Source organism: Eschrichtius robustus, chromosome 1 (genome assembly GCF_028021215.1).
Source record: "Eschrichtius robustus isolate mEscRob2 chromosome 1, mEscRob2.pri, whole genome shotgun sequence".
Taxonomy (NCBI): domain Eukaryota; kingdom Metazoa; phylum Chordata; class Mammalia; order Artiodactyla; family Eschrichtiidae; genus Eschrichtius; species Eschrichtius robustus.
In genome coordinates this window covers 92,233,623-92,305,711 of record NC_090824.1, presented here as the reverse complement: position 1 = coordinate 92,305,711, position 72,089 = coordinate 92,233,623, and the positions used below count along the sequence as shown (strand labels likewise).

The 72,089-nt window shown below is 39.3% G+C and overlaps 1 protein-coding gene across 2 annotated transcripts; it reads left to right on the top strand.

The window, feature by feature from the left end:
• Positions 1-15,105: 15,105 nt before the first annotated feature.
• SLC30A4 (solute carrier family 30 member 4) lies at positions 15,106-45,346 on the top strand. 2 transcript variants are annotated; one of them, XM_068551009.1, is made up of 8 exons: positions 15,106-15,180; positions 15,670-16,174; positions 24,031-24,177; positions 36,791-36,944; positions 38,410-38,611; positions 39,324-39,429; positions 40,210-40,344; positions 40,966-45,346. In XM_068551009.1, the coding sequence occupies exons 2-8, from the start codon at positions 15,784-15,786 to the stop codon at positions 41,118-41,120; spliced, it is 1,290 nt and encodes a 429-aa protein (XP_068407110.1). In that variant the 5' UTR covers positions 15,106-15,180; positions 15,670-15,783; the 3' UTR covers positions 41,121-45,346. The 2 variants fall into 2 exon arrangements, with proteins under 2 accessions (XP_068407110.1, XP_068407100.1); XM_068550999.1 differs by lacking the exon at positions 15,106-15,180 and adding an exon at positions 15,368-15,559.
• The last annotated feature ends 26,743 nt before the right edge of the window (positions 45,347-72,089 follow it).

Genomic DNA, 72,089 nt, shown 5'->3' with positions numbered 1-72,089 from the left:
TGAAAAAAGAGAACAGATTTGTGGTTCCCAGAGGTGGGGGTGGGAGGAGGGGGAACTGGATGAAGGCAGTCAGAAGGTACAAACTTCCAGTTATAAGATAAATAAGTACTAGGGATGAAATGTACAACATGATAAATATAATTAACACTGCTATATGTTATATATGAAAGTTGTTAAGACAGTAAATCCTAAGAGTTCTCATCACAAGGAAAAACTTATTTTTCTATTTCTTTAAACTATATGAGATGATAAATATTCACTAAACTTATTGCGGTAATCATTTCATGATGTATGTGAGTCAAATCATTATGCCGTATACCTTAAATTTATACAATGTTTATGTCAATTTTATCTCAATAAAACTGGAAGGAAAAAATAAAATTTAAAAGATGAATAAGTTCTAGAGATAGGCTATACAACTATCGTACCTATATTCAACAATGATATACTGAATACTTAAAAATTTGTTAAGAGGGTAAATCTCATGTTAAGTGTTCTTTCCACATAAAATAAAATACAAAAATAACTGAATTGCCAAAGGATTCTAACAAGTATTGAGGTTACTCAAGACCCCCAAGTCCAGAACTCCAAAGTGTGAGACAGATACCTTGCCACGATCATCAGATACTAGACTTGGAGATTTAAATCCCACACACTCTTGGTGACATTTGCTCAAAACCGAGCAGAGGAAGGAAATAGAACTATATAAAAAGAAACACGAATCAGACTTTTGGTTACCTCTGTGGTGACGTTAAGGCATGACAGTGGAGTGATTCAATTCACAAACTTCCCTTTGGCAACAATACTAAGGAGCAGAGAACCAGTGAATTTCCTCCCTAAAGGTCAGTGTAATATCCTGACCCTCATACCTAACACAGTACCGTGATGCTTGGCTCTTCCATAGCAAAAAAGAAAAGGGACACACTCAGAATCACTTTAGCTTTGAACCTGCAGAACGTTCCATACATTCATATTCAATGCATGCTCCTTGAAAAAACAAACAGTATAACAACATTGTAAATCAACTATACTCCAATATAAAATAAAAATTTTTTAAAAACGGTATACAAAAGTGTAGAATATTTAAAAAGTCTTTTCTCTCCTCCCCACTTTGCCATGTATCCCCATACTTGGCTATCACTTTGATATACATCCTCCCAGCTTGGTGTGCAGGTACACTCACATGCATATGCACACACACAATATTCAAAATAAATGATATTATCCTAACCACACCATTCTGCAGTTTGTTTTTCTTACTTAAAATTTGTATAGATGGACCTCGGTTTTTCTACTGGCTGCCTAGTATTACGTATGACTAAACAATCCCTCACTGATGGGATACTTTTTATTTTATTTCATTTTTTTCCTATTTTTAAATTCTTTATTTAAAAGTAATACTCACCATTAAGTCTTTAATCCATTTGGAGTATTAAGTATTAATAAAGTCTTCATTATTTTAAAGTCTTTATACTTAATACTTAAAGTATTAAGTCTTTAATCTATTCGTGTATGGTGTTAGGGAGTGTTCTAATTTCATTCTTTTACATGTAGCTGTCCAGTTTTCCCAGCACCACTTATTGAAGAGGCTGTCTTTTCTCCATTGTATGTTCTTGCCTGCTTTGTCGTAAATTAGGTGCCCATATGTGCGTGGGTTTATCTCTGGGCATTCTATCCTGTACCATTGATCTATATTTCTGTTTTTGTGCCAGTACCATACTGTATTGATTACTGTAGCTTTGTGGTACAGTTTGAAGTCAGGGAGCCTGATTCCTCCAGCTCCATTTTTCTTTCTCAAGATTGCTTTGGCTATTCGGGGTCTTTTGTGTTTCCATACGAATCGTAAAATTTTTTGTTCTAATTCTGTGAAGAATGCCATTGGTAGTTTGATAGGGATTGCATTGAATCTGTAGATTGCTTTGGGTAGTATAGTCATTTTCACAATATTGATTCTTCCAATCCAACAGGGAGGGGATATGGGGACATATGTATGCATATGGCTGATTCACTTTGTTGTACAACAGAAACTACACACAGTATTGTGAAACACTTATACTCCAATAAAGATCTATTTAAAAAAAAAAGTAATACTCGCACATGTTCTAAAAACTCAGACTGCACAGAAGTTCCTAAAATGAGAAACAAAAATCTCCCACCACCCATCCCCACCAACCGCACCACTCCCACGCCCATTACTCAAAGGTTTTATTAGTAGTTTCTGACTTAAGTTCTACTGTTGATTACCACTGAAACTGTATGTAATATATTTATACCTCTTTTTCTTGATTTATCAACTATATATATTATCTATTGACTCCTCGTGATGAAAAATTAGGAAAAAATAGTACATTCACCACATGGATGAAAATGAAATATGGCATTTGGCTATTGGAACAATCTCAGCCTGCTACTGATAATGAGTCATTTTCTATGGTAATACAACTTGGTTGCTACAAATAATATTTTAATTATAGAAATATAGTGGTTTAGTAATAAATTGGATTTAGATACAGATAAGCTCCCCCAGGAGACAGAATACCTCACTTCACATCATGGTCTTGCTGCCAATTAACTCTGTAACTGTAAACACATTACTTAACCTCATGTTGCCCTAACTTCTTATCTCTTTAAATAGGAATAACTATCTCACAGATCTGAAAGAGGATCAAATTAAATCATGCCTTTGAAAATGCACTGTAAACCATGGGGGTAGCATTAGCGTCTCTTTAGCCACCTCTGTCATTCCTGGAGCTGGTGAAGGGCAAACAAGGCAGAGAGTTGGGCAGACAGGTCAGGCTGCAAGGCCAGAAATCCTCACCTTGCCCTTCGCTTCTCAGGTTTCAGCCCCTAAGACATCTGATGGAAGGGAGCTGCCAGCAGGAACAGGAGCTGAACCAGCAGTTGAGTTAGCGGGGTCTGTCACGTATCCCAAGAATATGAGGTCTTAGAGCAAAACCAGAAGCTGGAAGCAGGAGAAATAGATCCCTGCTGCCACTGGTGGCAGCAATAGAGGCACCCACCCCCTCAGCCTGGAACAGGATTTAAGTGCCTGACATGGGGATGGGGAGTGGGATGGATGTAGACATCAGATGTCTAAGTCTTGAGACAATCCCTGGAACTTACCTTGGGACAGAAGAACAGAAGGGGAGACAGGAGCTCCTGGCCACAGACGGGTCAATGTCATTGCCTGAGTGACCATCACAGTCCCAGGGTACAGGGGTCACACGGGAGAGCTCAGACCCAGAGGCCCCTGGAGCCCTCACTTTATGCTCTTGAAGCGAACTGTCACTCTGTAAAAATGATCTCTCTGGTGCTAATTCATCTGTAGACATGTGAGGAAAGTTCATTCTGTAATTAATCTAAACATCCCATAAGAATACAGCTGCTAACTCACAGATATAGAGAACAAACTAGTGGTTACCAACGGGGAGAGGGAAGGGGGGGAGGGACAACATAAGGGTAGGGGATAGGAAAAAGAGATTATTATGGGATTCTATGAAATCACGTGTGAAACTTTTGAAAATTGTAAAGCACTATAGAATTTAAAGAATCTTTCATTCAATTAAAAAAGAAAAGAAAAATAATGTTACAGTGAAAAAAAAACAGAATACAGCTGCTAGAGGTCCTTTGTGGAGGGCAGCACGTCACAGCTCTGTAGTGCACCCCCTTGCCGTGAGGCTGATTTTGTCAGACTACAGGCTTGTTCCTGCTGGTCTTGAGCTGATTAGGCTTTAACTGTGATGGATAATGGACAGCTCCATCGGAGACATGGCTGGGATGGGAGGGAACAACCATGAGGTGCCCCTCAAGACTTGAAATGAGAGACTAAGCCATCCTCTAAAAAGTTAAACACAAAGGAGAGGATCAGTTGTCTGTTGGAGTAAAGTAGGAAGCTGTGAATGAGTAAGCAGAGAGTTCGGGGGCACTCAAAGATGCTCTGGTTGTATTCTTAGGGAGATGGGACCATACTGGAGTTGTAATTTACTAAACAGAATTGTTTTTGGAGGAAGATGTGGAAAACAGAAAGGATGGTTCAGTCATCTTATATGGTTAACAGGACAATCGTCTTTTGTGGTACACATGGTCATGTTACAAAAATAACAGAAATTATAGCAATATAGTAGTGAGGTGATGTTCTGGATTTAGACACAGATAGAATCCTACAAGCCAGAAGACTGAGCTTCTATCTGGACTAGGGCAGCTCAGAGAAAGCCAATATCTTTTCAAGCAAGTCTGAGGGATGGGAGTCCTGCCAGGCCCCCCCAGTGGGTGACTCTCCTTGGTGGAAATGACCCCAGAGCATGGAACCATTAGCTTGGATCCTCCAGCTACCGCCCCTTGCTAGGACTGCAGGTGTACCCAGCAGTCTTAAATCAAATTAGCTTTCCATGTTGTATTCCTGGTGAAGGTAACTTGAACATCCAGGTAACTTATTTTACTTCCCTCTGTAAATTATTGTCATTTTCTTTATATTTTTAATTTTTATATTAAGAAAATTTCCAACACAAAGAAGCAGAAAAAGTTGTATAATGAATATGTATAACATTATATAATGTATAATGAATAATGTAGAATACTCATTAACCAAGTTAAATCATTATCGAATCCCATACTTGCTTCACTTTCCTGCACTTTTAAAAACTAAAATATTTTTTTTTTTAAAAGAGAAAAAAAAAAAAGGGACTTCCCTGGCGGTCCAGTGGTTAAGACTTCACCTTCCAATGCAGGGGGTGCGGGTTCGATCCCTTGTCAGGGAGCTAAGATCCCACATGACTTGCAGCCAAAATATCAAAACATAAAACAGAAGCAATATTGTAATAAATTCAATAAAGACTTTAAAAATGGTCCACATCAAAAAAAAATCTTAAAAAAAATAAGAAAATATTTTAAAGCAAATGCTAGACCAAAGTCATTTCATCCCCACTTACTTCAGTATGGATCTCATAAAGGATTAGTGTTCTTATAAAGGAGAGCCCACTGAGCTCCCTAGCCCCTTCTACTATGTGAGGACACAGCCAGGAAGGGCCAGCCATGAACCAGGAAGAGGGTCCTCACCAGAACACAACCCATGCTGGTACCTTGATCTTGGACTTCTAAGCCTCCAGAAATGTGAGAAATAAATTTCTGTTGTTTATATGCCATTTGATTTGTGGTATTTTGTTATAATAGTCCAAACAGACTAAGCTAAGCTGTTAAGAAATATAGGTTGGAGAGACGGATGATGAGTGGTTTAAATCCAAGGGTAGTACTTCAAGACCTACGTGAGTTTTGATGGAACTCTAATGTGACACTGAAGGACCATTCGCCAAAATGGGTAACCAGTCATAACAAGTGGCTGCTCCCCCCAAAGATTATATAAGTGAGAATGTTACATACACACCTTCCCACCACCATCACCAACCACCAAGCATAAGAAGGGAGGAAAATGTCAGATTGGAAAGATGATGGACACTTGGCTGGGACAAATCTTGACTCCACCACTTCCTAGTTGTGAGGCTAATAAATTTCATTTATTCCATTTTTTCATTTTTTACGTGGAATAAATTTCATTCATGGGGATAATAGTGTCTACTATGTACAGTTGGTATAAGGATTAAATTAAATGATGTATGTAAGGGCCCTAGCACAGTGGTGGACATGTAGTGGGCTCAAGATATTGTAATTTTTTTTTGAATTGTATTTTTTTTTATATTTTTATACAGCAGGTAAAATATTGTAATTTTTATTACATGATAATATTCATTATCATTGGGACTTCCCTGGTGGTCCAGTGGTTAAGACTCCATGATTCCAATGCAGGGGGAGTGAATTTGACCTCTGGTCGGGGCAACTAAGATCCCGCATGCCACGCGGCACGACCAAAAAAAAAAAATCATTATCATTAAGAAATCTTGGAGGGAACCTGGGAAGTTATGGTTTCCTTGTGAAATAGGCAGGCTAAACACTTAAAATTAACTTCAGAGAAGAATGGCAAGAAGGGTAAAACTTGACAAATTTAGTTAATTTTTGAGGAGTAAATAGCATGTGATAAAAGGGAATTGCATAATATCATCCACTTTGAGACCTTAAGAAAACCTTTGACAGGTTTCCAGAGAGGCTGAAATAAAAGTCGCATGAGATTGGAATGTTTTGTGAGGCAATAAGGAACTAGCTCAGCAGCAAAAACAATGGGGGGGTGCCTGTTGATTCCAGTAGGGGGAGGGAACTCGAGGGTCCAAGTGAAAGCTCCTGGAAAGGCAGCAGATGTGTGAAGGGTGTGGTAGCCACATTTCTAATTCTGGACTTCTCAGAGGAAATGCCTCTCAGGAAGGTGGAGTCCTGTGCGCTTGAGGAATCTGGGCAAGAGGTAGCTAGGCGTCAGGCAACCATGGAGTTGACATCCATGAGAGGAAGCGGGGAAGGGGACTAACATTAATCTCACCATGACTGGGGCAAGCCATGTGCCAGGCACATTATCTCTTTAAGTCACCACAACCCGATGATAATAGTTACTACCTCCATTTTACAGAGGAGGAAACAGGCTCAAAGAGATCTTGTAATTCATGCCAATTCGCTCTGCTGGTGAGGGGGGGGGGGCGGGGGCTGTCATAGACAACAATGCCCCAGCCAATAGGCTGAGGTCTACTGGGGTTCTGGCGCCTCTGTTCAACAAATGCTGGTTGAACACCTACTATGTGCCAGGCAGAGGGCCAGGTGCAGGAGATACAGTGGTGAGCAAAGACAGACAGCCCCCCTCTCATAGAGCAGAGTCTAACAAGGGAGTCAGAGGCAGCTCTTAGTCGAATAACACCACTAATGAAAATAAAAGTACAAAATGAGGCATTAGCTCATGTAACAGATGGACTCCTCTAGACCTGGGGTGCCACGTGTGCCATGGGGGAGAGTGGTCCCAGAGTTCACCTAGAATTGATTAGGAAAAGGAGTGGCGCAGCATTCCAAATTAGGCACCTGCACTTACAAGGGCTGTGGTCAAAGCTTCAAACAACGCAAGTTCAGTGCGGCTTCCATTTATAGAGTGACTCAGCTGGGGGTGAGACGACGGTGGAGACACAGTCAGATTTCCATTCTGAAAAGTTCAATGCATGTTCACAGGAGTCACTGGGAGGCTTGGGCAGCCACAAGCAGAGCACTCTGGTGGGTTCTGGGACCCCAGCTGCACCCCACCTATATGAGGACAGTTAGGCTGCCTTAATAGAATGTTGGGAAGCAGGGATTGATGGACACAAGTAAACAGCCTGAATCCGCCAGCACATGCGTTAGGAAGGGGCTCACTGATATGTGTATGTGATCAGGTGGAGGGAGTATGCAGTAAAACCCCTAACAACACTTCTAACTAGCGATGGGTCTAGATCAGGGTCAGCAAACTACAGTCCAAGAGCCAAATCCAGCCAGCATCTATTTCTGTGCAGCCCACAAGCTAAGAATGGTTTTTAAATGGTTGGGGAAAATCAAAAGAAGACTAATACTTTGTTACACATGAAAATTATATGAAATTCACATTTCGGTGTCCATAAATAAAGTTTTATGGGAACACAGCCCTGCTCATTCGTTTACTATCCTCCATGGCTGCTTTCACGACACAGCGGCAGAGCTGTGCCACCGACACTGGGGTATTGCTGCAAAGCTAAAATTATTTATTATCTGGCCCTTTACAGAATAAGTTTGCCAGTCCTTGGTCTAGTCAGAAAAGCCTATAAATCTGAGCATGTGTTCAGACAACTGACAAATGATCTTTAGCAGGAACAAGTGCAAAGTAATGTACTTTGGGATAAAAATACCCAAACTATTTATAAAATGAAGACAGGGCTCTGAGCTGTGAGGTCACAACTCAGAACTAAGCACAATGGCAAGGACTGAAGGCAGCTAGAGTAATATTGTGTGAATTTCCTGCCCCAGACTATAAGAATCAGTATACAGTGTATGGAGTTGGTTATCTGACGACTTCCCTGGATGGGGGCCCAGGGAGTGATTTCAGTAAAACTAAACTAAAATTCAACTGAGAAGAAAGGCTATATTATTTTGCACTTTCACTTAACTGTTATATATAGATATAGATATCAACAGTCTGCATGTAATCTCGGGAAAAATTAGTGATAAAGATTTAGAATGTGTGGTGTGTATACAGGACTATTGCGGGATGGGTTATCAGCTAGACTTTGTCTTGTTCAACTTTATAGTTTAATTACTGGCATATGATAAGCATTCAAATAGTATTTATTGAATAAGAGGAAAGAAGAAAAGGAAGAAGAGAAGGAGGGAGGGAGGGAGGGAGAGGAGGGAGAGAGAGGAGAAAGGAGGGAAAGAAGTAGGAAACTGGGCAGAACCTACAGGGTTTGAAGGCTGAACAGGAGTTAGCCAGCCGCCGAGGATGAGGAAGAACACCCCAGCGGGAAAACAGGAGCATTTAAGAGGCCAGGAGAGCCCAAGAGGCCTGGAAATAGTATCACATAAAACTCCCTGTCACCTTTGCTCTAGCTCTAAGGTAACTTGATTTCTCATATCACTGGTCCTGTGAAGGGGGCATCAGGAGAGGTGTATCCTTCAGGATAATTAAGTTATCAGCCACACAGGAATTTCCTCAGTCTCTCTGGGCAGTAGGGCGTACACCGATTTCTTCAGCCTAATCCTCAGGGGTAGTTTCCACAGCTGCAAAGCTTACCGAACTGACCTGGGACCTTGGAAGCCCTAACGGGGTCACTGGGGGCGCTACCTGGTGTGGCTGGCCTCCCTCTTGGACACCTCTGATCTCCTCCATTTCAGTGTAACAGGAGTCACATCCACAGAGTTCCCTGAGAACACCCAGCCCAGTGTGCTGCGGGCCCAAAAGGAATAAGGTGTCTTTCTCAAGTAAGATACTCTCCCGGCCCAGCAAAGACACAGCCAGCATTCAGGAATCTAAATATTCAGGGTTCCGGAATCTGTTCTCGCTGCGAGGTAAACTCATCCTGGTAAACTGAAAGTCCCATGCCCTGGGAATCCCCTCTGTCCCAAGCAAACCAGGACAGTTGGGCACCTGCCAGACGGGTTCCCCATTTACAATGGGTCTATTGGGGAGGGGGAAATTTCCCTCTCTATCCCTCTGGAATTCGTGTGGTTGGATTAATAATAAAATTAACGGAGAAAAAGAAACAAATTTTAATTCATGCCCATGGAGGACCCATAGAAATGAGACCTAAGAAGTAGCCAAAGCAGGCAGCTTTTATACTTTTTAGACAAACAAATTTGTAAGGAATTGACGGACAAAGAAACTTAGGTTCTGGGTGCCCAATTAGTGAAGAATCAAAACAGAGTTTGGGCTTAGGGTAGTAAGCTAAAGAAGTAGTAAGATTTGTTTATATAGTCTTCTCAGCCCAAATTCCCTATCTTTGGCCATCAAGGTGTCCTATCTCCAGACGCAGGGAGTGCACCTTTCACATGAGAGATTTATTTTCTGCTTTCAGGAAGACAGAAGATTCAGAGTGTCCCTTCTTCTGTTGGCCATAAATTTAATTCAAAATAAATAATATGCCATTGAGGCGCATTTTGGGGTGGTCTACCCAACAGGTCTTTTTTTTTTTTTTTTTTGGCCACGCCATGTGGCACGTGGGATCTTAGTTCCCCGACCAGGGATGGAACACATGCCCCCTGCATTGGGAGCTCGGAGTTTTAACCACTGGACCGCCAGGGAAGTCCCCCAACAGGCCTCTTGTCCTACTGTACCCCAGACCTCATGTGGGCCTGCTCCAGAGAGTCTGCTGCCTCAAGCCCGTCAACCAGAATGTGCAGAGTGGCTCCTTCTGGGTCAGGGGAAGGGACTGCATGGGCCGGCTGGGTCACTGGGGACAAAGGAGACCAAGAAACTGAGGAAAAGGGGTTCCCAAGGAACCTCAACTGTTGGAGAATTGGATCTAGGACTCCTGTCTTTTATCTGGTGTCTGTATGTGTGTCTGTGTAAATAATGAGGATCGAACAGTACCTGGTATCAGGGAAAATTTTCAACATTTGCAATGTTTGAAGATAGGGAGGAACTACTAAAGGGAAGGCTGCCTGAAACCCTATTTGTAAATGAGCAGAATGTGAGTTATTAAAATATAAATAACAAAGAGGAGAGTAAAACTTTGTTGCTCAGTATAAAACAGCTGTAATAATTGCAGTAACTTATATCTAATGACCATGTAGCATAGTGATTACAAGGCATTATTGTGTCATGTAAATCATACACCAAGGATCTTTGTGATTAGGGTACTAAATTCTGCTCAGTCATGTGTGCACTGGTAGCCCGCTTAAAACCATTAAAGGTAATTTAGGTTGGCTTAGTCTGGCTTTTTGCTTCAGAGAATACAGAGGGTTAAACAGTAGGTGAACTTGTTTCATTTGATTCTAGGAGGACCAATATAAAGATACTTTTAAAAAAATTAAAGCCATCTTTATTTATAAAAGAATTCTGGGAAAAAGTCAAAGCATTTTGTAGATTTTAATCTAATTAATCCTCACAATAACCCCGGGAGGGAGTTCTTATACAATGGCCTTCATTGTTTAAAGCCACCAGTTGTCAGAGGCCACAAAAGAGTCACTTTGTCTGCAGTTGCTTCTCTGTCCCAGCTTAATTCATAAACGTTATAATGTTCTTTGAAATAAGTCTAGTATAAACACAAACTGACTACTAGTGTATCAATAATCTCTAATCATTATGAGACACATTGACCTCACCAATAAGAATTTCTTACAAATGACTTTACACACCAGCTTAAAGAAACAGAAATGTTTGTTAGAGGGGAATTTAAAGTCATGCATGAGCTCTCTATAACCAGAATATTTTCATCTATTAATCCACGTGTATTTACAGGGTTCCTGCTCTGAGCACGACGTTAGGTGCTATGGACACAAACAGAGCCTAGGATAGAAATAAAGGAATTTTAACAGTGAAACGTATGTGGTGGTGACCTAGAGGTCTAAGTGAGTCAAAACATGTTATTAATAAACCAAGGATGGAGTGTAGCAGTCCTCAGAAGGGACAGGCACAAGTGGAAGATATTTGAGGACCAGCATTTGTCTGTACCCCTGCTTTGCAGTTTGGTTCAGATGGCATGGTCTTTAACAGTTCTCACTAGTGAAGTAGGTAAGGGGACGCTTTCACATACAAAATCTCATTGGATTCTTACAGTGTCCCTATGAAATAGGTAGGACAAATATTATTTTCCACTGTTAACACACAAGAAAATAAGCTCAGCAATAGTACACTGCTAGAGATCATAGTGAATGAATGACCAAATTATAAGCTGAACCAGGCTCTACAAGTTCCACCCTCACCTTCAAGCTCCCTCAGCCCAGCCACCACCTCCAGATTCCAAGACTGGTGTGCTTAGTTCTCAAATTACCGTCCCAGCTGGGACCTCATTATTCCCTCTCATTTCAGCCAGACGTGGTTAGAGAAATCCATGGGAATGTTTAATTTAAACACTAAGCAAAGACAAAAACAAAGATATGAAAACAATGAACTTGACTAAGTGTAGGTTTTGGCTCACAGGTTGGTGACAGGGTAGATGGTCTCCAGGGCCAGAGATCTTCTCCTTTATCTCCTCCCCGTCCAAGAAGGCAACTGCCTGTCCTCAGGCAATCTATTTCTGGTATTTCTTCTTCTTCCCTGGAGGAGGGGTTAAACTGAATCTCCAGCCTCTCTGTTACTAGAGTAACCCACAGAAAGAAGAAATGATTACGTTCACCGTTCACCGCAGTGGTGTATCACATCACTAACCCTCGTTCATGCCCACCCAACAGCTTTCATCCCCTCCTGAAAAAGATAAGGGAACACATTCCAAAATCATCCTATGGGAACCTCCTATCGCCACATATTCCAATGGAGAAAGGAGTTCTCATGATGCGGAATATACAGCATTTGAACCTGTCAACTAAGTAGATGAAGCACCTTTTCCACATTTCAGTTTTAAAAAAACTTTTCCACTTTTTTTCCCTCCATTCCCAAGAGGGATTTCACCGGACAATGCAGAGGTCTCCAGGTGCTGGCAAATCTTTCATATATGAAACAGGGATCTCTCCTGACATACCGCAAGAAGTCTAGATGCTTTTTTGCAGATCATTCCATTTTTATGCAGAAAGAAACCGAGAAGGACAGTGTAGAGTGATGGTTAAGAGCTTGAGCTCTGAAACCAAACTGATCGGGAACTGAGTTCCTGCTCTGTTTGCTAGCTTCACGACTGTGGCCAAGTTACTTAATCTCCCTGAGGTTCCATGTCTCCACCTACTTAAAAAAATAGTAATAGCTGACATTGATTGAGCACTTACTATGTGCTAGGAACTAGGTATGCTAAGTTTTACATGCTTTACATCCATTAACCCTCATCATGGCCCTGTGAAGCAGGTACCATTATCATCCCCACTTCATAGGTATGAAAATTGAAGCACGAAGAGGTTAAGTAGTTTGCCAGAAATTATACGACTCTCAGATGTAAAGCCAGGATTCTAACACAAGCAGTCTGACTCCAAGACCCATGCTTTGAATCAATACCTTCTTCATAGTGATGTTGTAAGGATTAAATGAGCTCAGATAAATCAGGTCCCCTGCATAGTGCCTGGCACATAAACAAGCCTTAAGTAAATGTTAGCTGTAGTATTATTTTTAGCACTGTCATTTGTTCTAAGAGATATCTGGGCCAGAAAACAGGTTTTGACATAGGGTATTTTGCATCTATTCCAGTTAACTGCCCCAAGATATGTGTCCTGAAGTTAAAATGACAGGCCTCTGTTATTACCTAAACAATCTGTGTATTATGGGTTACCTGGTTAAGAGATAGCCTAAATCGTTGACAACTTTTTCCATTTGCCCATGCAGAAAAGCTCTTCATACTAAAAAGAAGTATTAAGTCTCTTATAAAAGAATGGCATACTGAACAAGAGCTAGCAGAATTGCAGGCAGTACTCAGCTTATAAATCGGTTGTGTTTCAAAAGTTGGTTTGTCTACTGTTATAAACTCTGAATACATAGACATAAGGTTGAAAATGGTGGTTACATTCCAAGATTATTCACAGAAGTCTATTTATTTAGCCCATTTTAAAGTTCAATGATAGAAACCATGCCACTAGCCCAAGGCAGGCCTAGGAACAAGAGCCCATGTGATAAAAGACTAAGAAAGGTATCTTTCCTGGTACAGAGGAAAGTTGACATAGACTATATTAGCCATCTATTGTTGTGTAACGAAGTACTCCAAAACTTACCATATTAAAACAATAAACATTTATCATCTCAGAGTCTCTGTGGGTCATCTGAGAGTGGATTATCTGGGTGATTCTGCTCAGGATCTCTCATGAGGTTTCAGTCAGCATCACCCAAGCTAGAGTCACCTGAAGGCTTTACTGGGGCTGCAGGATTCACTTCCAATATGGCTCACTCATATGGCTGTTGGCAGGAGGCCTCAGTTCCTCATCATGTGAGCCTTTCCACAGGGCTGCTTGAGTTCCTCATGACATGATAGCTCTGGCTTCCCTAGGTACCAGTGATCCAAGAGTGAGAACAAGAAGGTAGCTGCAATGCCTTTTATAACCTAGTCTTGTAAGTCACACACTGTCACTTCACCCATATTCTGTTCATAATGAGCCACAAGTTATACATTAAGAGCAGCCCACACTCAATGGGAAGGGGAATTAAGCTCTACCTATTGATGGGAAGCATATCACAGAATTTGTGGACATACCTTAAAATACCCTATAGTTTTTGTTGTCCTCCCATTACTCTCTCTAGGTACTCAGTACACAAAATAGTAAAAATAAACCGGGGTGCAGAGCTGCAGAGTTTACTGTAAATACCCCCCAAAATCCATGCTCTTGCCTCATCTTGCTTTAAAAAATCTATCCCCATTCCTTAAATGGAATCTCATTTGCAAAATGTATACTAAAGAGTGATCACATTCCTGAAATACTTGCTCTATTCATTCGTATCTCTCATTAGTAGAATTTCAGGCAATATAACAAACTAAAAGTAAAAACAACAAATAAACTACTCCCAATCTGGGTGGATTAAGATATTTGGAATTAAGAAAGCAACATTCAGGAAACTTTCTCCCTTCTGTCGATAATGACCTGGGTCCCCTGGTTATTGATCTCTGACCCCCAGTTCCCTAGACCTGACCCCCATGGCTGCAGCTCTCCAGGAATATTGTGGGCATTCAAAAGTGATGGATTGCCCTGGATTCCAAAAACAGTTGCTGCTCTTGCACCAGAGACATGCAAGATTCTAAAGTATCATCCGGATCTTCAGAGGAAAATGATGTTTCATATGACTTTCTATTGTACTTTTTGTAACTTGAAATTTGGTAATTCATGTAGACTGTTGTCAAAATACATTTATAAACACTGGATAAATGGGAGTTTGCACCGTAATTCAACTCCAAGTAGAAGCTAGAGGCTTGATCTATGAGTTCTTCTAACAGTGTTGTTGTTGTTTTAAATCTTGAGTGCCCATTTGAGAATATGATGAAAGCTAAGGGACTTACTCAAGGAAATACATATACCCACAAAATTTTGCACATAATTTTAAGGTCTCCGAATCCCCTAAGACCCATCCAGGGACTCGCCGGAGAAGCGGGAGGGGGGGCTTACGGTCACTTCATTTTGTCCTTAAAATGTAGATCTAAATTAGAAGCTACTACTAAAAACTTAATTCTTTTTAAATCTTGTTGTTAAACAAAACCAACGGCCAGTACAGATACCTCTACTAGATTTTCTGTGCTGGGGTTTAGTCCATACTGTAAATACCTTGGAGGCAAAAGGAACCTGGCGGTGAGCACACAGAGGACAACACACATTTGCTGAAAAAAACAGTAATATAACGCAGGACACAGAACTGCTGACGACCACAAGCCTTGCCCTCTCCAAGCTGACCTGACTGTGCAGCAAATTCTGCCAATTTGCCAGAGAGGCAGCGATTCGAGGAGACAAAAGCGGCTCAGCAACCCACTTAAAAGAAAACGCTAAATTCGTTTTCTGCCGAGCATCCGAAACCCAAATCCCAGCCCAGGATTCTCTAGGCCCTCCTTCGGTGGAGCGAACTCCAGGCAGCAACGCCCAGCCCCGGGTGGGCGGGACCACTCGAATCTACCCACTTAGCCCGCGGACTCCAGCTCCATCCGCTCATGCCTCGCAGCCTCGGGAAGTGGAAGGGCCGCGCGGGAGACAGGGGCTTCGCCTGTGAGTGTCCCCCGGGCAGAGGCGCGCCCGCGGGATCCGCATCCAGGAGCGGGACGAGGGGCGCCCCTGTCCCGTCCCTCGCAGGCGCCCCAGCCCAGCGCGCAGGGCCTGCGTGTCCTCGTGCCCACCCCTCCCTCGCGCGCCTCGCCCGCGCCTGCTCCGGCGCACGCGCGCGGCCTCGCGCAGGGCGGGGAGGGGCGGCGGCCGCGGGCTCCCGACACCAAACCTGTCAGACCCGGGGAGCCGGCCTGGAGCTGTGGGCGCCGCAGGCGCGAGGACGGCCCCGCTGCCCCGCAGCCCCGGGCAGAGCTGTGCGTGCCTGCCCCCCGAGCCGGCCGGGGGCGGGGAGATGAGCGGCGGCACCGCGGCGGCGCCCCAGGTAGAGCGCTCCCCCCTTTCGGAGCCCCGGCTCCCCCGCTGCCCCGGGCTTCGGAACTTGTGGGCTTTGTTGGGGTGCCTTTAATTTATACTGAGTTTCGTTTTCTACAGGATGGGGAGGGACGCGCGGCAGTGCCATCGGGAACTGGCACTCGGGTGAAGTAGGAGCCGCCGGCTGTCCGCCTGCACCGAGCCGTTCGGCGCCGCGGCCGCTCAGCCTCTGCCATGGCCGGATCCGGCGTGTGGAAGCGCCTCAAATCTCTGCTGAGGAAGGATGATGCGCCGCTGTTTTTAAATGACACCAGCGCCTTTGACTTCTCGGACGAGGTAGGGGATGAGGGGCTTTCTCGGTTTAACAAACTTCGAGTTGTGGTGGCCGACGATGGTTCTGAAACCCCGGAAAGGCCTGTTAACGGGGCGCACCCGGCCCTCCAGGCCGACGATGATTCCTTGCTGGACCAGGACTTACCTTTGACCAACAGTCAGCTGAGTTTGAAGGTGGACCCCTGTGACAGCTGCAGCAAACAGAGAGAGTTGCTGAAGCAGAGAAAGGTGAAAACCAGATTGACCATTGCTGCCGTTCTTTACTTGCTTTTCATGATTGGAGAACTTGTAGGTGAGTTGTGTTGCCAACTCACTTTCCATTTACCTTGCCTGGAGAGTCTTTGTCAAGCTGTAGTTACACATAACTTGGCGTTTAAACTTTCTTTTTAGGAAGCTTGTTATTTATCAATATACTGATCTGGTGATGTGAAAAGGTCCTCACGGTTCCAAAGTGCAGCTCAACCTAGGTACAACAAACTTCCAAAGATAACTCTGACCTTTTCTTCTAATTCTCCAAACACTGTGTCATCTACTGTAAAGTTAAGGACATTATCTTCATTATATATCATGTAACTTCCTCTTTAAAAAAAAAAATCTGATAAAACACCAGGTTAATTTTTGCAATGTTTAAAATAGTAAATGATTCTAAAATTATTTAGAATCATAAAATTTTACAGTATGAAGGGACCTTACTGAACCACCTTTTTCTTTTTTAAGAGATCGGAGGGCCCAGAGGTTAAATATTAATAAATTATGAGGACACTTAAGTGGGTAATTGAAGAGCTACATGTACAGTCCCATAGTCTTGATTTTTTTCCCTCTACATTTGAATTAAGTGGTCTCTTACTATTTCCTTTTGTATTTATATTCAAGAAATTTGCAAAGCTAAATAATGCTAACTAACCTCACCATTTTTCATTATAAGGAGGCTCTGAAGGCCAGAAGGCTCCCCTGGGTTTTATAGAACTTGGTTTTATTTTTCATTTTTTAATTATTCAAGTAATGCAATCTTATTATAAAATACATGCTCAGTTTAGATATTAATTTCAGAGTCACATTAGTGTAACTGCTAACTTCTTTTAGTGACAGTTGATAAAGTGACATTAAAGCAGGGAGATTATTCTCCTGTGTTCTCTTTTTTTTTTTTTTGGCCACACCACGTGGCTTCTGGGATCCTAGTTCCCCAATCAGTGACTGAACCCGGCCCCTCGGCAGTGAAAATGCAGAGTCCTAACCACTGGACCACCAGGGAATTCCCTCCTGTGTTCTCTTAATGATGAACCATGACAAGAACAAAGGTGGCAGTCCAGATTTAAGATGCTGGCTGGAGGTTATGTGCAGGAAAATTATATACATTTCCTACCTCTTTTCATACCACTTCTCGCCAGTGCTCACTTCAGCCATGCTGGCCTTCTTTCTCCCTATGACTCACAAAGCTCTTTTCCTGCCCATAAGACCTTCAGACTGAGTGGTTTCTCTGCCTCTGGCTTTCAAACTTTTTTGACTTTGCTATAGTAAGAAATACACTTAACATTGTGACCCGTGTAGGCATGCATGCATATGTATGTAGGTATGTACACATACATATACATTTGTATAAATATATGAATAACTAAAACAAAACTTTTACTTCATGTGATGTGTTCTACTGTTTCTTCAATTATGGTCCCAGCCCACTTAATTGATTTCATGGTCTACAAATGGGTCACGGCCTGCAATTTTAAAAGCACTGCTTTGTATGGACTGCCTTTTCCCAAATCTTCTCTTGGCTGCCTTCTTGTCATTCATGTTCATCTCAAAAGATACCTCTTAGAGACCTTTCCAACTGCCTAAAGTCAGCCTCTTTTCTCCCCTGTTCCTTCCCCAACTTTAAAAGCCCTCAGCACCTGAGATTATCTTGTTTGTATATTCACTTGTTTAATATCAGTGTCCACTGAAATATAAGCTGAATTACCAGCACCTAGCACAATGACTAGCACAGAGTAAACACTCAATAAAATTTTGTTTAATTAATTAATAATTGCTGTTAGAGAATTATAAATGTTTAAGCTATGAAGAAATTAAAGACAGAAGTGAAGCTGAGATCAGATAAGGCATGGTCAGCAGATTAAGAGTCAATGACTTGGGGCTTCCCTGGTGGCTCAGTGGTTGGGAATCCGCCTGCCCATGCAGGGAACATGGGTTCAAGCCCCAGTCCGGGAAGATCCCACATGCTGCAGAGCAGCTAAGCCCGTGCGCCACAACTACTGAGCCTGCGCTCTAGAGCCCGTGAACCACAACAACTGAAGCCCATGCGCCTAAAGGCCGTGCGCCTAGAGCCCGTGCTCGCAACGAGAGAAGCCACCGCAATGAGAAGCCCGCACACCACAACTAGAGAAAGCCCGCGTGCAGCAACGAAGACCCAATGCAGCCATAAATAAATAAATAAATAAATTTATTTAAAAAAAGAGTCAATGACTTGCCCAAATTCACAGTTAGAATATTGAGTCATTCAGACTTAGTGATTCTTGAAGTTAATATTTAATATTTGAAGTTAAAATCACATTAATCACAATTTCCCCCTTAAAATTAGAGTTTACACCTATAAAAATTACTAAGATATAATTGTCCTGACTTACCATTATTTAAATCTCTTACTTGGTAAATGATGTTTTGTGAAAGCTACAATAAGTATTTCCTTTCAAATACTAACTTTATTTTCAAATATGAAAATCTTTTGTTAAACACTGTAGAGATGCTAGTACTTAGAATAGACATTAACAATATTATTCAGAATGTTACATAGAATTAAATTGTATACAGTAGAGCATTTATTAAAGTGTGTCAAAAGCACTTAGAAATAAAGCATCTTATGTAGGAAGTATGGAGTAATTTTTAAAATGAAGTATTTTAAAGATCTGAAAGGGGAAACTTGATTTTGAATCTTGGATTTGCTCTGAGACCTTAGGCAAAGTCAATTCTTTCCATTCAGCAAGTACTTTTTGAGTACTTACTATATACAATGGAGAACAAAAGTTATGCTCCCTACTATCTAAAACAATCTAATGTTTGGAGGACATCATATCCTTCCTGTAGTGGAAGACACAGGTATTAAACACACAAGTAAATTTAAAATTCAAATGGTCTTAAGTACTATGAAGAAAAAGAACAAGATACTATAAGACATAGTAACCAGCAGGACATGGTTTATGTATGAGCCACATACAGTTAAACCAAAAAAAGAATATTAGGAGTTATTTGAGCAAAGGGAATGGAGGAAGATTTTTTCGACCAAAGAGAACAGCAAGTTCAAAACTCCTAAAGCCTTCAGTTCTTTACGAGGATCTAAAAAGACCAGATTGGCCAGAATGTAGTAAGAGGGAAAGAGACAGGGGGACCAGACCAGGGAGGTCATGATAGACCATATTAAATGAGTTTAGTCTTTAATTCTAAGTACAATGGGGAGCCAGTGACTGCTTTGGAGTAGAGATTGACATGATGGGATTTATCTTTTTAAAAGATTACTCTGACTCTTATATGGAGAGTGGATTGGAGGGTACAAGAGTGGAAGCAAGTATACTTTTGCAGAGGTCCAGACAAAAAATGATTATGGCTTGAACTAGAGTGGATGGAGAAAAATGTACTGATTGAGAAACATTCTAGAGGTAACAATGGCAAAATGGCTAATGGTTTGAATGTGAGAGTTGATGGGAGAGCAGTATCAGGAATGATTCTGAAATTTCTTACCTAAGCAGCTGAGCGTATGGAAATGTATGTCAGTTATGAACCAGGGAGAAAATACAAAGCAGGATTTAAGCATGGGCTCAAGGGTTGTTTTAGGCATGTTAAGTATCATATGTATGTGAAATAGACAAGTAAAGATGTCTAGTGAGCTGTTATATATAAGTCTGTCATTCAGAAGGGAGGTCAAGGCAGAGAGAGAAACAGTATGTAATGCCATAGCAATAGAAAAAATTATCTAGAGAGCCCCAGTTTTGAGGAACTACAACTTCATAAGTCAGGCAGAAGGCAAATGGGTATCCCAGAACTGAAGAAAAGAGTATTTCAAAATGGAAATAAGTAAGTTAAAGCTGCTGAGAGGCCTGATAAGATGAGAACTAAAATATCCTTTGGATTTAGTAACAGTTATTGATTGCTTTAACAGCTGCATTTTATTGGGAATGAAAAAGCTTAAAGAATGAATGCAAATAGACTTCCAGGTAAAGGTGGCAAATGAACTCATGCATCTAGTTGTACTCTCTTAAACTACAATAAAAGGATTTAAAAAATACACACACACACATATATATACACACACACACGTATATATACATATACATGTAAATATATATCCACATATATATATGGAATATATATATATATATATATATATATATATATATCCACACAGATGGGGAAAACTGGAGAGGAGACTCTAGCAACACAAACTAGAAAGGAATCAGGTAAAGGAGGTAACTGACTTGACCCAAGAAAGCCAACTCCTAAACAAGCAGTGGGGAAAGCCAAGAACCAATCTAGTTTACACTAATGCATCAGAAACACCTAGATAACTTATTAAAACACAAATTGCTGGAACAGAGTTTCTAATTAAGTAGGTCTGGGGTAGGGTAGGGCCTGAGAATTTTCTAACAAGTTCCCAGGAGATGCTGATACTTTTGACCCGAAGGACTACAATTGAGAAGTACACTAGAGAATCCTAAGCAGGCCCAGAATTGGTTGTACCAGGTACCCCTATAAGTGTGGGCAAAGAGGAAGGCTAAAATAAGGAAAGTTCATTAAAACCTATTTAAGAGCCAGTCAGATATAATAGTATAATAATACAATAAGTATCCACAGAGATAAAATAAGATCATGAATCCGTGAAACAAGAATAGGCTACTTTTTAAAAGAAATTCAGAGTAGAAAGAAGAGCTTTTGAATAATACAAACATTTTAAAAAATTTTTAACTCCAAACAAATTAGAAGGTGAATTAAGGTCATCTCTCACAGAATATAGCAAAAAGAGAAGATAATAGGAGAAAAAAAGGCAAGAAAATTAGTATATTAGTTCAAATTCCAAATAACAAGAGTCTGGGGAGTAGAGAAAGCAGAAGGAAAGAAGTTATCAACAACATAGTTTAAGAAATTTCCCGGGGCTTCCCTGGTGGTGCAGTGGTTGAGAATCTGCCTGCCAATGCAGGGGACACGGGTTCGAGCCATGGTCTGGGAAGATCCCACATGCCGCGGAGCAACTAAGCCCATGCGCCACAATTACTGAGCCTGCACGTCTGGAGCCTGTGCTCCGCAACAAGAGAGGCCACGATAGTGAGAGGCCTGCGCACCGCGAAAGAGTGGCCCCCACTCGCCGCAACTAGAGAAAGCCCTCGCACAGAAACGAAGACCCAACACAGCCAAAAATAGAAATAAATAAATAAATATATAAATAAAAGAAATTTCCCCAGGGACTTCCCTGGTGGCACAGTGGTTAAGACTCCACGCTCCCAATGCAGGGGCCCAGGTTTGATCCCTGGTCAGGGAAATAGATCCCACATGCATGCCGCAACTAAGAGTTCGCATGCCACAACTAAGAAGCCCACATGCCGCAACTAAGGAGCCCGCCTGCTGCAACTAAGACCTGGCGCAACCAAATAAATAAATTTTTTTTTTTAAAAAAAGAATCCTTTCTAAAAAAAAAAAAAGAAAAAAATTTCCCCAGAACTGAAGGGTATACAATTCCAGATAGAAAGAGTCAATAGGGCTTCCCTGGTGGTGCAGTGGTTAAGAATCTACCTGCCAATGCCAGGGACACAGGTTCGAGCCCTAGCCTGGGAAGATCCCACATGCCGCAGAGCAACTAAGCCCGGGCGACACAACTGTTGAGCCTGTGCTCTAGAGCCCACAAGCCACAACTACTGAGCCCGTGCGCCACAACAACTGAAGCCCGCACACCTAGAGCCTGTGCTCTGCATCAAGAGAAGCCACCGCAATGAAAAGCCTGTGCACTGCAACGAAGCGTAGCCCCCACTCTCTGCAACTAGAGAAAGCCCGTGCACAGCAACGAAGACCCAACGCAGCCAAAAAATAAATAAAATAAATTTTTTAAAAAAAGAGTCAGTAAAAGCCCAAATTGGATGAAAATAATCCCACACCAGGTACATCATTGTAAAATTTCAGAACACAGGATACACACTTATTATTGCTTCAGGCAGCTGCTGTGTTATTAAACAATTGCCTCTGATTGTTTTTGACAAACACTGACCAGGGTTTGCACCAAGGCCAAGCTCCAAGTCAAGTCAAATAAAAAGAGCCTTGCAAGTATAGTCTCCCAGGGAACCACCAGACAGGTCAAATAATGACAATTTCCTGGCAATGGAGTTTTTAAGGAGCTCTAACGCCATCCTATTCCTTGCAGTGGCTGCCAGACTGAGGTTTTCACTGTGGTTGCTGCTTGTTAGTTTTCAAGGCTACCATAGAACTGAAGAGGGGGAGATTGGGTATAAGGCAAGTTAAAATGCCACAGAGCTAGTGAGCTTCTTACCAAGATTCAGCCTTTTTCCTTGAATAAATGCTACCTGTATCAGTCTTTGTTTAATTTCCATAGTTTTCAGAATGCTGATTTGGACAATTTTTGCCCATGTTCTTACGACTTTTATGGAGGAGATGATTTTCATAGGTCCTTACTCTGCTGTTTTTGCTGGTGATCATCACATGTGGCTCTTTAGGTTAACAAAAATTAAGTAAATTCAATTCCTTAGTTGCACTAGCCGTATTTCAAATTCTCAAAAGCCACCTGTGACTAGTGGCTGCTCCATTGGCCAGCGCAGATAGAACATTTCCATCATCTCAGTTTTATTGCACAGTGTGGCTTTAGGGTATTATCCTTATTTTATAGATGAGTAAACTGAAGCTCAAAAATGGTAAGTAACTTGCTCAGTCTCTGAGATTTCAAAGCCCCATGTTATTAACCGCCAAGCTGAATTTTCTGTCAGTGATTCCAGCTTTTTCACGTAAGGGAATATATAAAAAATGATATTTCTATAGAGCACACTGGAGTAAATGGATGTGACTACAAGATCACCAGCCCCAGCTCTCCTGCTGCTCTTGGCTCTGCATACCCATCCCAGGAATAGGGGAATCAACAGCTCAGCACACTTATGTGTCACAACATCCTGATCATGAAGTTCTGCTATACATTATAACAGTAATTCTCAGTGTGGTTCCAAGACCAGAAGCGTCAACATCACCTGGGAACATGTTAGAAATGTAAACTGTCAGGCCCCATCTAGACCTACTGAATTAGAAGTTCTGGGAGTGGGGTCAAGAAGTCTATAGTTTAACAAAACTTCCAGGTGATTCTGATATACATAAAAGTTTGATTACCCTGTATTATATTATAAAAACTTATTCTATGGTGCTAGGAAAATTGGTTGACCATAATGGTCATAAATACATATATATGTATATATGTACACGTATTATATATATATTATGTATATATATACACACATATATAAAATACATAAATATAAATATACATATACACACATACCCACATATATGAAATATACACATTATTATTATGTATAATAATACATAATACTGGAAAACTAATACAAAAAATTGAATTCTAAATACCATCTTTTATCCCTCTATTAGGAGACATTGCTGTTTATATCTAAGAGAATCAGTTAATTCTTATCTTTTGTTTTGAACTAATGAACATTTTGTGAATTTCTTCAGTTTATGTTCAAACCCGCCCAAATAAGTGAATACCTACCTTTTATTCAGCTTTATTGTAATATTTAGATATGGCAGTTATTAATTTCACTAATTGTAGAATTAGTAGGTTGAGTAAAAGCTGCATTGCTAAAACACAAAACTTCTCTTTGTGTCAGCCCCCATTTAATGGCTCTTAACTTTTTTAAGGTCATTTACTCCTCAGAGAATCTGTTCCTGGAAATGGACATCTTCACCAGAAAAAAATATATGCATAGTTAATGTTTTGCATAAAATTTCAGGATACCTTGACTTAATTGCAATAGGATAAGTATTTAATTAACTTTAGTTAGAAGTTCATGTTTTGTAGGATGCTGCATATTTTTGGTTTGATTGCTTATGTGTATTATTTTAATTAACTTATTCCTTCTTTCCTGTCACCCTTACTCTAAGGCGGATACATTGCAAATAGCCTAGCAATCATGACAGATGCACTTCATATGTTAACTGACCTAAGTGCCATCATACTGACCCTGCTTGCTTTGTGGCTATCTTCAAAATCACCAACCAAAAGATTCACCTTTGGATTTCATCGCTTAGGTAGGTAATCGGGCGTTTCTTTGGTTTATAAAATTTTATAGTAAAACCACAATGAACTATAACCTTTGATTAACTGAAATCTTTCTGGTGATAGTCTGTTTGAACAAAGCAAATGAAAATAGACAAATAAGATTCATTCAGATATATATCTTCCAGGGTACATTCAGTTCAGTCAGCTAAATAGTTTATACATATAAAATTATATGGTAATCAGGGACTTCCCTGGCGATCCAGCAGTTAAGACTCCACACTTCCATTGCAGGAGTCATGGGTTTGATCCCTGGTCAGGGAACTAAGATCTCACATCCCACATGCCGCATAGCGTGGCCAAAAAAAAAAATTACATGGTAATCATTAATCTTCAAATGTTGTTCCCTGTGTCCTGAAGGTGTTAACAGAAAAAAAGTTTACCTTCAGTTTATCGAACCAAGCAAAACTACATGGATTTAATTCATCAATGAGCATTAGCTTTTCTTTCACTTAAGGTATTCCAACCAAAGCGACTTATAGCCCAGGTTTTAGGCACTACTATAATATATATAACATACTGTATGGCTGACCTTCATTGTGGCCATTAACTGTAAATGCTAACAAAGATTCTTTGCTTGACCAAACCTTTGTCAGTCTCCTGAGCTGTCTCCCAAGCCCATCTCTGTACTTCCTGGTAAAATCTAGTTTTAGGAAGAACCTTGCCAAACCAATTTAACAGAACCTCCATTCTCAATATTTGATGGGTTATTCCCAGGTGATGTCTCATCACCCTGGCCTGTTTTCAACAAGGCTTCCCTATACCAATCTTGACAGCTTCCCCCACCTTTATTAAAGTCTTCTTGACCATGTTTTAATAAGTGTCATTGAATTTTTTTTCTTTAACAGTGCACACATATTTATATTTTCCTATTTTGAACAAATATTAATATTTAATTAAGAGAGGTTAAAATCATACATTGTTAGCCACACAACTCTTCTTGCCATGTTAGTGGGTTTTTTAATTTTTACCTATTGTTAAAATACATATAAAACAATTACCTGAATTAGTATATGAAGTGCCATATGACCAATTTTGGGGTTTGCTTAGAACCCAAAACTTGATTTAGGCAGCTTCAGCAAAACCTGTCTTAAAGAACCAGAATTAACATCTTGTAGTTTTATTTTGTGGAGACACTGACACTCTTGGCTAATATTTCAATCAGTTCCTCCCCTTCTTTGTTACTTTTTAGCCCAATCTTAACTCAACATCTAGGTCTCCTATAATTTAGTAGCTGGGTCTTATAGTGTAAAACTTGACATTTTACCTGAATGGCTGTATTCCAAGTAGCTATCCAGGTCATAAGTTTGGGAAATTATCTGGCATCCCCATTTCTTAGCACCCTCAGCTGCTGTACAAGAGCAGTAAAGCCCTGAGTGAGGTCTTTCTGTTATTTGTTAAGCAACTGAATAACACATAATGCATTTGGATGTGTTCCTAAAAAAACTCCCACTTCTAGCTGACACATTATACATCCATTTTGTTTACTGATTGCCTTGGGGTTTTTAAAAAACTTCAAAGTTATTCTTAAACTTTAATTTTTTTGTGTGATTTAAACACCTGCAATTTAAGATCAAAACTCAAACATAGCATCGTGGAATGGGGATTTTTACCCTCTAACACTGTTTGAGAGAGTGCATTCATTTTAGGTTATAGACCCCTTGGAATTCTAATGAAAACAGTGGAATTCTCCCCCAGAAACATGCAATACCAGAACATAGAAAGTTCTACAAATGATAAGTTAAGAACCCATAATCATGAAAATTCTATTAAATATCAGAGAAGTACTTAGTGTTTATCTAGATAGTCATAGATAACGAGCACTATGAAAAGATGAAAGAAAATAGAACTGACTGGTCCTATTGTATTTCTGTACATTTCTATAGAAAGTCAAATTTTTCCCTTTCCTTAAAAGTACTACTTCAAGATGGTGGACTAGAGGTCAGCATTTGAGAGTCCATTGAAATAAAAAGTACCAAATCAACACAGAGAAGCAAATGGTTGAGTCACCAATAAACAAGACATTTCCAGAAATTTCTGGAAGTTGGAAAGTAGATGGGAGTGGGTTGAAGAAAGAAACAAGCCAAGAAGCGGCAGCCTGGAGAACACTAGGGTAGAAACTGGACCAGCCCAACAGAACTCCAAAGAAGACTCAGGGACAGAGATGGCAGAAGTGAGAAGTGCTGAAAACAAGACTAATTGAATGACTGCAAATGAGAGACTGCTCCCACTGGTCCACTGTGTCCCTACCTTCCTCCCACTGCCACCTCCACTCAGGCAGTCCGCATTTTCCCCCATGTAAACACCACAGAGTTCTTCCAGACGGAAATTGAACCAAATGTTTGGAGAAAGCTGAGGCGTTTAGTGTGAATGTTGATGCTCCAAAATAATTCTTTTTCATACTAGAATTCAGGGTTCTGCAGCCTTATAGTTTGGTTCCCCACATACTCACACTAAAGTAATACACTTGTCTTAGTCTTCCCTGCTCTACACCCCTTATTAGTAACCATTTTAAATAGTTATGAATTATCCTTCTAGCATTTCCCTTTTGCAAAGGACAGTTTCCCTATCCTACTACCCTAAATGAATGGACAACCAAGGATCTTTCAGAAAATGGGGAAAACCAGCAGCATGAAAGAAATTAAAAAAAAAAAAAAACTAACAAAAATTTGTCCTACAGGAAAGAGAGGTGACTTAAGAAACAGAAGAAAATGTTTTCAATTATCTTATTAATATACCCAGAATAATAAAACAGTAAAATGTTTTGAAAAAGAAAGATACAGAAAAAGCTCTTTGAAATTGAAACATTACTAAAATTTTTTTAAAGTTGTTTTCAATAAAAGGACTAGAAAATATAATCAAGAAAGTCTCGGACTTCCCTGATGGCACAGTGGTTAAGAATTCACCTGCCAATGCAGGGGACCCGGGTTCGAGACCTGGTCCAGGAAGATCCCACAGTCTGCGGAGCAACTAAGCCCTTGCGCCACAACTACTGAGCCTGCGCTCTAGAGCCCGCAAGCCACAACTACTGAGCCCATGAGCCACAACTACTGAAGCCCGTGCACCTAGAGCCCATGCTCCACAACAAGAGAAGCCACCACAATAAGAAGCCCGCACACCGCAATGAAGAGTAGCCCCTGCTCAATGCAATTAGAGAAAGCCCGCCTGCAGCAACAAAGACCCAACGCAGCCATAAATAAATAAATTTATTTTAAAAAAAAGAAAGTCTCCCAGAAAGACAAATACCATATGATATCACTTATATGTGGAATCTAAAATACGATACAAATCAACATATCTATGAAACAAAAACACACCTACAGATATAGAGAACAGAGTTGTGGTTGCCAAGGGGGAGGAGGGGTAGGGGAGGGACGGAATGGGAGTTTGGGATTAGCAGAGGCAAACTATTATATATAGGATGGATAAACAAGGTCCTACTCTATAGCACAGGGAACTATGTTCAATATCCTGACAAACCATAATGGAAAAGAATATGAAAAAGAACATATATATATATGTATAACTGAGTCACTTTGCTCTACAGAAGAAATTAACACAACATCGTAAATCAACTATACTTCAATAAAGTTTTTTTTAAATAGTTAAAAAAAAAGGTCTCCCAGAATACAGAGCAAAAAAATAAAAACAGGAAGAAAAAGTTTAAAACTATAAAAGAATAATCGGAGGTCCAAAGTTGTATTATTAAGAACCTCAGGAAAAGAGACTTACAAAATAAAAGGGAGTGACTGCTTAAGGGGTACAGGGCTTCTTTTTGGGGGTGATGAACGTGTTCTGGAATTAGATAGTGGTAATTGTTGCACAGCCTGTGCGTATACTAAAAACCACTGAATGTGTCCACTTCAAAATTGTTAAAGTGGTGAATTTTGTTATTTGAATTTTATCTAAAATTTTTTAGGTCATCTAAAAAAATAAAAGGGAGAGAATTGTTAAGATATAGACAGGTATTTTCCAGAGCTAGGGAGGGAATCACATCCTCACATTAGCAGGGCCTTTTGGGATCTTCTTTTTCTTCTTTGTATTACAAACGCTTATAAGGATATATCTAGATAAGACTTATTTCACTTATCCTGCTCTTTGAAGTAATGGAAGAAAAACTTATGATTTGGGGAGGATTAAAAAGACAACAAAGATATGTAGAATTGAATAAAGCTATAAACCAAAGCAGTGGCTGTCCTTGTGTGCTGTAAAATTCCACCACTTCACGAGTAATCTCTCTTAAGTTCTGTAGGGAAAGGTTTGTTTACACTGGACACATTTAGATAGTGTGCCTCTTATGACCTCTACTACCAAGACTTGGGAATTCAGGTCTTAAAGAACACTGCAGAAGGAATCCCCCCTAAGAAACTTCTGGTTTGTTACTGTGTTGTTGAATTTGGTTTGTTTTAATGGCATGGGTGGAAGGACAGGAGTTGGTTTTTTCTTTGTTGATTTATTTTGTAAATATGTAAAACATGTCAACAAAAGTCAAAAATTATTTTTTAAAAGAAAAGATTTACTCAGAGAAGCCTCGCTTTCATTCTGTCCCCTCCAACCCATCCTCCCGCCCCACTCCTAATTAGCAATCATTTTAATTAGTTTCTGGCCTGTCCTTCCAGCATTTCCTTTTGAAAGTATAAGAAAATACATATTTATGTTCATATCCCACTCCCTGCTACCCCTTCTTATGCAAAGCCAGCATACTGGAGGTGTGTGTCTGTGAATGAGAGTCAGATATTAGTAGTACCATACCCTAAATTTTCTTTTTGTTTTCTCATAACACTTTATACATGCCTAATAGCATTTATCACATTTTTATAGATATTTTTATGAAACAATGTCTCCTTCTAGACTGTGAATTAAGTAGGGACAGGAACAGAAAATATTAAACTCCATGGGTCTGGCACTAATAAGTGCTGTATAAGATATCATTAATCAAATAGTTGCATATTCAAGCTGAGTAAATATGGTTATGAAAACTGAAACAGATAATCTGGTATAGCTCATGATCCACAAATCATTTGTGTTTGGGTTAAATTAAACCAATTTCTAAACTGAGAGTAGGAGTATTTTTGAAATTTTGGGACAAAAATATTTGGGACTTGAAAACATTTATCTGTAATTCTGAATCTGTTTATGCTCACAAACTATAAAAATTCATTTGATCTGTAACATAGCTGGGATATATAGTCTGGCTTATAGGTCCTTTGGACCAATTAAGAAACTAGTCAGAAGGGAATTTTTTCTTCCTTATCTCAGTCAGGGGCTGGTCCTATTTGTTTTGGTACTTAACCTCTTTTAGAGTTTTGTGGTTAAACTGTCTTTGGTTCACATCTGAGATCTGCACTTTTACTAGCTGTATGACCTTTGGAAGAATGATTTAATCTAAGTATGGGTTTCTACTGTAAAATACGGATGATAATGCATAAGTTCCTAACATGGTACCTAGCACAGAGTAAATTCTCAGTAAAAGTTAGTACCAGTCTTCTTTTCCTTCCCTCTTCTACCTGCCAGTTTATCATCTTACCCAGACTTTTTATATCTCTCAAAATGCTCCATGCTCCAAAACTACCTGCCTTCCCCCCTCCCCCTAATCAGAATTCTTATTCTCTTAGCAAAACTGTCTCAGCTAGGTAGTAGGAGAAAAGTAAGATGATTCACCCTGATGATTAAATAACAATTTTTAAATATGTGCTTTTTAACTCAGGTCTTTGGTAACATTTGGGACAATATAACAAAATTTATTTTAGCAAAAATCATTCAGTCAAGGTGAGAGAAAGGTAGTTTTAGATTTAAGGGGTAAGCCAAACTCGCTGTCTCAGGAGTCAGGTCCATTCTTCTGGTACTTTCTTTCCTTCATGTGAACTCAGAGATTGTGTAAAATCATTCAAGGTTTTTCTTTTTCTTTTTCTTCTTTCTTTATTATATTACACTGAGCTACAATGGCAGCTCTTTTGTGGGAAGAGAGAGAGCAGGGTAGGAACTATATGTGAGTTATTTTTAAACGCCTAGATTTATTTGACTTTGGGTATGTCTTCTTATTCTGGAAGTTACTAAAACTTAGAACTTCATGAAGCCACACTGTAGGAGAAATCCCACAAATCCTTAGGAAGAATAGCCTATGTCTCAGGGGACATGCTATTCTAAAGAGAACAGCCCAATCCCTTGCTTGCTTTCTACTTTTATCTTTCTCTGTGGATTATGAGTGTAATTGACTTTATTTATATGACTATTCCAGTTCTTGGGCTGAAGAGTCTGCATGGATTAGATAAAAGATAGTGACCATGTGAAAGGACCGTAGTAAGCAGAGTTGTCTGTATTTGAAATAAAAAGCAAGATTTACTTTGGTAATAAAATCATCAGCCTAGGTTAATGATGAAGTGACAGTGCAGGAATCTTTTGTAGCAGCGTGTCATTCTACTGAACAAAGACCTTGGCAGATCTGACTAGATGATGGTTGTCCTGAGGTAGGTATATGGTTATAATGCTAGTTCTACGTAGTTTGTTATTTTTCTCCTGATACTTACTAAAGGAACAGAAAGTATTCAGCTAAAAAATCTCTTCCCCCATACGTGCAGCAAAAAAAACCCCACAACTCTTCTCCCTAGTGATTCATTTTAACAACTTCCTCCCACCCCTGACAAGAGTTATGCCTATTAGTTATATTCACGTCTTAGAGTTATTTCATATCACATGAACATCTATAGGAAAAGAATAGGTACATGCTAGAAATGGGAATTTTTACTGAGGCAGGAGTAAGACATGAGTGAGGTGGTCAACACTGGATAGCCAAAAGTCAACTTGAGCACACTGGGCACCTTGGGTGTGGGCTATAGGGGATGGTATGAAGGCAGGAAACAGGAGGTGATTTAGAGTGGGAGGTGAGAGGATCCAAAGACAAACTTTGCAGTTTAGCTTGGCATTCTGGTGGCAACAGTGGGCCCCTGAAATCCTATATGATGTCTTTATCCTGAATGCATCCTCATCTGTGGATGAGGTGAAATTAAAATACAGTAGTTTGGAGGTCCTAGGCAAATCCAGTACAGCCCACTGATTTCCTTCTTTTCTCCTTCCTATCTGCTTTTAGAAGAATGTAGAAAAGAGAAATAGCAAAAAGGAAGTAGAAGAGAGAATATATCTCCACTTTCCTTCCCTATTCATTTTTATAGACCTCTGAAACCTGAACTTTAGATGTTTACTATGAGGCAATAGAAAGACAAGTGTTATATAATTTAAGGGAAATATACATTATTGGCATCATAGCATTAGCAAAGATAACAGTTATGATAGGCCAGTACATCTAGGCAGCACTCATAAAAAAGCAAATATGCTTGAGTTGAGTGTGGTTTACATAGTTGAAGCAGATTGTTACTCATTCACTGAGTAGGTGCTCAGAAGTTACCTGTTGAATGAATGAGTAATGTTATAGGGTGGGGAAACAGGCAGTAAATATGTACATAAGCACAACATAATCATAAATTGTATTAAATGCTATGAAGAGAAAGAATAAGGTACTATGATGGAGAATAACAGGATGTCAGAGAAGGACTCAATATTCTTCATATGAACCTTGAAAACCTCTAGTTTTGGCCATTTATAGATGTGTTAAAATGTGCAATAAACATTTTTCATATTTTATCCTATCAAAACTTGATAATCATCTGTGTTTTCTCCCATTTAATTTTTGCTCTTACTATTTATTAGCCATTCAAATCAAAACTGTTTATTCTCTGTATGCGAAATTCACGGTATATTTTGGTCTTTATTAGATCATTGACTATAAACATTTGTTTATATTTCAGCTGAATAAAAAGACCCAAGTGATGTTATAACAAAAAACACATATTCATTCATCTTACTCCATCCTCCAATGCTACAGTTCAGCCAGGTGGAGTGATATAATTATTTGTGTGTAGAATAAAATAGCAAAATATGTTAGAACTACTATAATAATAGGTTTCTAGAATTTCCATAAAAATCTATTTCAAGAGTTTTTCATTTATGCTAAATTTCCATTTAGTCAAGTTTGTCTAAAATGAATAGGGTAGTAACTTTCACAGAAATCCAGCGTTTTATTTATGAAAGTTCCTGGGTCTCCTTTAGAAAATGAAAAATCCACCTGTCGTGCACTCCTTTCATCTTGAAAAATTTTACTGTATGTTATGTGACCAGATACCAACCCAGGGCAACAGGGCAAGAATGAGAAGATTGGAGCAAGTCATAATTTGGTTGTTGATTGAAAGCTTCCTTCTCTCTTAAACGTTGTGGGAGAAAAAAAATCCTGCCTATATTTATCTGCATTCCATCATATTTAAAATACTACGAAAAAAAATCAAACACTAATTAGTTCTACTCATGATATTTCACCAAAGTTTAATTTATTCACAGTGAAAGAGCTTTTTGTTCGTTTTATCAGAATGATCATACAACTACTATTAGGAATTTTAGCTATATGGTATTACTGTGCCTTATACTTCTCAATTATAAATCTCAGCCCTAAAAATCTACTTAAAATTTTGGGGTTTTTTTTGCTTTTGCATTTATCAGTATTCTGTTTAGAAGACATTTTGACAGGTCATTAGAATAAAAAAATAACATGAATGTCTTTGCTTTTTACCAGGGAAACTAGATATGAGGCATATTCCTATTAATTGCTGAATAAGGCATATCTTTGATAACAATATCCTAATATGTCATTTTGGGAATTTCTAGGAATCAGTTGAATTCCATTACTCTTAACTATGGGCAGGCATTAGGATCCTTTGTGCTACTCACATGGGTGAAAACTGTGTGGTGGAAAACTGAGTTTTCAGCTGCAGGGGCCTAGGGCCTTCTAAGGGTGGGAATCCTCCTTGTCAAGAACTTTGTTTATGCTTTAGTTTGACTTTCATTTTACTTTGTTTTGAATGTGGTTTTGCCTTATCTGAGAGTTCACAAAAAGATCATTTTCAGTGTTTAGGAAAACTATCACTGGGATGTGGGTGTTGCCAGATTTAGCTTGCTCGCTCCCTCTCTCTCTCTCTCTCTCTCTCTCTCTCAGGATGACAGTATGTCTGAAATATTGCATGGGACATACTTATATGGAAAAAATTAGTTGTTTATCTGTAATGAAGATTGGGCATCCGCTATTTTATCTGGCAGACCTACTAGGGTAACAATATATCTTATCATCCAAACTAGGACAATTTTGAGAGTTAAATGGGACACTTGTAACAATTATGCCAAGATAACAGGCATAAATTGGAACTATCTGGGAAAACTGGAAAGTATGGCCAACCTAATTACAAGGGGTTTTCAAATTTTTAATTATTGATTTTAGATTTTCATAAGCAATCACATCTCTCTGTCATTAACTTGTATAGCTGTCAATCTTTATAAAGTATATTGCTTTATAATTTCATATTAAAAATTTGATTAAGTCACCTTTAAAACTATGGTGTCCTAATTGCTAGCTAGCTTCAAGCTTGACACAGGGTTAGAGTTCTTTTTTTTTTTCAGAAGAGTTTGAGAAGGATTGATATTTTTTACATACCAATATTAAAGAGAATTAAAGTTCTCTTTCTTCACGAGTAAAATGAGGAGCCTACCATTAGTACATGAGATTTCACAGTTCAAAATTTTTTAATTATTTCTTCTTTCTTTATATTATTTATATATGTATATGTTGCCATCAGCAGTTATAACTTAAGACAAGAAATTCCGTGTGTTTTCAGTCTTATATTTGGCTGCTTTTTTTTTTAAATAAATTTATTTATTTATTTATTTATTTTTTTGGCTGCGTTGTGTCTTCGTTGCTGCACACGGGCTTTCTCTATTTGCCGCGAGCAGGGGCTACTCTTTGTTGCGGTGCGCAGGCTTCTCATTGCTGTGGTTTCTCTTTGTTGCGGAGCACAGGCTCTAGGCGCGTGGGCTCAGTAGTTGTGGCACGTGGGATCAGTAGTTGTGGCACGTGGGATCAGTAGTTGTGGTTCACGGGCTCAAGAGCACAGGCTCAATAGTTGTGGAGCATGGACTTAGTTGCTCCGCGGCATGTGGGATCTTCCCCGACCAGGGCTCGAACCCGTGTCTCCTGCATTGGCAGGCAGATTCTTAACCACTGCGCCACCAGGGAAGTCCCTAGTTGGCTTAATTCTTTTCTTTTAACCTATTCTTGTTTTGGGGGATTTAGTAAATAATTATTGTTCATATTTAGCTTAACCTTCTTAATTGTATATATACCCTTTTCTCTTCCCTTGCTCAGCCTAACTTCAGTCTACAGATCCATCCATAAATATATGAGTGCATGCTACATGCCAGCCTTTCTGCTGAGTGCTACCGTAAATGTGATGTGGAATGTAACTTGGTCATATCCTTAGGGGCTTAGAGTCTAGACTTGATATGGTAGTCTCTCCACAGCTTTGTATATTTCAGTTGGGTTTTTTTCTCTATCTTCTTCAAGCCTGTGTCTCCTATGAAGTATGATAATTAGTATGTCAGGAATACATGAATCATGGTTTTGAATAGGAGTTGTATGTTTTTTTTCTTATTCCAGTATCTGTTGATGCACAGAATTTTATTAGGGTTTTGGCTACATTAATGAAATGTCTTTGGGAAAAAACTTTTTACTGCTAGATAGTTTTTCTGTGTTGTAATTTATGAGGTGGAATAAAAATGTATCATAGTCCAATATACTTGAACTGCCTTTAACCTTTGAGCAATGAGTTGACCTAGATAACAATTTTCCAGATTGTTTTAACTTTTAACACTTAAAAGTTTAATATCTGGTTTCTTTAAAGAAAAAAAAATTGTGTATTTTCTTGCTATTATTGTTTTGAGTGTCAACACTAGTTTTATATAATATTTTAAAATGTACATTGCCCTATTTTTATTATTTTGAAAAGATATAAAATTATTTCTACTTCATACTCACATGGTAGAAAACTCACATGGTAGAAAAGCATATATAGTGCAAAGTCATCCCTGTCTCCTAGCCACCCATTTTCCTCATAATCAGTTTTTATTAGTATTTTGTATATTCTTCCAGTTTGCATGTACAGATCATTATTTATATATTCTCTTTCTTCTTTTTGCACAAATGCTAACATACCATATATACTGTTGTATACTTTTCTTTTTTCACATGACACTGTATTTTGAAGATGACTCCTTATCAGAACATAAAGAGCCTAATGTGTTTTTTCCAAGCTGCATAGTATTCCATGTTACAAGGCCCCTACTAATCACTTTTTTTTAACTGTGAAAACAATTAAACATTGCTATTATATACAATGTTTGATAAATAGCTTCATAACAAACCTCATTTTGCACATGTGCAGCTCAATTGGCAAGAGTGTGTATATCATTCCTGGAAAAGGAATTCCTGAGTCAAAGTGCATACATGAATACTTACATGCCTTAAAAAATGGATTTGTTTTTCTTTAGTCTAAAGGTAAATGTGTTTATAGTAAAAACTTAAAACTTCAAGCGTTACCAAAAAGAATAAAGTGAAAAATAAATTCCCCAAGCTCTTAGTCTCACTTCCCAGGTATAACATTTTCTTGTCTATCTTTCTTGTGATTATCAATTTGCCTGATTTTTTTTTCTTTTTTTTAAATATAAATGAACCAACAAGGACCTACTGTATAGCACAGGGAACTATACTCAATATTTTGTAATAACCTGTAAGGGAAGAGAATCTGAAGAAGAATATATATATATATCACTGTACTGTATACCTGAAACTAATATGATATTGTAAATCAACTATACTTCAATTTTTAAAAAATACTTATTTATATATATGACTCTATGGTATCCCATTATATGTATATACCATAATTTATCCATTAAGTTCCTCATTGGTGGGCATTTAAGATGTCTCCAGATCTTTTTTTATACTACAGACAAAGCTACAGTAAAAAACCTTGTAGATATCTTTGCATACATACGGATGTGTTTCTACTGGATAGATTTTTAGAATATAAGGAATATATGCGTTTTAAAATTTTATTAGTTTTACTAACTGCTCTCTAAAAAGATAGTTCTATTTTAGACTTCCACCAGTATATCCTTGCTAACTATGGCTGTTATCAAACTTTTTAATCTTTGCCAATTTAGTAAGGGGCAAAAAGGAATTCTTATTTGAATTTCTTGTATTATGATTGATTTTGATAAATTGGCCATTTCTGTTTATTTTCTGTGTATTACTATTTGTGTCCTTTACCCATTTTTCTTATGGGTTGTTCACTTTTTTATTGATTTGTAAGTATACTCGTCTATGGGGAAATTAGCCTGTGGTCAAGTATGTTACAAATTTTTTTCTCAGTTTTTTCATTTTTTTATCATGTGTATAGTCTGTAAATATACATAATTTGACCCTAAAGAGATGAGGAGAAGGCAGGGAGTTGTGGGAGTGAATTAGTGGAGGATCCAAAGCAAACTACTAATCACTTTTTAAGTAGGAAGAATAATATGACAAAAATAATGTAGTGCTTTTATCTCCTTAGAGGAAAGAAGATATAAATAAGAGACTGTACAGTATTTAGTATATATGAAGTATAATAACCATTCTGCAAATATATTTATTTTTTATATTTTTCCCTCCAGAGGTATTGTCAGCTATGATTAGTGTGCTGTTGGTGTATATACTTATGGGATTCCTCCTATATGAAGCTGTCCAAAGAACTATCCATATGAAATATGAAATAAATGGAGATATAATGCTCATTACCGCAGCTGTTGGAGTTGCAGTTAATATGATGTAAGCTCTATTTTTTAAAAAATTTTAATAGGCTTTATTTTTTAAAGCAGTTTTAGATTCACAGCAAACTTGTGTGGAAAGCACAGAGCTTTCCCATATATACCCTGCCTCCCCACATGCATAGCCTCCCCGGTTATCATATCCCCCACCAGAGTGGTACAGTTGTTACAAACCATGAGCCTACACTGACACATCATTATAGCACAGAGTCCATAGTTCACTTGAAGGTTCTCTCTTGGTGTTAAACTCATTCTATGAGTTTGGACAAATTTATAATGACATGTATCCACCATTATAGTATTATGTACTCTATATTGTTTTCACATTAATATTTGCAAGTACTGTGAACTTAGAGACTATTATGTATGCATTCAGTAGCGTGCAGTGATATTTTAATGTATTTTAAAGTTATGTAGTACATTAATTTTTCTTCTAAATGTTAATAAAACAGTATTGGAATTATAAATTTCTCATGGGTTTGCTCAGGTATACTGAAGTTTGCCTAACAATCAGGAATTTAAGTAGGACAAAGTTTTTTTTACCTTTTATAATATTTTTATTTTAATAAGATTTTTTGTAACTGCCAACTTTTTTCCTAAAAACTACAAAATCTTTAAGTTACATACCTAATCATTTGGACCAGGGGTCAGTAAACATTTTCTGTAAAGGGTCAGATAATAAATATTTTAGGCTTTGAGAGCCATACAGCCTCTTTGGCAGCTACTTAACTTTGCAGCTACAGAACAAAAGCACCCACATTCAGTATGTAAACAAATGAGCATGGCTGTGTTCCAATAATACTTTATTTACAAAAAAAACACCTTTACTTATAAAAACAGGCAGTGAGCCAACTATGGTCTACAGACCATGGTTTGCCAATCCCTGCGCTAGGGGCCTCCATTCATACTTAGAATAAAATCAAAAGTTTTTACCATAGCCACCCCTCCAACTCATCTCCCAACACTCTTGCTCACTTTATTCTAGCCACCATGGCTGTCTTGCTTTTTTAAGCACATACACATACAGCACATTTTCATCTTAGGGCCTTCACCCTGGTGTTCCTTCTGCCTAGAACACTCTTCCACCACCATTTGCTTCCTGACTTCATTCAAGTCTCTACTCAGAATCTTAGTGAGGCCTTTTCTGATCACTCCCCATCACTCTCCACCTCCTTGCAATGCTTTACTTTTCTTCAAAGCATTCACATTGCCCACCAGTACATTATGTATTTATTTGTTAATTCTCTGCCCTCTCTACTAAAACATAAGTTCCATAGGGATAGGGATATGTCTGTCTTATCACTGTTTTGACCCCGACACCTAGAACAGTACCTGATACATAATAGGTGCTCAAATATTTATTAAATGAACGAGTTCCATGTTGCCTCATTAGTGTCTGATTAGTAACAAATATTTCTGTCAATAATATTAGGAAGAATAATAATCTTTTCTTTTCTTTTTAACAGAATGGGGTTGCTGTTGAACCAATCTGGTCACCATCATGCCCATTCCCACTCCCTGCCTTCAAATTCTCCTACCACAGGTTCTAGATGTGGACACAACCATGGGCAGGATAGCTTGGCAGTGAGAGCTGCATTTATACATGCCTTGGGGGATCTGGTACAGAGTGTTGGTGTGCTAATAGCTGCATACATCATACGATTCAAGGTAACATGATTGCTAGTTTTTTTATTTTAAAATATATATTTAATTTCAACATTAAAACTAAAGGTGACTGTCTTTTATCAGTATACTAGACACCAGTGCCAGTCCTATTCATTTTGCATTATGCAAGCATACTTGAACTATCAGTATATCTCTTTTATTAGCACCAAACACAATAGTATCAACCTCATGGGGTAACTTATCTGTTGGCTTTGGTGGTGCCTTCACTGAAGAACTCAATTCTAAGCCTTGTCACTCAACTGCTAGGTACTGGAATGTGCACTGGAGTGGAAATCCAGAGATCTGAGTTCTAGTCTTGGCTGTGCCTTTAATGCTTTGACCTTGAGCAGGTCCCTCAACTCTAAACTTGAGTTCCCTCCTATTTAATATGAGGGGCTTAGACCAGATGGATGGCTGCTAAAACTCCGTCCAGCTCTGATAGTCTGTGGTTCTGGGTGGAAGATTTAGAGAGAGCACAGAGGAAAACAGTGGAACAAATGACTGAACTTCTGGAAATACGATAGGTTTCACAAAGAAAGGCATTTAAATAGTCTAGGAAAGAGTGAAGACGTTTCTTAATTGGCAATATCCAAGTTTTAAAGATGTGCTCCAGTCCTGCTAAAGAACAGGGGACAGAGTATGCCTTGCTTTGCTTTATAGACTGTTTTATGACTGTCTGTATTTAATCACACAATTTTGATCTGTCATCTTTCAGCCGGAATACAAGATTGCTGATCCCATCTGTACATATGTGTTTTCATTACTTGTGGCTTTTACAACCTTTCGAATCATATGGGACACAGTAGTTATAATACTAGAAGGTAAGATCTCTAGTATCCCCACTGTGGGTTTATTATTTCCCTAAATCAGATTGGGGCTGTTGGTGGGGGGCAGGAATACTCCAGGGTAGGAGCCATGTCTTTCTTTTTACTGATACTTATTAGTCTATAATACCACCTCACATGTAAAAAACATGTGAGAGTCAATGCACTCTCCCATCTATTACCCATTTGATCCTTATAATAGCCAAGAAAAGTAGGCAAGGCAGACATTATTATTCCCATTTACCAACAAGAAAATTGAGGCTCAGCAGGGTAACATAACTTCATTAAGGTCATGCTGCTAATAAACTGTGGACCTAGGACAAGAATGCAGCTCATGATTCTTGATGCAGTTATGTTTAGTAATTTATTTATTAAGTCTATAATTCCCATTTAACTTGCTATTCTATTTCCAACATCCCTGCCTTACTGATCTTAAGTATAAGCATTTAACTATAAGTTCTCAGAAGTAGGTTTATCTTTATTATATGTTCCTTTTTCTTTTTTGTCTATCCTAGCTTGTTTATTAGATGAAGTCGTCTGGTTTGAGTGACATTTCTTTTTAGTGAGAATCAACCTTTTTTAAGTATTTATTAACCTCTTGTATATATCCTGCTATATGTGTGCATAGTTTATCTTAAAGTTTTAATATATTTTAAAGTGTTCATTTAAACTGAATTTGGTAAAGCCATTTGGTTTCTTTTTTTTAAAATGTCCTATTAGTAATATATAAAATTTTCTCAAAATAATCTTTACTTATAAATGATACATTCTGAATAGGTGTACCAAGCCATTTGAATGTAGACTATATCAAAGAAGCTTTGATGAAAATAGAAGATGTATATTCAGTGGAAGATTTAAATATCTGGTCTCTCACTTCAGGAAAACCTACTGCCATAGTACACATACAGCTAAGTATGTTGCTGACGGTGAATGCTGGGGTTGGTGGACTTCTATCTTTGGAATTAAACATCTGTGCTTATGATTAAATAGGAAGACTTTTCTGCTGAAAAGATATGTTTTAAGGGAAGGGTGAGGCTCTTCAAAATGTGAGTTGCAGGTCAATTTATTGTTGGCAGAGCAATAATTTTCGATCTCTTTGATGAGATATTACAAATTGATTTTTTGCCTTCAGATAAAAGGTACAAAGTATATTTACCATGTTTTTTCTATATAAGAAAAGCTAAACTATGTTTTTATGTCTTTAAATCATTTCACAGATTGATGCTTTTTATTTTTTTATCAAAATAATACATGCATATGGTTTATTTTAAAAACTACAAAAGATGAAAGACTTGTAATTGATGTCTAGTATTCTTTCTCTACCCAAGAGTGGAATGGAGAGATTGGAATAATGAGAAGTCATTCTGGCTTTGTAAACTGAAATACTTCTCTAACAAAATAGCTTCAAGAGGGTAGAAATCAAACTAATAAAAATCTGTTCACAGTATAGTAAGATTGTTTTTGCCCTTTGTCTTGTTCACTAATGTGTAACTGTATACAATGAATAGTAATGATATTTTCTTGACCTTGCAGTTCCTGGAAGTTCATCTAAATGGGAGGAAGTACAGTCCAAAGCAAAGCATTTATTATTGAACACGTTTGGCATGTATAAATGTACTATTCAGCTTCAGAGTTATAGGCAAGAAATGGACAGAACTTGTGCAAACTGTCAGAGTTCCAGTCCGTAATTGTATACATTTTGGGGACTACCGCCTTATTTATCCTGCAGTCACAGATGTAAGAGCAATAAATGCACACCTAAATGAGAAATGGAATCCCTGACAGCTGTGTCAGTATCAAGCACCGGTCTCTCAAAACAGTCACTCCAGCCTGACAGTGATAGTTTCTGTTTAATGGCAAAATGAGACCTCACCATGATTTTCAGATGAAGATGTTTCTAAAACACTGTTTACAGAATGAGACATGACTCTACAGATACCTCACAGAAGACAATCCAAGACTGTACTTCATTAATTATGACAGTACACGTCTTAAAGGAAGCATCAAGAATTCAGTATTTGCATTTAAAAATCCTTTTTAAAGACCATTTTATATCAAGCCAGTGCTGGAAAACTCAATTTTTTTATTATGTAATCTTGAACCCAGCTTCTGGAATTTGACTCCCAGCTCTCTTTTTACCAAAATTATTTCTCAGCAGATTTCAGAAAGTACTACTAATTATCCAGAGAGTGGAATAAGCATGTATTCCTAGAGTTTCAGAAATGTTTGATTTCACAAATAAGTCTTAATCTTACTGGTAACAATTTGTAATCAACTTTTTCCAGACGTTACAGGGTTTTGAATCTCAAAGTTAGCATTTTTGGTTATTTGTAACCTTATCAGAACCAAATCTTTACATATTGTGGTCACTGTCCTTAAATTGTTTAGGAAATATTTTCAATATTATTCTGAATAGCAGAAGTTAATCATAAACTCAAATTACTATATGATAATTTAAAACAAAATATAGGAGTGAGGATGGGGTGTGGAGTTTCAGATTTAAGTCTTCCCGAAATCACTTGTTGTTCATGGAATTATTTTAAGAACAACAAGAGACTGCAAAAGGTAAACAATGATCCTCTGTCCTTTTAAGAACTGCCTTACCTTTTGTACAGAAAGTTTGCTTGGTACCTTGCTTCCTTCCTGCTTCCATACCAGTTAACCTGTGTGAGCCCTTTCAGGGTAAAACTCTGGGAAGCTAAGGTTCAGTGTGCCCTTCACCTCTCATGTGTAGATTAACCACATTCCTCCAGAGAATTTTGGCTGGATGATATGGGTTAGGGATTCTCCTTGGACTCCAGAAACCCTAGGATGTAATTTTGAAGTTTTTCCAATAACAATACCATAACAGAAATTCCCAGAGGGACTGGGGCAAAATATTACTCTGAGAAAACAAAATTTTCAAGGGTTTTTGACCTTGTGTGTGTGTTTTTTAAAGCAGGGGAATGGGGATGGACATGACATCTGTGTTGTAGGGAAGCTAAGCATAAAAGTTTTCAGAGCGAATGCAACTAATTGGTAACAATTGTGTTAAAGAGGCAGCTGTGAATATTCATGTTTCATTTTGCAACTGTTGGTTTTGAGATTATCTTTATGCACATTAGAAATCCATTTTCAAGAGGAACAGTTTCTTATCCTGAGAATGGATACGGTTCTTTGACTCCTCAGAATCAGAGTAGAGTGTACCAGACAAGTTGTGAACTGAAATCCCAGGTGGGCATGCAGTTGACTTCTGATATAAATGAAGAATAGGAAACAGATTTCATCTTCCTACCAAGAAACTCACTATGTAATAAACCTAAGATAAAACCTAGATTTACCCAAAAATTCATTGAGTTGATGGTATCCAATAAAAAGGTTGATGAGGATTAATGGCTCCTAATAAAACCCAGTGTCTGTTGAATTGATTTGAAAATTCACTTTATGGGATTCTTATTGTGAATCTATTTAAAATAATACTTTGAATTTTTCAAAAATTTCAGTAGCATATAAACTGTTTAAATCAAAATAAATATAAAATTAAAATACAGAGGGCAAGTAAGAATAAATGAGAGGCATTTCAGTGGACATCTGGGTATTTATGGACTTTGAGTACCTAGCAAGAGAAACGAAAAGAATATGCGTTTTATATGCTAATTATGCTAATGGATTTTCCCATATTTGCAAATTGTTCCTCATATCTATGGAGCTTGTTTCTTGTAAACTTTCCTTTATCTTAAATAGCTATATATGACTTTTCATAATGACGCATTCCTTGGAAAGTTATTTGATGAAACCGTCTAAAATCCATTTGAGGATTGAAAGGATCCTCTTGTAAAATGCAGAAACACTGAAAACTTTTGTAAATCTTAATTAAAGTGTTCTCCTTAAAGTGAGGTACACATGAAGTTTCCTGTGCTTTGCTTTTTGTAGCAAAGACTATAGACTTTGTACTTGTACTCCACTGGGTCTGTAAGATTTGAGGATTGATAGATTTAACTTTTTGTAACTTCACAAGACCCACAGAGAGGGATGTGAACTTAGCAGATACGACCAGGAACTGCACAGCTGGTCTGTCCTTCACCCGCTTAGTTACAGCCCTAAGTTACACTCCTCAGCCAGCCCTCAGAAAGGGCTTTCCATTGTCCTGGGAAAGGCAGTGGCTGTTTGTATAAATACCTAGCATTGTTAATTTTGCACAAGGAAAACATCACAACATAAAAACTGGGCAGTTCTTCATTGCAATATGTTTCAGTTAACATTTGCAAATAATCAGTTACTTGTGTATAGAACCTGTGTTTCACAGCTCTGGCCAGATGCAGCATCTTGATTTATTTTAGGAAAAAGACCTATTGTTTCATTAATGACCATGCTGCTTTAGAAATATAATGCGGGGAATGCAGTTGAATAAGGCATATTTCAGAAGGCTTTGAAATGCAGAACCAGTAGTGCTTGTAATTCCTCCATACATTTTCCATTAGCTATTTCTTGTGTAACGTGAGCCCGGATTTTCACAACTTGCAGCTCCTATCAGTATTATTTGCCAAATCACTGGATTTCTTATTTTACTGTTTTCAAGTTTGGGTGCTTTGTTCCCATTTTCTAAAACTAGTTTTCTGCTCTTAGGAGTCTCAGTGTTCTGGTTCTGTCTCTTGAACCCAGGTGTCCTCACCGACAGTGTTCGTCTTTAGTAGAATTTTCCCAGAATAGACTCAGGCAGGATCAGATCCTTGAGCTTCCCTTTCATTTTAATGTGAGGAAAAACCATCTTTCAGAGACAAAGCACCACTTATAAATGTGCTTCTGGGTAGGGAAGAACCTTTTTTTAAACAGCTGGTTTTTCCTGATCCAGATTTCTCTGCATGCTGAGCTCTTTAGAGTAAGTGTGGTAGAAGTGGATGCCCTGTACAACAAACAGCAAGCCAAGATCACAGCTGATAAGACTCGGGGCTGTGTTTCTCAAACCACCACTCTTACTACTTTAGAAGAGAGAAGAATTCACTTCTGAAACAAGCACAATTAGCTAAATTTATTTTCTTCTTATGTGTTTATATTAATTGGTTCACTGTAATGAATAAGGCGTTCTTACAGAATTTGAGCCCCTTTGGAATAAGGTTTTAGGCACTTTTGCTGTTGCCTCTACCTTACATACAGTAAATTTAAAGTTACAGAATGTGTTCATAGATACAAGATTAGTTCATTGGGTTCAGTTTGTCTTTGAACCAAGCTTCACTTTTGAGGCTGTTGGGTATTAGTCACAAATGAATAGTGACACCTCGCTATATGCTGTGTTGAGGGGAGGCCAGCCTGATCCCCAAATTGATGATTAAGCTTAATGTCTCTCTACCAAAATACCATTTGCAAACCCTGGCTACAGATCTATCCTGTGAATCCCACCAGACAGGGCTTCAGATTTATGTTAACAGATCGCTAGCCAGGGATATTTCTTGTGATGTTGATAGGAGCACGCAAATTGGAGAGAAGAATTGTTGTGAGAGTTCCTCGGTGTTGAATTGTGTGTGTGCAGCTGGGTTACATATTCGGGCCAGCCTGTCATTGAATTCTTGCTTACAAAAGGTTTAACACGTTCTTCCAGTCATGTGGTGAGGACCAACAAACATTTTCTGATTTTTGGTAAGATTGGAAAACATTTATGGAGACTTTCCCAGTTAAACCTGTGACAATGTCAATTTAAATATTGCAATTAAGTATATTATGAAATAACTGCAACACAAAATTGAAATGTGCCAGTATGTCAGCTTTGCACCTGAAGATAATGTATATTTGGAAAGCTTATGCTTCTCTAAATAAATGTATGTTAATAAGTAAGCCATATCACAGTTTAAGAAATTGTATATACTTTTCCATATACATCTTCAGAAACCAGGTATTTTGCATAATGATTGATTTTAGAAAGATTTTGAAGCTGGAGTTTGTCCATGTAATTTAAGATCAAAGTACAGTATATGTACTGTATTTGCAATTTTCAAATTGTAATTTCCTATACATTTATTAAATAAAGTATTGTTTTGCCATGTGGTTTATTAAAAAACGAAAGTGTACATTGCCTTAAATTAAATTTCTAGGTTTTTAAAATTGAATAAATAATCATAATAGGCCTTAAAAGATAATCTTCTTAGAAAGAAAAGCATTGGAAAATAGATTTTAAGCTATCTAGTTTTATTTATTTATTTTTAATTAATTAATTTAATTTATTTTTTTTTTGGCTGCATTGGGTCTTCATTGCTGCGTGTGGGCTTTCTCTAGTTGCGGCGAGTGGGGGCTACTCTTTGTTGCGGTGCATGGGCTTCTCATTGCGGTGGCTTCTCTTGTTGCAGAGTATGGGCTCTAGGCACGCGGGCTTTAGTAGTTGTGGCATACAGGCTCAGTAGTTGTGGCTTACGGGCTCTAGAGTGCAGGCTCAGCAGTTATGGCACACGAGCTTAGTTGCTCCACAGCATGTGGGATCTTCCCGGACCAGGGCTCGAACCCATGTCCCCTGCCTTGGCAGGTGGATTCTTAACCACTGCGCCACCAGGGAAGTCCCCCTATCTAGTTGCAGAATCTCTGATTGTAATGCCTTTTAGATGTTTAAGAAATAAACCTGAAAAAAAATCTTCCAGATAGGGTAAAACAGAGATTAAAAGAACCTTTACTTTTTATATCAGTCACTTTTAATGTCCCTGCAGCCCCAGCAACAGTGGCAGGCAGGAAAGAAAGAGGCCCTAGCGGGAGTGAGTTTGGTGAGGACCATCAGGAAGTGTGAGCGTAGTGACCTGAGGAGCCTCCAACAGTGCAAACCAGGGGTTGTCGGCACGCCTCACGGGCCCGTCTGCCACAGCCTGTTTGTATGGCCCAAAGAGCTGAGGGCGGTTTTCTCATTTTTTTTTTTTTTTTCATTTTTTTAATGGTTAAAAAATCAGAATAATAATATTTCATGAGGTGAAAATTATGTAAACTTTAAATTTCAGTGTCTGTAAATAAACTTACTGAACACATCCACACGCATTCAACCATGGCTGCTCTCTCATGCTGCAGTGGCAAAATTGAGTAGTTGTGACAAATATAAGATATTTACTATCTGTCCCTTTATGGAAAAAGTTTACTGGCCTCTGGTGTACCCTCTTGTACCATTTTAGGGACATAACAGCATAAATGGATGCAGCAAGCTCTTGTAGAGCCCCCTTGGAAGTTTCTGTGACTGGTTGATCTGACGGCTACCCGAGTCACCAAAAGGTCTTCTCCTCCCTTTACCTTTCTTCTTTTCTTTATCCACCTTGGAGTTTGGGGCCGAAATATAAGGAAAGAGTAGCAAGATTTCAAATATTATCTACGTACCATATGTTCCATGTCACGTTCAGCAGCAAAGCCATTTTCTACCCAGAGCACCATGATCACCAGCATCATTTAAGAATATTCTTTGGGACTTCCCTGGTGGTCCAGTGGGTAAGACTCCGAGCTCCCAATGCACGGGGCCTAGGTTCAATCCCTGGTCGGGAAACTAGATCGCACACGCATGCCGCAACTAAGACCCCATGCAGCCTAAATAAATAAGTAAAATATTTCTTAAAAAACTATTTTTGGGGGGCTTCCCTGGTGGCGCAGTGGTTGAGAATCTGCCTGCTAATGCAGGGAACACGGGTTCGAGCCCTGGTCTGGGAAGATCCCACATGCCGCGGAGCAACTAGGCCCGTGAGCCACAACTACTGAGCCTGCGCGTCTGGAGTCTGTGCTCCGCAACAAGAGAGGCCGCGATAGTGAGAGGCCCGCGCACCGCGATGAAGAGTGGCCCCCGCTTGCCGCAACTGGAGAAAGCCCTCGCACAGAAACGAAGACCCAACACAGCCAAAAATAAATTAATTAATTTTTTTTTAAGAAAACTATTTTTCAACATAAAGCTTATTCACCTGAATTTTTTAATTTTTCACTTGTTATGACAAAAAAATGAAGGAAATAAAAATGTATATATGTTGAATACCTTATGTAGTTGGTGCCAATTGGGAGTTCACAAACAAAAAATAACATTTTATCTGCTAAGTAAATTGAAAATTGGCTGTAAGTCTTTTAAAAGAGTATGTTCTTTAGAGTTTTCCAGTTACCTAGCTAGTAAAAGACAACTATTTTTGAAAACAGTAATAAATACAGTTTTAGATAAGTTATACTAGTAAATACTGATATGTTACGTATTCTTTGTGATTATATATCTAGCTCTATTTCTATTTTTGATGTGTTATATTTTGGGGTCCATGTCAGATGCTAAAACAAATCCTAATCTAGGCTACCAGCCATACAAACTCTTATTTATGCTAAACTTTCAGCTTTATTTAATATATTAGAATAATATTTTTTGATTATAATTCAGTTCCAACTACGATCTATTATAATTGCTATAAGCTGTGAAATAAACTAAGCATAAATAGGAATTACGAAGCCTTATGACATCTCTATGTGAATCGTGTTTAAGATTAAGATGTTCTCCTAAGATTAAAAGGTTCAGTGAAATATCACCAAAGATGTCATTTTCAAGCAGCACTCTGGTTTAAGGCTCTCATGTGACTTTTACAGAACGTAAACTGTAAAGTTTGGCCTGTGGGTATTACCCAATAAACATGAAGATGATACTTTGTAAGTTACCAAATAGCTTCGATGTCTCCTGTCCTGGACTTTTCAAAGACTTATTCTGGTTTGACTTTTAAATTCCTATTGTCTGTGTTTCCCTTGCCCGTTTCTGCACATTGGTTTGTGGGTTGTTGTTGTGGGTTGTTTTTGTTTTTTCCTTTTTAATTTTATTATTATTTTTTAACATCTTTATTGGAGTATAATTGCTTTACATTGTTGCTGCTGTATAACAAAGTGAATCAGCTATACGTATACACATATCCCTATATCCCCTCCCTCTTGTGTCTTCCTCCCTCCCTCCCTATCCCACCCTTCTAGGTGGTCACAAAGCACCGAGCTGATCTCCCTGTGCTATGCGACTGCTTCCCACTAGCTATCTATTTCACATTTGGTAGTGTATATATATCCATGCCACTCTCTTACTTCGTCTCAGCTTACCCTACCCCTCCCCGTGTCCTCAAGTCCACTCTCTACGTCTACGTCTTTATTCCTGTCCCGCCCCTAGGTTCTTCAGAACCTTTTTTTTTTTTTTTAGATTCCATATATATGTGTTAGCATACATTATTTGTTTTTCTCTTACTGACTTACTTCACTCTGTATGACAGTCTCTAGGTCCATCCACCTCACTACAAATAACTCAATTTCATTTATTTTTATGGCTGAGTAATATTCCATTGTATATATGTGCCACATCTTTATCCATTCATCTGTCGATGGACGCTTAGGTTGCTTCCATGTCCTGGCTGTTGTAAATAGTGCTGCAGTGAACATTGTGGTACAAGACTCTTTTTGAATTACGGTTTTCTCAGGGTATATGCCCAGTAGTGGGATTGCTGGGTCATATGGTAGTTCTATTTTTAGTTTTTTAAGGAACCTCCATACTGTTCTCCATAGTGGCTGTATCAATTTACATTCCCAACAATAGTTCAAGAGGGTTCCCTTTTCTCCACACCCTCTCCAGCATTTACTATTTGTAGATTTTTGATGATGGCCATTGTGACCGGTGTGAGGTGATACCTCATTGTAGTTTTGATTTGCATTTCTCTAATGATTAGTGATGTTGAGCATCCTTTCATGTGTTTGTTGGCAATCTGTATACCTTCTTTGGAGAAATGTCTATTTAGGTCTTCTGGCCATTTTTGGATTGGATTGTTTGTTTTTTTGATATTGAGCTGCATGAGATGCTTGTATATTTTGGAGATTAATCCTTTGTCAGTTGCTTCGTTTGCAAATATTTTCTCCTATTCTGAGGGTTGTCTTCTTGTCTTGTTTATTGTTTCCTTTGCTGTGCAAAAGCTTTTAAGTTTCATTAGGTCCCATTTGTTTTTTTTTTTTTAATTTCCATTTCTCTAGGAGGTGGGTCAAAAAGGATCTTGCTGTGATTTATGTCATAGAGTGTTCTGCCTATGTTTTTCTCTGAGAGTTTTATAGTGTCTGGCCTTACATTTAGGTCTTTATTCCATTTTGAGTTTATTTTTGTGTATGGGGTTAGGGAGTGTTCTAATTTCATTCTTTTACATGTAGCTGTCTAGTTTTCCCAGCACCACTTATTGAAGAGGCTGTCTTTCCTCCATTGTATATTCTTGCCTCCTTTATCAAAGATAAGGTGACCATATGTGCATGAGTTTATCTCTGATTCCACCAGCTCCATTTTTCTTTCTCAAGATTGCTTTGGCTATTCGGGGTCTTTTGTGTTTCCATACAAATTGTGAAATTTTTGTTCTAATTCTGTGAAAAATGCCATTGGTAGTTTGATAGGGATTGTATTGAATCTGTAGATTGCTTTGGGTAATATAGTCATTTTCACAATGTTGATTCTTCCAATCCAAGAACATGGTATATCTCTCCATCTGTTGGTATCATCTTTAATTTCTTTCATCAGTGTCTTATAGTTTTCTCATACAGGTCTTTTGTCTCCTTAGGTAGGTTTATTCCTAGGTATTTTATTCTTTTTGTTGCAATGGTAAATGGGAGTGTTTCCTTAATTTCTCTTTCAGATTTTTCATCATTAGTGTAGAGGAATGCAAGAGATTTCTGTGCATTAAATTTGTATCCTGCTACTTTACCAAATTCATTGATTAGCTCCAGTAGTTTTCTGGTAGCATCTTTAGGATTCTCTATGTATAGTATCATGTCATCTGCAAACAGTGACAGTTTTACTTCTTCTTTTCCAATTTGGATTCCTTTTATTTCTTTTTCGTCTCTGATTGCTATGGCTAAAACTTCCAAAACTGTGTTGAATAATAGTGGTGAGAGTGGGCAACCTTGTCTTGTTCCTGATCTTAGTGGAAATGGTTTCAACTTTTCACCATGGAGAACGATGTTGGCTGTGGGTTTGTCATATATGGCCTTTACTATGTTGAGGTAAGTTCCCTCTATGCCTACTCTCTGGAGAGTTTTTATCATAAATGGGTGTTGAATTTTGTCAAACGCTTTTTCTGCATCTACTGAGATTATCATATGGTTTTTATCCTTCAGTTTGTTAATATGGTATATCACATTCATTGATTTGCATATATTGAAGAATCCTTGCATTCCTGGGATAAACCCCACTTGATCATGGTGTATGATCCTTTTAATGTGCTGCTGGGTTCTGTTTGCTAGTATTTTGTTGAGGATTCTTGCATCTATGTTCATCAGTGATATTGGCCTATAGTTTTCTTTTTTTGTAACATCATTTTCTGGTTTTGGTATCAGGGTGATGGTGGCCTCATAGAATGAGTTTGGGAGTGTTCCTCCCTCTGCTATATTTTGGAAGAGTTTGAGAAGGATAGGTGTTGGCTCTTCTCTAAATGTTTGATAGAATTCGCCTGTGAAGCCATCTGGTCCTGGGCTTTTGTTTATTGGAAGATTTTTAATCACAGTATCAATTTCAGTGCTTGTGATTGGTCTGTTCATATTTTCTATTTCTTCCTGCTTCAGTTTCGGAAGGTTGTGCTTTTCTAAGAATTTGTCCGTTTCTTCCAGGTTGTCCATTTTATTGGCATATTGTTGCTTGTAGTAATCTCTCATGATCCTTCGTATTTCTGCAGTGTCAGTTGTTACTTCTTTTTCATTTATAATTCTGTTGATTTGAGTTTTCTGCCTTTTTTTCTTGATGAGTCTGGCTAATGGTTTATCAATTTTGTTTATCTTCTCAAAGAACCAGCTTTTGGTTTTATTGATCTTCACTATCATTTCCTTCATTTCTTTTTCATTTCTTTCTGATCTGATCTTTATGATTTCTTTCCTTCTGTTAACTTTGGGGTTTTTTTGTTCTTTCTCTAATTGCTTTAGGTGTAAGGTTAGGTTGTTTATTTGAGATGTTTCTTGTTTCTTGAGGTAAGATTGTATTGCTATAAACTTCCCTCTTAGAGCTGCTTTTGCTGCATCCCATAGGTTTGGGGTCATCGTATTTTCATTGTCATTTGTTTCTATGAATTTTTTGATTTTGTCTTTGATTTCTTCAGTGATCTCTGGGTTATTTAGTACTGTATTGTTTAGCCTCCATGTGTTTGTATTTTTTACAGATTTTTTCCTGTAATTGATATCTAGTCTCATAGCATTGTGGTTGGAAAAGATACTTGATACAATTTCAATTTTCTTAAATTTACCAAGGCTTGATTTGTGACCCAAGATATGATCTATCCAGGAGAAGGTTCCATGAGCACTTGAGAAGAAAGTGTATTCTGTTGTTTTTGGATGGAATGTCCTATAAATATCAATTAAGTCCATCTTGTTTCATGTGTCATTTAAAGCTGGTGTTTCCTTATTTATTTTCATTTTGGATGATCTGTCCATTGGTGAAAGTGCGGTGTTAAAGTCCCCTACTATGATTGTGTTACTGTCGACTTCCCCTTTTATGGCTGTTTGCACTTGCCTTATGTATTGAGGTGCTCCTATGTTGGGTGCATAAATATTTACAACTGTAATATCTTCTTCTTGGATTGATCTCTTGATCATTATGTAGTGTCCTTCTTTGTCTCTTGTAATAGTCTTTATTTTAAAGTCTATTTTGTCTGATATGAGAATTGCTACTCCAGCTTTCTTTTGATTTCCATTTGCATGGAATATCTTTTTCTATCCTCTCACTTTCAGTCTGTATGTTTCCTTAGGTCTGAAATGGGTCTCTTGTAGACAGCGTATATATGGGTCTTGCTTTTGTATCCATTCAGCCAGTCTATATCTTTTGGGTGGAGCATTTAATCCATTTACATTTAAGGTAATTATCGATATGTATGTTCCTATTATCATTTTCTTCATTGTTTTGGGTTTGTTTTTGTAGGTCTTTTCCTTCTCTTGTGTTTCTTGCCTAGAGAAGTTCCTTTAGCATTTGTTGTAAAGCTGGTTTGGTGGTGCTGAATTCTCTTAACTTTTGCTTGTCTGTAAAGGTTTTAATTTCTCCGTCGAATCTGAATGAGATCCTTGCTTGGTAGAGTAATCTTGGTTGTAGGTTTTTCCCTTTCATCGCTTTAAATATGTCCTGCCACTCCCTTCTGGCTTGCAGTATTTTTGCTGAAAGATCAGCTGTTAATCTTTATGGGATTCCCTTGTATGTTATTTGTTGATTTTCCCTTGCTGCTTTCAATATTTTTTCTTTGTATTTAATTTTTTATACTTTGATTAATATGTGTCTGGCGTGTTTCTCCTTGGATTTACCCTGTATGGGACTCTCTGTGCTTCCTGGACTTGATTGACTATTTCCTTTCCCATATTAGGGAAGTTTTCAACTATAATCTCTTCAAATATTTTCTCAGTCCCTTTCTTTTTCTCTTCTTTTTCTGGGACCCCTGTAATTTGAATGTTTGTGCATTTAATGTTGTCCCAGAGGTCTCTGAGACTTTCCTCAATTCTTTTCATTCTTTTTTCTTTATTCTTCTCTGCGGTAGTTATTTCCACTATTTTATCTTCCAGGTCACTTACCCGTTCTTCTGCCTCAGTTATTCTGCTATTGATTCCTTCTAGAGAATTTTTAATTTCATTTATTGTGTTGTTCATCATTGTTTGTTTGCTCTTTAATTCTTCTAGGTCCTTGTTAAACGTTTCTTGTATTTTCTCCATTCTATTTCCAAGATTTTGGATCATCTTTACTATCATCACTCTGAATTCTTTTTCAGGTAGACTGCCTATTTCCTCTTCATTTGTTTGGTCTGGTGGGGTTTTACCTTGTTCCTTCATCTGCTGCGTATTTCTCTGTCTTCTCATTTTGCTTAACTTACTGTGTTTGGAGTCTCCTTTTCACAGGTTGCAGGTTCATAGTTCCCGTTGTTTTTGGTGTCTACCCCCAGTGGGTAAGGTTAATTCAGTGGGTTGTGTAGGCTTCCTGGTGGAGGGGACTGATGCCTATGTTCTGGTGGATGAGGCTGGATCTTGTCTTTCTGGTGGGCAGGACCGCGTCTGGTGGTGTGTTTTGGGGTGTCTGTGAACTTAGTATGGTTTTAGGCAGCCTCTCCGCTAATGGGTGGGGTTGTGTTCCTGTCTTGCTAGTTGTTTGGCATGGGGTGTCCAGCACTGTAGCTTGCTGGTTGTGGAGTGGAGCTGGGTCTTAGCGTTGAGACGGAGGTCTCTGGGAGAGCTTTTGCCAATTGATATTATGTGGGGCTGGGAGGTCTCTGTTGGTCCAGTGTCCTAAACTTGGCTCTCCCACCTCAGAGGCTCCAGCCTGACACCCGGCCGGAGCACCAAGACCCTGTCAGCCACACAGCAGTGAATGTGGTGTTCTCCATTATGAAGTCAGATTACGAGGGTCTACAATAGCTGTTCAGCTAGAACAGGCTGACTTGGTAGCACTTTGTCTACAAGGCTGTCTCCAGCAGCTGGTGGCTAAAAGCGTAGGTCTCCGCATGTGCGGCCAGAATCTTAAACGTTTATATAGAGGTCTTCACTGGGTTCAGTCACAGATTTGGTACAGATGGTGTCAAGAACACCTTACTCTCTCAAGGTTGTGTGCTTGAAACAGCTCCTAAGCCTGAGGGTCTACAAGCTGCAGGAAGACGAGACCCGGGGCGGCCTGCAAGCCGTGATTCTTGCCACGAACCCTGCTGCTGCCGTCGTGGAATCCGGCTTCCCCCGCCGCTCTGCAATGAGTTTTCAGTGAAGCTTTCTCTCTGTGCTGATGAGATTCATGCTACCTGAGTTGCCCAAAGCCACAGAGCACTTAAATGTTGGGGCGGGGGTACAAACCCAGCAAATCTGGCTCCAAGGTCGGTGTCACCTCACCCTGTCTGAAGCAAGGTCCTGGAGCAACACCCCACTGTGTGTGGCAGACAGCGGGCAGGACTGTTTTTTTTTTTTTCACACTTTTGTTCACTTTAACAAAATGCTGACAGTATGGGTAGGTTTTTCTCCAAAATATATTGAGGTATTTCTTGTTAAGAGAGTAGGATTTTTTTAAATAGGAAACTTTTAGAGACCTCATGAAGCAAGGCTAGCCCTAGAGCAAGACAGACCACCTCTGTTCCCTTGACTTTCCTAGGATTGAAGCTCTGTCCCCACCTTCTTCTATCATCTTTCCCCTACTTCCTTTCCAGAAGAAACTTGCTAACAGCATAAAGGTAACAGCGATATTTACCTCTGACCAGTGATTACATTGAATGTTTGGCATCAAACTTCAGAACTGGGGTGAAGATAAGAGTTTCCTGGACTTCCATTTACTAATTATCATATTCAACGGTGAAGGCTACAAGGCAAATCCTAGTTCCAACAGGTTTTAAGTCAGTTACAGCTTGACCAGAGTTTCAGTATTATTAGAACATGAGCCTATTCCATCCTCTCTTTGCTTTTTTGTATAAGAATATTTTCAAAAGCCCAGAATATTTTTAAAACCCCTGAGACAAAGTATTACAGAGTTTATAGTGTTTTAACCATTGATATATATTTGGTTTTAGAAGCATTCTCATCTTTAAGATACCATGATATTGAAATCGGGACTTCTCAAAAAGTTGGTTCAACTGGTTGGAAATTTTTTTTTTTTCTAAAGTAGATTGAGAATACTTCCACATGCTGATTTTATAAGCATTCAACTAAGAATTGCTCTTTGAAGCAATTCTCCCTACCACTGAACGTGTTACGGAATAGAACACGAAACTCCTACGTATTTTTAAAATTAAACAGGAAATTAAACAACATTATGTTTTTGGAGAGCATGTTGAGCCATACGGTCACCCCTATAGATAGATCACGCTCCCATTAGGGATGGCTTGAGATACTGGCCTGTAGGATAAAGCTCATCCTCTTGGTAAAAACACACAAAATCCTTCTAATTGGTGACTGCTGACTTCTCCACCCACAGTTCCATCCTCTCCATGACTGCCATCCTACTTCCCATGCATCATCCATACCAAATCACAGTCAACTTTTGGTTAATGGGGGAAATAATTGCTAACATGTATTGAGACTTTACTGCCCTTCAGACACTGTGCCATGCACTTTTTTTGTATTATTTAACCCTCGTGATGGTACTTTGAAGAATATTATAATATTCATTTTGCAAATGAAGAAACTGAGATCAGAAAAGAGTAAGTGACTTGCCTAAAGTCCTATAGGCAGAGCAGTAATGCAGGAATAGAAGTCACAGACAACTCTTAAATATAGTTGTAGCTAGTAAACATGTAGTACAAAAGGGATGCAATGTAGACTAATGTAGTTAAAATCACAACCAAGTTTTAATAATAGATGTATAAAAGTAATAGAAGTATAATAGTTTAGGAACATTCAACCTTACATAAGTTCATGCATGATTGGCAAAAAAAGGAGCCAAAAGTTTATTCTGTTTCTTGAGTTCTTGTTTTTTGAGGTACCAGAATGGCACTTAATCGGGTCCCAGCATGTTCCCTTCATTGGCCCTTCCTGTCCTTATTCCTCAGCCCTCACAGCCATGACTGGGAAGGGTTGGGATCCAAGCCACAGGGCTTGGACTCCTCCTGGCCTTCCCTCTGTAGCCAGCCACTCCTCTAAGGCCAGGACACTGCATTTCCCAGTCCACACCTGGTCTTGTTTGTGAGGGGGGTGGGGGCAATCCATGTTACAGTCAACATACCATGGAACCCACTGGTCACAGCAGCCCCCCAAATCTTAAGTCAATTCATGCATGGTTTGGGGGGAGGGAAGGAAGGCTAAATTAAGAAGGGGCTGTGTCCACCAGTCAGCCATCACCAAGACAGGACAGAGACAAACAGCTTAGAAATGCTGCATAGAGAATGTGAACCCACAGGAAACAAAACAAATGAAAACACAAGCCTCTGGTAAATTTCATAGAAATTTCCAGGAAGACAATGAACTTCCCACAAATCATGGAATTATGGGTTAAAGTTGAACTCATCTTGGTTGGGAGTGCATAAAATCTAGTTGATATCTGGGTTAGTTACTAGGTAGCTCCAAACCAAATAGATGCTTTCATTGTGAGCTCACACAGAGGCAGGGACTCTGGCAGGTGGCCTAGGTTTCCATCCTCACTCTCTCACCCTAAGAATTGGGGAAAGTTACTAATCTTCTCCATGCCTCAGTTTCTCCATTTGCAAAATGGGGATAATAATTGTCTCTAACTAATGTGACTTTTACAAGGATTAAATGAACCACGTAAAGTATTAAGAATACACAAAGCTCAAATGTCAACTATCGTCTACAAGTTAATTTCTTCACAAATGCACTTTTATTTATTTATTTTTTTAAAAACACTAATTGAGCACTGCCAGTCTTGCAGCTCCCAGAACAAGACAAACTTTCTTATCCTCTGTTCCCTTGCCCCCTTCTTTATCTGAAAGATCTTTTCCCCAACTTCTTTACCTCACAGAAACCAACTCATCCTTAAAGACTCTCCTCAGGCATCACCTCCTCCAAGAAGCCTTCCTTGCCCTCCCTAAGTGAATTAGGAGCCCCTCCTCTGTGCTCACTTCCCTAATTCTGTCTCCAGCACCCTGGAGAGCCACCACTGTCTGATTACCCACAAGCCCCCTGGGGTGGAACCTAGGTCTGCTCTTTGAATTTCCAATGTTAGAGACACAGGAGGGCTGGGTGAATGTTCCCATGGTTGGAAACTATACAGTCATTAAATATCTATTTATACACAGAAAATTTTTAAGGAGCCCTAAGAACCCCCACTGTCAATGCTCTAACCTCTTCCCTGTAATGTAACTGAAACCCTATCGTAAAATTACTCTTCTGGAAAAAATGTTCCAGATTGGCCATCTCCCAATGACAATTTGGTTTTTTTTACTTATGATACGGGTAATTATACTGCAGCTATGCAAGTATTTATGGTTTTCTTTATCTTTTTAAGATTGCAACAGAAATTAGACACTTTTCTGAAACACCCAAGACAAGTACGCAATTAACTGCTACTAAATTGGTGTTAACAGCCAGCAGTTTTTATCACTTATAGGGCCTGATGATCTCTCTTGGAGCCCAGTGGTAGGACTGAGCTGGTTCCTATCAGTTCTAGTCTTCTTGATGACAGCTTCTTTGTTTTTATAAAAGACCCTTTCTTTTTGAAAGATGAATTAATAAAGTGATTATTTTCAGCATGGGGGAACAGCTCAGGCTACTTTCAAAGTATCGATGGATTTTCAATCAATTATCTTAGTGTTAAAGCGTGTAGCCAAGTATACACAAGTGCTCTGGATTAAGAGGCAGGAGAACGGGTTCTGATACCAGCTTTGCTATGTGTGTCTCATCAGACAATTTACTCTGTTTAGCTGGGCCTCAGTCTGGCTGTCTGAATAATAATAATAATAATAATAATAATAATAATAATAATAATAATAATAATAATAGGGACTTCCCTGGTGATCCAGTGGTTGGGACTCCGCGCTTCCACTGCAGGGGACGGGGGTTTGATCCCTGGCTGGGGAACTAAGATCCCACATGCCACGTGGCATAGCCAGTAATAATAATAACAATACTTATTATTATTAATACTTAATAATACTTATTACTAATAATAATTATTAATACTTATTATTATATTATACTTAATAATAATACTTATTATTTTAAAAACATTGATTGAGTGCTTAGCGCTGTACACACCAGGTATTGTTCTAAAAGATTTTTCATTTGGAGTAATTAACTGTTCTAAAAGCTTTTCAGGTTTTTGAGAATCCTACCAAATAGCCCTATGAGTTATCATAACCCCAGTTTTACAGGTGAGGAAGCTGAGGCAGAGAGAGGTTAAGAAACTCACCTAAGGTTGACTAGTAACCTTGAGCTGGGATTCAAATCCAGGTGGTCAGGCTCCAGTGTCCATGCTGTTACCCTTTATGATGTGATTAGAGCTGTGAGTGGCCTCATGCGTTATCTAGTGCAGTATTGTGCTATGCTCTCTGAGAGCCCAGGGTAGCTGCCCTGGGCCACAGCAAGAACCTGCCTCTGTGGGCGGCTGTGTGGGTGGCATGGATGTGGGTGAAGAGGGGCACAGCAGGAACGTGCCTGCTTCATCAGTGATTGTCCTACTGGATGGGCAGGTTACCTTAACTCTGCCCCCATGTCTCCCAGGACTGCCTGAGGTTTTCTAACACGTTTTGCAAATAAAGAGCCCGAGGCGCTATGCTCTTATTGCCTCTTCTCTTGTATACTTTGCTGGTGAGACACTAAGGAGAGACAGCATGGTGCAGTGGAAAGGAGAGGGTTTGGATCCAGCCTGCAGTCAGTTCAAATTCAGCTCTGTGAACTTAATAGCTATGTGATATTAGCAAGGGCCTAAAACTCTCAGCTGTGCAAGAGGATAACACCCTGGGCCTCACAGGCTTGCTTTAGGGATGAACTAAAGCACTGTACATAAAATGTCTACATGGTGTTTGATGCTCAGTAAAATGCCATCTCTTTCTTCCACTCCCCACTCCGGGGTTGAGAAGTTGCAAGTGTCCCTGCTGGACACATATAATCAATTGAGTCTAACTCAGGCAGATTCTCTCATCAAGGGATCAATCTAAAGATGGAAAGAAACTAACTGTTATCAGAGGTTTTATGTCAGGTCATATCACACATACAAGCTTCTCCTAACTGGGGCAAAACTGACCCTGACTTTATATCCAGGTTCACTCAGTGTGACCTTAGGTAAATTATTTGACCTCTTCAGGCTCAGTTTTTTCATTGGTAAATTGATGGTCATAATATTACCTGACCTCATAGGACTGTTGTGAGAATTAAATGAGATGATGCATGCAAATGCTTCGTGCTCACTCAGTGGAGGCTGCAGCTGTCATTATTCCTATTTCAGTTTCCCGAGCTTCCTTGGCCCCACAGAAGCTTTCCTGACACCCTAAAAACAGGTTCAAAGTCACAGACTTAAATATACAATTAAGGTGCAGGATCTGCTTCACAAGGAAGTCACTCATAACCATCCCAGCACAGATCACACCATCAGGTCAAGGACGACATATCCCAGCCCCTTCCTCTTCCTTCCAGCAAAATCCTGTGTTTAGGGCTGCTTCTGGGGGAAGTATCGACAGCGGACTCTGATGAGCCATGAGCACAAGGACCTAAAAGTTTTTAGGAAGCCTCTTGGTTCAATAAACACACACCCTCTAACTCATGGACCAAAAATAGTTTTTCTCTAGAGGAAGACCCAAGTAGAGATGTGTGTATATCATGTCATAGTGACAGAATGAGAGCTCAGATTATGGGGAGTCCCCCTACTGTGCCCCACCATGTCCCTTGGACAAGCACAATTAGTACTAGGACAGCATGTGTCCTCATCCCTCCCCTCAACAACACGTCCCCCTACCTGAAACATCAAGTTCGCCAACTACACCCCCATCCTCCAAACATACCATCTGTCCCTGTCCCTCGTTCTTATTTTCATAGTAGGACAGTAGGACTTATTTCATCAGTAAGACAGGCAGGGCCTCCATCCCTCACCCTAACCCCACACCCTTCCTGGGGCCAAGTTAAGAGCATCTAAACAGACCTGAACTACTCTACTTGATCATCACATTGGATTCTTCCTCCCCTTCCTCAGTGGACTTCGATGTTGAATACACCCATAGCCCAACCAAACTGAGTCCACTAGACTGTGAGTGCCTTGAGGACAGGGTCCACATCTATCTTGCCCCATCCCATCCTTAGTGTCCAGCACGATGAGTGGCACAAAGTGGACCTCACAAGATCTTTGCTGAATAAATGATGAATGAATAAATTCAGATTTTAGAGAAGGAGCGGAAGTCTTGAAACCAAGCAGGACCCTGTGGGGCCCTCATGGGTACAGGTCCTTTCTGTGTCTCCTGTTTCTTGTTTATAGGAAATAGGCTTCATTCAGCCTCCTTGATCTTTCCTGAGTTCCAAAGGGAAAATTCAAACAGTTGCTAATCAGGGAATGGAGGAGATGCAGACACAAAGGAGGAGCAATCAAGAAGTGTATCAACTATTCATACACACAACAACGTGGATGAGTCTCAAAATAATTATGCTGAGTAAAAGAAGTAGACAAAAATAAATATTGTATCATTCCATTTATATAAAATTTGAACTAATCTATACTGACAGAAAGTAGGTCAGTGGTTGCCTGGGGATGGGTGGGGACAGGGAAGCATGAAGGGGAGGGATTACAAAGGCACACAAGGAAACTTCTAGGGGTGATGGATATGTTTACCATCTTGATGGTGGTGATTGTTTCACAGGCATATACATATACAAATATTATAAAATTATACCCTTTAAATATGTGCAGGGTATTGTATGTCAAATGTATCTCAATCAAAAACAAGAGTAATGGCCCTGAACCAAGATGGCGGAGTAGAAAGACGTGCTCTCACTCCCTCTTGCGAGAACACCAGAATAACAACCAGCTTCTGGACAATCATCGACAGGAAGACACTGGAACTCACCAAAAAAGATACCCCACATCCAAAGACAAAGGAGAAGCCACAATGAGACAGTAGGAGGGGCGCAATCACAGTAAAATCAAATCCCATAAATGCTGGGTGGGTGACTCAGACTGGAGAACACTTATACCACAGAAGTCCACCCACTGGAGTGAAGGTTCTGAGCCCTATGTCAGGTTTCCCAACCTGGGGTCCGGCAACAGGAGGAGGAATTCCTAGAGAATCAGACTTTGAAGGCTAGTGGGATTTGATTGCAGGACTTCAACAGGACTGGGGGAAACAGAAACTCCACACTTGGAGGGCACACACAAAGTAGTGTGTGCATCGGGACCCAGGGGAAGGAGCAGTGACCCCAGAGGAGACTGAACCAGACCTACCTGCTAGTGTTGGAGGGTCTCCTGAAGAGGCGGGGGGTGGCTGTGGCTCACCATGGGGACAAGAACACTGGCAGCAGAAGTTCTGGGAAGTACTCCTTAGAGTGAGCCCTCCCAGAGTCTGCCATTAGCCCCACCAAAGAGCCCAGGTAGGCTCCAGTGTTGGGTTGCCTCAGGCCAAAAAACCAACAGGGAGGGTACCCAGCCCCACCCATTAGCAGTCAAACGGATTAAAGTTTTACTGAGCTCTGCCCACCAAAGCAACAGTCAGCTCTACCCACCACCAGTCCCTCCCATCACGAAACTTGCAAAAGCCTCTTAGATAGCCTCATCCACCAGAGGGCAGACAGGAGAAGCAAGAAGAGCTACAATCCTGCAGCCTATGGAACAAAAACCACATTCACAGAAAGATAGACAAGATGAAAAGGCAGAGGGCTATGTACCAGATGAAGGAACAAGATAAAACCCCAGAAAAACAACTAAATGAAGTGGAGATAGGCAACCTTCCAGAAAAAGAATTCAGAATAATGATAGTGAAGATGATCCAGGACCTCAGAAAAAGAATGGAGGCAAAGATTGAGAAGATGCAAGAAATGTTTAACAAAGACTTAGAAGAATTAAAGAACAAACAAATAGAGATGAACAATACAATAACTGAAATGAAAACTACACTAGAAGGACTCAATAGCAGAATAACTGAGGCAGAAGAACGGATAAGTGACCTGGAAGACAGAATGGTGGAATTCACTGCTGTGGAACAGAATAAAGAAAAAAGAATGAAAAGAAATGAAGACAGCCTAACAGACCTCTGGGACAACATTAAACACAACAACATTCGCATTATAGGGGTCCCAGAAGGAGAAGAGAGAGAGAAAGGCCCCGAGAAAATATGTGAAGAGATTATAGTCAAAAAATTCCCTAACATGGGAAAGGAAATAGCCACCCAAGCCCAGGAAGCACAGAGAGTCCCATACAGGATAAACCCAAGGAGAAACACGCCAACACACATAGTAATCAAATTGGAAAAAATCAAAGACAAAGAAAAATTATTGAAAGCAACAAGGGAAAAACGACAAATAGCATACAAGGGAACTCCCATAAGGTTAACAGCTGATTTCTCAGCAGAAACTCTAAAGCCAGAAGGGAGTGGCATGATATACTTAAAGTGATGAAAGGGAAGAACCTACAACCAAGATTACTCTACCCTGCAAGGATCTCAATTCAGATTCGATGGAGAAACCAAAAGCTTTACAGACAAGCAAAAGCTAAGAGAATTCAGCATCACAAAACCAGCTCTACAACAAATGCTAAAGGAACTTCTCTAAGTGGGAAACACAAGAGAAAAAAAGAACCTACAAAAACAAACCCAAAACAATTAAGAAAATGGTCATAGGAACATACATATCGATAATTACCTTAAACATGAATGGATTAAATGCTCCAACCAAAAGACACAGGCTTGCTGAATGGATACAAAAACAAGACCCATATATATTCTGTCTACAAGAGACCCACTTCAGACCTAGGGACACATACAGACTGAAAGTGAGGGGATGGAAAAAGATATTCCATGCAAATGGAAATCAAACGAAAGCTGGAGGAGCAATACTCATATCAGATAAAATAGACTTTAAAATAAAGAATGTTGCAAATGAAGCAACTGACAAAGGATTAATCTCCAAAATTTACAAGCAGCTCATGCAGCTCAATATCAAAAAAACGAACAACCCAATCCAAAAATGGGCAGAAGACCTAAATAGACATTTCTCCAAAGAAGATATACAGATTGCCAACAAACACATGAAAGAATGCTCAACATCATTAATCATTAGAGAAATGAAAATCAAAACTACAATGATATAACATCTCACACCGGTCAGAATGGCCATCATCAAAAAATCTAGAAACAATAAATGCTGGAGAGGGTGTGGAGAAAAGGGAACACTCTTGCACTGTTGGTGGGAATGTAAATTGATACAGCCACTATGGAGAACAGTATGGAGGTTCCTTAAAAAACTAAAAATAGAACTACCATATGACCCAGCAATCCCACTACTGGGCATATACCCTGAGAAAACCATAATTCAAAAAGAGTCATGTACCAAAATGTTCATTGCAGCTCTATTTACAATAGCCAGGACCTGGAAGCAACCTAAGTGTCCATCAACAGATGAATGGATAAAGAAGATGTGGCATATATATACAATGCAATATTACTCAGCAATAAAAAGAATCCAAATTGAGTTATTTGTAGTGAGGTGGATGGACCTAGAGTCTGTCATACAGAATGAAGTAAGTCAGAAAGAGAAAAACAAATACCGTATACTAACACATATATATGGAATCTAAGGGGGATAAAAAAGGTCATGAAGAACCTAGGGGCAAGACGGGAATAAAGACACAGACCTACTAGAGAATAGACTTGAGGATATGAGGAGGGGGAAGGGTAAGCTGTGACAAAATGAGAGAGTGGCATGGACATATATACACTACCAAATGTAAAATAGATAGCTAGTGGGAAGCAGCCACATAGCACAGGGAGATCAGCTCGGTGCTTTGTGACCACCTAGAGGGGTGGGATAGGGAGGGTGGGAGGCAGGGAGATGCAAGAGGGAAGAGATATGGGAACATATGTATATGTATAACTGATTCACTTTGTTATAAAGCAGAAACTAACACACCATTGTAAAGCAATTATACTCCAATAAAGATGTTAAAAAAATAAAATAAAATAATATAAAGAATGTTACAAGAGACAAGGAAGGACACTACATAATGATCAAGGGATCAATCCAAGAAGAAGGTATAACAATTATAAGTATATATGCACCCAACAAAGGAGCACCTCAATACATAAGGCAACTGCTAACAGCTATAAAAGAGGAAATCGACAGTAACACAATAATAGTGGGGGACTTTTACACCTCACTTACACCAAGAGACAGATCATCCAAAATGAAAATAAATAAGGAAATACAAGCTTTAAATGACAAAATAGACCAGATAGATTTACTTGATATTTATAGGACATTCCATCCAAAAACAGCAGATTATACTTTCTTCTCAAGTGCGCACGGAACATTCTCCAGGATAGATCACATTGTGGGTCACAAATCAAGCCTCAGTAAATTTAAGAAAACTGAAGTCATATCAAGCATCTTTTCTGACCACAACACTATGAGATTAGAAATGAATTACAGGGGAAAAAACGTAAAAAACACAAACACATGGAGGCTAAACAATATGTTTCTAAATAACCAAGAGATCACTGAAGAAATCAAAGAGGAAATCAAAAAATACCTAGAGACAAATGACAATGAAAACATGATGATCCAAAACCTGTAGGATGCAGCAAAAGCAGTTCTAACGGAAGTTTATAGCTACAAGCCTACCTCAAGAAACAAGAAAAATCTCAAATAAACAATCTAACATTACACCTAAAGGAACTAGAGAAAGAACAAACAAAACCCAAAGTTAGCAGAAGGAAAGAAATCACAAAGATCAGAGCAGAAATAAATGCCATAGAAACAAAGAAAACAATAGCAAAGATCAATAAAACTAAAAGCTATTTCTTTGAGAAGATAAACAAAATTGATAAACCACTAGCCACACTCATCAAGAAAAAGAGGGAGAGGACTCAAATCAATAAAATTAGAAATGAAAAAGGAGAAGTTACAACAGACACCACAGAAATACAAAGCATCCTAAGAGACTACTACAAGCAACTCTATGCCAACAAAATGGACAACCTGGAAGAAATGGACAAATTCTTAGAAAGGTATAATCTTCCAAGACTGAACCAGGAAGAAACAGAAAATATGAACAGACCAATCACAAGTAATGAAATTGAGATTAAAAATCTTCCAACAAACAAAAGTCCAGGACCAGATGGCTTCACAGGTGAATTCTATCAAACATTTAGAGAAGAGCTAACACCCATCCTTCTCAAACTCTTCCAAAAAATTGCAGAGGAAGGAACATTCCCAAACTCATTCTATGAGGCCACCGTCACCCTGATACCAAAACCAGACAAAGATACTACAAAAAAAGAAAATTACAGACCAATATCACTGATGAATATAGATGCAAAAATCCTCAACAAAATACTAGCAAACAGAATCCAACAACACATTAAAAGGATCATACACCATGATCAAGTGGGATTTATCCCAGGGATGCAAGGATTCTTCAATATACGCAAATCAATCAATGTGATACACCATATTAACAAATTGAAGAATAAAAACCATATGATCATCCCAATAGATGCAGAAAAAGCTTCTGACAAAATTCAACACCGGTTTATGATAAAAACTCTCCAGAAAGTGGGCATAGAGGGAACCTACCTCAACATAATAAAGGCCATATATGACAAACCTACAGCAAACATCATTCTCAATGGTGAAAAACTGAAAGCATTTCCTCTAAGATCAGGAACAAGGCAAGGATGTCCACGCTCACCACTATTACTCAACATAGTTTTGGAAGTCCTAGCCTCCACAATCAGAGAAGAAAAAGAAATAAAAGGAATACAAATTGGAAAAGAAGAAGTAAAACTGTCACTGTTTGCAGATGACATGATACTATACATAGAGAATCCTAAAGATGCCACCAGACAACTACTAGAGCTAATCAATGAATTTGGTAAAGTTGCAGGATACAAAATTAATGCACAGAAATCTCTTGCATTCCTATACACTAATGACGAAAAATCTGAGAGAGAAATTAAGAAAACACTCCCATTTACCATTTCAACAAAAAGAATAAAATACCTAGGTATAAATCTACCTAGGGAGACAAAAGACCTGTATGCAGAAAACTATAAGACACTGATGAAAGAAATTAAAGATGATACCAACAGATGGAGAGATATACCATGTTCTTGGATTGGAAGAATCAATATTGTGAAAATGACTATACTACCCAAAGCAATCTACAGATTCAATGCAATCCCTATCAAATTACCAATGGCATTTTTTAAGGAACTAGAACAAAAATCTTAAAATTTGTATGGAGACACAAAAGACCCCGAATAGCCAAAGCTGTCTTGAGGGAAAAAAACAGAGCTGGAGGAATCAGACTCCCTGACTTCAGACTATACTACAAAGCTACAGTAATCAAGACAATATGGTACTGGCACAAAAACAGAAACATAGATCAATGGAACAAGATAGAAAGCCCAGAGATAAACCCACGCACCTATGGTCAACTAATCTATGACAAAGGAGGCAAGGATATACAATGGAGAAAAGACAGTCTCTTCAATAAGTGGTGCTGGGGAAACTGGACAGCTACATGTAAAAGAATGAAATTAGAACACTCCCTGACACCATACACAAAAATAAACTCAAAATGGATTTGAGACCTAAATGTAAGACCGGACACTATAAAACTCTTAGAGGAAAACATAGGAAGAACACTCTATGACATAAATCACGGCAAGATCTTTTTTGATCCACCTCCTAGAGTAATGGAAATAAAAACAAAAATAAACAAATGGGACCTAATGAAACGTCAAAGCTTTTGTACAGCAACGGGAACCATAAACAAGATGAAAAGACAACCCTCAGAATGGGAGAAAACATTTGCAAACAAATCAACGGACAAAGGATTAATCTCCAAAATATATAAACAGCTCATGCAGCTCAATATGAAAAAAACAATCAATCCAAAAATGGGCAGAAGACCTAAATGGACATTTCTCCAAAGAAGACATACAGATGGCCAAGAAGCACATGAAAAGCTGCTCAACTAATTAATTAGAGAAATGCAAATCAAAACTACACTGTGGTATCACCTCATACCAGTTAGAATGGGCATCATCAGAAAATCTACAAACAACAAATGCTGGAGAGGGTGTGGAGAAAAGGGAACCCTCTTGCACTATCGGTGGGAATGTAAATTGATATAGCCACTATGGAGAACAGTATGGAGGTTCCTTAAAAAACTAAAAATAGAATCACCATATGATCCAGCAATCCCACTACTGGGCATATACCCAGAGAAAACCATAATTCAGAAAGACACATGCACCCCAATGTTCATTGCAGCACTATTTCCAATAGCCAGGTCATGGAAGCAACCTAAATGCCCATTGACAGACGAATGGATAATGAAGATGTGGTACATATATACAATGGAATATTACTCAGCCATAAAAAGGAACGAAATTGGGTAAATTGTGGAGACGTGGATGGATTTAGAGACAGTCATACAGAGTGAAGTAAGTCAGAAAGAGAAAAACAAATATTGTATATTAACACATATATGTGGAACCTAGAAAAATGGTACAGATGAACCGGTTTGCAGGGCAGAAATTGAGACACAGATGTAGAGAAAAAACGTATGGACACCAAGGGGGGAAAGTGGTGGGGGGTGGTGGTGGTGGGATGAATTGGGAGATTGGGATTGACATGTATACACTGATGTGTATAAAATGGATGACTAATAAGAACCTGCTGTATAAAAAAAATAATGAAATTCAAAAATTAAAAAAAAAAGAACAAGAGTAAAAAAATTCAATGAAATTTAAAATTCATTTCCTAAGTCATTCTGACCACATTGCAAGCACTCAGTAGCTTCATGTGGCTGCTGGCTGTCATATTGGACAGCAAAGATACAGAACTTTTCCATCATGGTAGAACGGCTATTGCACAGTGCTGCTCTAGAATAAGAAAAACCAGATTTTCAAGGGCCTCAGAAGGCATCTGCACAACTCTCCACCAAAGCATAAATTTGCTCCAAAAATCCTGGACTGCCCCTGTGGCCTCACATGCACACCAGCCTCATGCTGCACCACCCTTAGCCCCTGGGCAGGGTGTGAAACAAAGTAACTGAGTTCCCTGGCTGAGTTTATGATTAACCTCTTTTTTTTTTTTTTTTGGCCATGCCAGTAAAGTCCCTATAATTAACTTCTCTGTCCAAAACTTTATTCCCTTTCTTGTCCCACCCTCTGCTGCCCTCAGGATTGAGGAGAATCAAATAAAAGGGGGATTGTGGGAATTCCCTGATGGTCCAGTAGTTAGGACTCTGCACTTCCACTGCAGGGGCTGCAGGTTCGATCCCTGGTCAGAGAACTAAGATCCCGCAAGCCAAGCGGCCCAGCCAAAAAAAAAAAGAAAAAAAAGAAAAGGGGGGATTGTAACTGAGCAGGGTCCTGCGGGGGCCCTCCCGGCTACAAAAACACCTCCACGTCCCCCTTTCCTTGTTTGTAGAAAAAGGCTTTAGCCTCCTAGACCTTCCCTGAGTCCCAAAGAGCAGATTCAAGCAGTTACTAATTAGGGGAGTGAGGGAATGCAGAAACAAAGTGAAAGCAGTCAAGAAACAACAGTGCAGCAATTAAACAGAGTCCTAGTTCCCCCTCAAGGGATACACATGACAATCTGATACATAGGTTTAAGTTGTTCTGCAGGAACTAAGGCCCCCACTCAGGTAGAGGGTGGTAACTACCAGCAGACCACAAGCACACAGACCCCAGACTGGCTGGAACCAGAAGGCTGATGACTGAAATTCCTGAAACACCTCCCTGTTACCTCACCACCAACCGATCAAAAGAAATCCACGTAACCTCTAGCCCTCACCCCAAATTTTGCCTATTAACACTTCTTCCTGAAAACCAGGGTTTTTGAGCAGGAGCCATCCATTCTCCTCGCTTGGCCCTAAAATAAACCTTTCTCTGCTCCAAACTCCAAAGTTTTGGCTTGTTTGGCCTCACTGTGCACTGAGCACACAAACTTCTGTTAGGTAACACTAGGATGACTGACAGTGAAATTTAGACATTTGGGGCAGAAAATCCACCGCATATTACATGCAGGGTTTGCACATGTGACCCATGATGAGGCATGAAGGGCAGTCCAGCCTATGCAGAGAATTCTTGAAATTACACTTACTGAAACTTACACCTACATTCCACCAATCATCTCCAAAGCCTCTCTCCCTCTTGCCCCCTACTTCCAAGAGAAATACCCCACTCAAAAGCGAATTGGGAAGACAGATCTGAGCATTGCCTCCTGTCTCCTTGCTTGGCTGCCCTACAATAAATGCTTTTACCCTCTGCAAAAACCATTGCCATGGTATTTGGTCTTCTGTGTTGTGCAGCAGGCAAACAGAGCCCACTTGCTCTGTTATACCATAAAACATCCTCTTTTGTCTTTAGCTGAGGATGGTATTTAAGGTGAAGGTTTCATCCACTTTGGCAAGTTATTCAGTTTTTCTGGGTCTCTTGCATATATACATGTAATTAAAGTTTTGTGTGATTTCCTCCTGTTAATCTGTCTCATGTCAATTTAATTCTTAGACCTGCCAGAAGAACCTAGAAGTATAGAGGAAAATTTCTTCTTCCCCCTGAGGCAGGAGACAGATGGGCCCCAGGCTGAGCAGCTGGAGTTTGTCCCCTGTGGACAGATACTCCAAGAGGAAGGTAATAGCAGGAGGATAATAGGAGAGGCTGAGCCCTGCCCAGATAAAAGATAGAGACCACATATTTCTCATTCTCGAGGTCAAGGAGACCTTCCCAACTATACATGTTCAGAAAGGCTCCTTAGAGGTCAAAAAGGGAGTGATGTCAACCTACCCATAGGGCTCTTCACTGGAATCCATCTTGGCTAAGAGATGTGCATGCACACATGGGAGGACCCTGAGATAAACCAAATACGGACTCAGAACCAGGCAAAGCAAGATGATCGGCCAAAGGAAACCTGGAAGAAATGTCCCATATAAGTGATTCAAACTACCATGAGGGCACAACTCTCTCTGAGTCCACCCATATATCTATCCACACATACTTTTTTTAAAATTATTTATTTATTTATTTTGGTTACACCGGGTCTTAGTGTGACATGCAGGATATTTAGTTGCAGCGTGTGGACGTCTTAGTTGTGGCACTCAGACTTCTTAGTTGCGGCATGAGGATTTTTTTTTTTTTTTTGGCTGCACCTTATGACATGTGGAACTTCCCCCACCAGGGATCAAACCTGCGCCCCCTGCAGTGGAAACATGGAATCTCAACCACTGGACCACCAGGGAAGTCTGCATGCGGACTTCTTAGTTGCGGCATGTGGACTTCTTCTTAGTTGCGGCATGCAGACTCTTAGTTGCAGCATGCCAACTCTTAGTTGCAGCCCGCGTGCGGGATCTAGTTCCCCAACCAGAGATCGAACCCGGGCCCCCCTGCACTGGGAGCATGGAGTCTTATCCACTGGACCACCTGGGAAGTCCCTATCCACATGTACTCTTTTTTCTCCTAATAAACATTTTACTTGTTTCACTACTTTCCATCTCTTTGTGGGAATTCATTTTTACAAAGCTGACAGGCCACAGGCCTTGTCACTGGCCACTGGTTTAGTGGCCAGGATTCAGCGTTCTCACTGCCGTGGCCTGACTCCAATCTCCGGCCGGGGAACTGAAATCCTGCTTCAAGCTGCTGCAGGAGAGATCACCACCCCTCTCCATTTCTTTCCCTCCCCCTGTGTTATACGCACTGTGTGCTAGGTCAATTTGCTCTGCTTTTTATCAAACCAAGTCTGTGTGCCCATGCACAGTGAGGCCAAACAAGCTGAAACATGAGTTTGGAGCAGAGAAAGGTTTATTGCAGGGTCAAGCAAGGAGAATGGGTGGCTCATGCTCAAAAGTCCAGAACTCCTTGATGACTTTCAGGGAAGGGTTTTTAAAGGCAACATTTAGGGTGAGGGCGGAAGGGTGCATGACTTTCTTCTGATTGGTTGGTGGTGAGGTAACAGGGTGGTATTCCAGGAATCTTAATTATCAACCTTCTGGTTCCCACCAGTCTAAGGTCTCAACATGTAGTTACAACCCTCCACCTAGGTGGGGCCTTAGTTCCAGCAGAACAACTCAGACCTATGTATCAGATTGTTGTGTGTATCCCTTGAGGGGGAACTAGGACTCTGTTTAATTGCTGCACTATTGTTTCTTGACTGCTTTTCCTTTGTTTCTGCATTCCCTCACTTCTCTAATTATTAAGTCCTTGAATCTACCCTTTGGAACTCAGGGAAGGTCTAGGAGGCTGAAGCCTTTATCTACAAACAGGAAGGGGGTTGGGGATGTGGCATCGAGGGGACTTTGTATCTGGGAGGGCACCGCAGGGTCCTGCTTGGTTTCAAAGCCCCCTTTTCTTTGATACTCCTCAATCCTCAGGGGACAGGTGTGAGACAAGAAAAGGAATAAAGTTTTGGATGGAGAGGTTAACCGTAACTTGGCTGGAGTATTTGGTTTTAGGGGGACTCAGTTTCATCTAGGAATGTTATCTTAGTGATCTTTCATGCCAGTACTTGGAACTCTTGTTTAGCTGAGTTCTCCCTGGATCTGCAAGGTTGGGCTTTTTTTAAGGTTTAATTTTTTTAGAGAAGTTTTAGTTTTACAGCAAAATTGAGAGGAAGCTACAGAGATTTCCCATCTACCTCTTGCCCCTACACATGCAGGGTCTCCCCCACTATCAGCATCCCCTCATCCCAGAAAACAGCCTCTTAGTAGCTCTGAGGGGACTGCTTCAAAGAGGTAGGGGAAGAGCCAGTACACATGTGAATTTTTTGTCTGGGAAATACATGTCTCTAGCATACATTTTGGTAAAACATTACTGCTAATCGCAGAGAACAGACATCTCAAGTTAATGATTTTAGTGCTTTTCTATGTATAAGAGGATGCAAGAATCTGGGGTCACTGAAATTCTTCCTTAGCTATGCATCTTAACTATCTAGGGGCTGGTGTATCCAAAGCACAGAATGTGTTTTTCCCATCCTGAATTTCCCTCAGGGCGCACTGTCAGTGGAATTAACCCGCATAACTGGATTATTAGTGACATTCTTTGTTCTTTTTTTTTTTACAGCTTGATGAACCTACATCGACATATCATTATCACCCAAAGTCCACAGTT

Excerpts from the sequence above, each read along its gene's own strand:
- SLC30A4 (XM_068551009.1), top strand. The coding sequence starts at position 15,784 with ATGGCCGGATCCGGCGTGTGGAAGCGCCTCAAATCTCTGCTGAGGAAG. Across the intron at positions 24,178-36,790 it reads CTTTGGATTTCATCGCTTAG|AGGTATTGTCAGCTATGATT; the intron begins GTAGGTAATCGG and ends TTTTCCCTCCAG. Across the intron at positions 38,612-39,323 it reads CATACATCATACGATTCAAG|CCGGAATACAAGATTGCTGA; the intron begins GTAACATGATTG and ends GTCATCTTTCAG.